This window comes from Gobius niger, assembly GCF_951799975.1.
Source record: "Gobius niger genome assembly, chromosome: 12".
NCBI classification, from domain to species: domain Eukaryota; kingdom Metazoa; phylum Chordata; class Actinopteri; order Gobiiformes; family Gobiidae; genus Gobius; species Gobius niger.
Window position 1 is genome coordinate 32,667,314 of NC_136863.1, and position 56,888 is coordinate 32,724,201.

General features: G+C 43.9%; 3 protein-coding genes across 4 annotated transcripts; all 3 read right to left on the reverse strand.

Annotated features, from left to right (window-relative positions):
- Nucleotides 1–245: 245 nt before the first annotated feature.
- On the reverse strand, nt 246–10,121 carry vps4a (vacuolar protein sorting 4 homolog A). Its single transcript, XM_079567228.1, has 11 exons — nt 9,928–10,121; nt 8,020–8,131; nt 6,199–6,343; nt 5,983–6,044; nt 3,722–3,841; nt 3,494–3,650; nt 3,227–3,375; nt 2,883–2,964; nt 2,405–2,624; nt 2,188–2,328; nt 246–1,182 (listed from the first exon to the last, which is right to left on the reverse strand). The coding sequence occupies exons 1-11, from the start codon at nt 9,946–9,948 to the stop codon at nt 1,081–1,083; spliced, it is 1,311 nt and encodes a 436-aa protein (XP_079423354.1). The 5' UTR covers nt 9,949–10,121; the 3' UTR covers nt 246–1,080.
- Nucleotides 10,122–14,995: 4,874 nt separating this feature from the next.
- sntb2 (syntrophin, beta 2) lies at nt 14,996–26,292 on the reverse strand. 2 transcript variants are annotated; one of them, XM_079567396.1, is made up of 7 exons: nt 25,431–26,292; nt 20,972–21,164; nt 18,791–18,998; nt 18,583–18,719; nt 17,347–17,543; nt 17,068–17,258; nt 14,996–15,184 (listed from the first exon to the last, which is right to left on the reverse strand). In XM_079567396.1, exons 1-7 carry the CDS (start codon nt 26,059–26,061, stop codon nt 15,092–15,094), a joined length of 1,650 nt encoding a protein of 549 aa, XP_079423522.1. In that variant the 5' UTR covers nt 26,062–26,292; the 3' UTR covers nt 14,996–15,091. The 2 variants fall into 2 exon arrangements, with proteins under 2 accessions (XP_079423522.1, XP_079423521.1); XM_079567395.1 differs by having other exon boundaries at nt 18,583–18,725; nt 25,431–26,291.
- A 5,808-nt stretch (nt 26,293–32,100) lies between these two features.
- On the reverse strand, nt 32,101–54,455 carry spire2 (spire-type actin nucleation factor 2). Its single transcript, XM_079567419.1, has 15 exons — nt 54,076–54,455; nt 50,828–50,871; nt 49,283–49,633; nt 46,920–46,994; nt 45,582–45,746; nt 45,416–45,502; nt 43,776–43,890; nt 43,468–43,610; nt 41,438–41,609; nt 39,892–39,998; nt 37,967–38,104; nt 37,669–37,736; nt 35,074–35,101; nt 34,845–34,942; nt 32,101–32,326 (listed from the first exon to the last, which is right to left on the reverse strand). Exons 1-15 carry the CDS (start codon nt 54,428–54,430, stop codon nt 32,110–32,112), a joined length of 2,163 nt encoding a protein of 720 aa, XP_079423545.1. The 5' UTR covers nt 54,431–54,455; the 3' UTR covers nt 32,101–32,109.
- Nucleotides 54,456–56,888: the final 2,433 nt, after the last annotated feature.

Genomic DNA, 56,888 nt, shown 5'->3' on the forward strand with positions numbered 1-56,888 from the left:
ATTTTAACAGCTCAGGATGAAATCTCCTTCCACAGTCCTTTCCCGGTGGACAAGAAGGGAGTGATTTTAGGATGAAAGAAAGTGTCCTCATTGTCTCAGAAAGGACGGGCAGCACAGCAGGGTGCGCTCCTCTGCTCAAATGAGATTTAGAACCTGGAGCACAATGAGATTTGGACTGAAGTGCCTTCCGTCCCCTCAGATTTTCAATGTGGGTCAAGTAACACCCGGTGTACACAGCACACACACAGCTTTATTTATTTGTTTATTTATTTAAATTAGGAAGAGTGTGAAGGGTATTACAGGCTGAAGTCAACCCAACTCTGTGAATCCACCAACAGCCGCACCAACACTGAGTTGTTGGCGCCTCCTACAGGATTTAATACTGCAGTACAGTAATGTAGTGTCTACGGCTATACACACAAGCATGTTCCAGGAGAAACTATGTAAACAGTTATGTCAGTCAAGAGGGCAACGCTCAGAGATCATCCTCAAACATCACAACAAATCCTTCATGGAGTTGGAACTTTTGTCCAAACTGTGAAGCCAAAAACAAATGTCTTCCTACGTGTTATGCACAAGATCAGCACATAAATCAATACACTTTTAGCAACACATTCTTGTGAAATGGAATAGGAAAAATCAGTAGTGTGTTTTATCCAGCTTAAAATCCTTCAAAATAAAACAACTTCCAGTGAACAAACATTAGTCACCCGGAGTCTGCAGTCTGTGTCGTCTGTTCAATAAGCTCATGAGCCGCTTCAGACATTTTAAAGACACTTGAGACATGAAACAAGGAGATGCATCCACACAGGCCAGGATGAGCTTCAGCACTTCAGAAATGCAAAGTGCACCATGGCAACAAAAAAGTCTTTTGATCAGAGATGGACGGGCTGATGGAGTGTGCACTTCCCGTGAGACGCAGACAGAGAGGACTTATGAACACACCCGCTCAAACTCTCACCATCTGCACAAAACCCCTCAATGATCAAAGAAGCAGACAGCTTCTGTGTCCTATGAAATGAAGCTTCATATAGTGTAGCGGTCAGTCCAACTGCCCCGGGGCAGTGCAGACTCCCGGGCTCAGCCCTCCATGCCAAAGTCGTCTGTGAACTTCTTGACTTTGAACAGGTCTTCAGTGTTGACTGTGGGACGGGTGGTGGACAGAGAGCGCAGCATATCTGACTGAAAGCACAACAAACAGTATATCACTAAACAACAAAGCAAAAAGACCATTCTCAATGTTTCTGCTGGAACTTGGTTTGTTAGAGACAATGAGTTATGAGGGTCAAATGCAGGTAGAACTACCTGATTGTTTAGAGCAAAACCTTTTGTGAATGCTTTTGTCTTTTAATTCAGTTGTCACAACAAACATTAAGGTAGTGTCTCACCAAGGGGCACACTTATCTGTAGGATTTAATAAATATGAACAATAAACTACATGTCATAAAAATAAAAATAAATTACAACAATAAAAACAACCTCCAATTCTGATATAAACCAGTATATTTTAGAACAAGGGTTCCCAAAGTGGGGGTCAGGTGCCCCCTGGGAGTCACAAGTCACTGAGATGGGTGTCCCAGGATATTTTCCAAATTTAATTTTTTTAAATAGTAAGTGCTTTATTTGTCATTGTACAACCGTACAATGGAATTGTGTTCAGGTTTGAGTCCTGAGCCGCGCTGCCACTGTGGGCCAACCTGACCAGCATGTTTCTGAAGGTAGAGGAAAGCGTAGCACCCGCAGGACACCGGGCTGGCTGCCTTCAGTGCTCATCTGAAACGGTGCAGCGCCGCCTGGGTTTGTTCCTGCTTCAGAGCGTGGTGTCCTGCACTCATCCACCTCCTCCTTCAGCTTCCTCCTCTCCACAACAGCTCTTGGTGCCTCCTCAGTGTTTCAGAAGAAGAAATTTATAGATTTCAAATTGTGTTGCATCGGCTCAGGTCCAACTCTAAACACAATTTCATTGTACAATTGTATGATGACAAATAAAGCACTTACTTTTAAAGACAGCATAATAATACGAGGGGTTCATTAAAATACCCACCAAACCTTATCTTGTATATTGCGCTGCTTCAAATGATTATAATGTTATACATTGGAGTTCGCCACCAGAAAGGTTTGGAAACCCCATCTTAGGACCTTGACACAAACTGTGACCGGTCACAAATGCCTCTCCTGAGCTCGTACCATGCAGACGATCGGCTCCAGCAGCTTGTCACTAGGCACCTCCATCCAGGTCATCTCTATGGCAGCAGGGTCGCCAGGGGAACACGGGGTCAGGAGGTCATCCACCATGATCTGGCTGTTTGCTCGAGACGGTCCATGTACCTACAGTGCGACAATCAGCCCGTGTTTGTTTGAGAGCTTCTTCTTTCAGTCCACACGTGCACTGGGACAGACTCACCTTCTTGAAGTGCGTGGCCGACTGCACTTTGCGAACAGGCTGCATGAGCGCGTCCCGTACAATGATGCTGATGTCGGCGCCCGAGTAGCCGTCGGTCTTATGGGCGAGCTGCCGCAGGTCGCCGTCGCTCAGGCTGTGAGGCGTGTTTCCCAGGTGCAGGCGGAACATGTGTGAGCGGGCCGGCTCCTCGGGCAGCGGGATGTAGATCCTCTTCTCAAACCTGAGCAACATGTCGGCACACAGGTCCATCAAGCACTCAATAGAACTACATGAACATGGACCACACAAAAGCCAAAGCACTGAGAACTACTGTAAAGATGATGAGGGGAAAACCACACCTGTATACAAATAATAAGAAAACGGGCACAGCTCCTTTCAATCAAACATCTGACATACTCAATGTAAACCAAACATGGATAGTTCCTGTGTACACGCCTCTTTAAATCCTTTAAAAAAGAAAAGAGGGTGAGGCTCTGACCTTCGGCGGATGGCAGCGTCCAGCACCCAGGGGATGTTGGTGGCCCCAAGCACCAGGATGCCGTCGTTGTTGTTCCCCACACCTGTAAGAGCTCAGCTTAGTGTCTGCGCACACGTAATACGAAGACAGTGCTTCTCAAACTTTTCCCACTAAGTATCACCCAAGAAAATAGGTGTTCAGAGCGTTACTAATTCGAAACAGGGCCCCAAGTCAGATTAGAGTGGGGGGAAAATAAAAGTCTTGAGCCTAAACTTATGCAAAAAGTCCCCAATACTGAACAAACACCAGGCTTGAGGAGACTCTTAGTCCAGGCCTAACAGAACTTCCCTAGTGAAGCTGCTCACCCTGCATTTGCACCAGGAACTCCGTCTTGATGCGGCGCGCGGCCTCACTCTCGTTCTCGTTCCTGGAGCCGCACAGGGAGTCCACCTCGTCGATGAAGATGATGGACGGCTTGTGCTGGCGCGCCAAGTCGAACAGGTTCTTCACCAGCCTAAGACACACACAGGGAGACACACAGGTCAGCAGCCGGACATTTTGTTAACTCCCCACAGAAACCCTAAGGCATAAACGTGAGCTGAGCAGGAGGAGGAGCTCAGGACCAGACTTACTTCTCACTCTCACCGAGCCACTTGGACATAAGGTCTGAGGAGGACACAGAAAAGAAGGTGGAGTTGTTGGCTTCGGTTGCCACTGCCTTTGCGAGGTACGACTTTCCTGTCCCTGGTGGGCCGAACAGCAGGATGCCCCTCCAAGGCGTCCGTTTCCCTAAGGCATACGTAGAATTTAAAACCATTCGAGTGCACATGTTTTCCAAATAAAGCAGGCGACTGTTGTACCTGTGAATAGATGAGGGAATTTGATTGGCAGGATGACAGCCTCCTTCAAAGCCTCCTTGGCTCCCTCCAGTCCGGCCACATCACTCCACCGCACGTTAGGCTTCTCCATCACAATGGCCCCTAGTCACAGGCACACGTTCAGGTTCTCCATTACAATAGGGCCTCACAACAAGGTTTAAGAACTTGACATTCATGCAGCACTGAGAAATACATTTGTGTGAGTTCCTGTACTCTAATGAACTTCTTCCAAAACTGCAATACGGCTTCAGAAAAAGCCCAGTGACATCACGGCTGCTACAAAAGTGATATAAGACACTTTTGACACTGTATCGTGCTATTTTAGAGCATAGGCTTCTTTGTTTGGTACTGTCTAATCATGTTGTTTCCTGGTTTGCAAATTACTTGAGTGACAGGAGTTGGACCCAATGTATTAAATGTGTCTGTGTTCTGAATGTTTGAATGTTCACAGGGTTCAATATTTGGACGCCTCCAATTCATCTTGTATATTAATGTCAGATGTGTCTGACACTAATACATTTTTACTGATGACACAATAATTTACTTAAAGCTTATGATGTGATCCAACACACACTTCGGCAGCTAAAACGGGTCCTCAAGGCTGAAAAGACCAAATTAATGTTGTTTTCAAACACCAAGAAGGTTCCTGAAACCCCCTCGTGTCCACTCTTGAGGGAAATGTCATAGAGGTGGTTCACACGTACAAATATGCTTGACGACTCCCTGACTTTCAACCCCTATTTAGACAATCTTGTGAAAAAACTTAAACTCAATTGGGCTTTTTCTTTCTAAATAAATATTTATTTTCTTTTCAGGCCAAAAAGCGCCTCGTCACTGCAACATTTGTATCTATGTTCCACTATGGAGACCTGTTGTACATGAACGCCTCTGCTCAATGTCTCCTTAAGATTGACACTGTATATCAGGTTCACTACGAACTGTAGGACCTTGACCCATCACTGTGAACTGTATTCTCAAGTGGGACGGCCTCTTTGTCCTCCAGGAGGCTGGGTCATCGGTACACTTTTATTTATAAGGCCATGCTTGGTCTACAGCCCTCCTACATCTGTAACTTACTCACACGGAGGAGTGTTGGCTCTTACTGTTTGGGTTCAAACATTCATTTGTTGCTCGCTGTTCCATTTGCCCGTACACAGAACTGGGAAAAAGGGCTTTTGTTCACTCTGCTCCTTCTACAGGGAACAAGTTGCAAAAAGAATGAAAATAACTGAACTTATTCCACTGAACACTTTTAAGTCCAGATTGAGACGACCTCTTTGAATTGAAACCGTTTTTCATCATGTGTATGTACTTGTCTGTTACTTGTAACTCCTTTGCTGCCTCTTGGCCAGGACTCCCTTTCAATGGGACTTTTCTGGTTAAATAAAAGGTTAAAGAAAAAAAAAAGAAAGAAACTCTAACAATTAACAATCTTTAAATGTATTATTTTTTCATATGGCAGTGTGATCATTGCAATAAGAATCATAACAGTAGGAGCATCGTGTATAGAGTGAAGTGGCGATGACATGCAAGCATTTCCAGCTCAGAGGGGCAGCCTATATGATGAAATAAACATAAGATTTACAATTTGACCTTTGTTTAAAAAGGAATGCTGAGGGATCCTTCGGCCCTGGGTCTCTATAGCCTGTCCGTCCATGGGAGTGGATCTCTCCTTCTGTGGTTCTCCCCAAGGTTTCTCTTTTCTCCTGCCGGGTTTTTGAGTTTTTCCTTGCCGTGCTGGAGAGTCTAAGGACGGGGGACGCCCACGCCGCTCGTCGCTGCCTCCTATTGGACATTATATTTGCCTGGATTCACATGAACTTTAAATTGTCATATTTATTGCTCTGTTTTATTGCCTTGATGTTTGTTGCAGCTGTGAGGCCACTTCTGTTGTGATATTGGGCTTTACAAAACCATTAAACTTGAAACTTGAACTTGAATGCCTCCCTGAGATTTCACTCTCATTTTCATGGGAGCCCTGGCCCCAGAGGTGACCCTATTGTACACATTTATTAAGGCAGAGGAAACCGGAGCACCCTGAGGAACCCAATACATGTGTGGAGAACATACAAAGAAATTGAATCCGGGTCAAGGACACATAACTCCAAATGTGTTTTAGACCAGTCTTCATAAGGATCAGTCACCTATAAATATCTTAATCATTTTATATAGGGCTACAGCTGGATTAGTCCTATCAAACAGTCACAACACATAGTACACAGTTCAGAAATCCCGTCGCTCACCCATCAGCTGCTCTTGGAGTTTCTTCTTCTCCGGGTTCTCTCCTTCACTGTCGCTGTCACTCCTAGCACCGCAGCGGAACAAAGGATCAGTACAGAACAGAAGAAACTACTAAACTACTAAAGAAAGTACTACATATGTACACAGACAACATTATTGCCCCCACATTTAGCATGCAAGAAGAAGCTAAATCAGACAAACATATGAACAGCGCTTACTTGTCATTGCTCTGAGCTTCCTTCACCGGCTTCTTGCCCTGTTTGTCTTTGTTCTTCAGATACTCTTTCAGCTTTTCTGCTCGGTCCAGGTACTGCACGCACTTTGCCCGGATGCTCTCCTTTGCCTTGTCACTGTGGGCCTCATCTAAAGGAAAAGCGCATTTTAGCCGGTCGGTTACGCAACAGACAACCTCACCCGGTAATTTGCCTGTATTTTGTGACTTCCCGTGAAAAAATGGAAGTGAAGCAACAACATCATCCTTACAATGGGGGATTATTTATTCCTTTATGTGATATAGTTGGCCGACAGCTTCCTAAACCTTTTATTTCACACATATATTTAACCGCTGGTAAGGTTGTGGTCACTGATCTTCCTCTCCTCTGTGTGAAAGAAGGTGTTTTTTTTTTCAATCTGCTTTAGAATGGCAAAGATTTCGTCTCTCACCACAAGAGACTTCGTCAGCAACTATCATCTCTAGCAGCTGGCTGTGCTTTTAAAACCTTGTCATTGGTACGTTACAGATTGTTCTTCTCCAGCACAAACGCTTACGCAAAGATGCCATCTCTGTGTTGTCCCGCTACTGAAGTGCATGTGTGAATGAGGATACCTGACTTTGGGAACTATGTGTGAGAAGTAGGGCTGAAACAACTAATCGACAACTAATCCATTATTGAAATAGTTGTCAACTATTTTACTAATCGATTAATCGTTTTCTAGTAAACACAGACTTAAAAAGAGCAAAAATAATTTAATTTTTGATGGAAACCGACTTTGTTTTTCTAGGTTAGGGTCTTTAGTGTTTTGTACATTGAAACTTTCATAAATATCTGTCTGTTTCTCATCCAATCATAAAGCAGAATCAGCAGAAAGAGCTAGGGCTGTGCAATTAATCGAAATTGGATTACGATTTCGATTACAACAGTAAACGATTACACAATTAGCATAATCGCAAAAAAACGATTTTATTTTATTTTTTTTATTAATTTTTTAAATTCTAATTTTTAATTTTGGGATTTTTGTCACTTTTTTGATGGATTTTTGTCTTTTTTCTGCTGGATTTTTGTCTTTTTTCTGCTGGATTTTTGTCTTTTTTTGATGGATTTTTGTCTTTTTTTGATGGATTTTTGTCTTTTTTTGATGGATTTTTGTCTTTTTTTGATGGATTTTTGTCTTTTTTTGATGGATTTTTGTCACTTTTTTGCTGGATTTTTGTAATTTTTTGCTGGATTTTTGTCTTTTTTTGCTGGATTTTTGTAATTTTTTTGATGGATTTTTGTCACTTTTCTGCTGGATTTTTGTCACTTTTTTGATGGATTTTTGTAATTTTTTGCTGGATTTTTGTCTTTTTTTGATGGATTTTTGTCACTTTTTTGCTGGATTTTTGTAACTTTTTTGCTGGATTTTTTTAACTTTTTTGCTGGATTTTTTTAAAGGCAACAAATAATCATTTGAATAATCGTGATTTCAATTATGACAAAAATAATTGTGATTATTATTTTTTCAATAATCGAGCAGCCCTAGAAAGAGCCTCCAAAAACACTCACTTTAACTTTACTCCATCAACACGTCCTGAAATGATGCCACTTTAGCTGTATGTGATTAAAAAAAATGAAAAAATACAATTTTCATACACCCTTCACAGCCAGGCGATTAATCGATTAATCGTAAAAAATAATCGGTAGAGTAATCGATTACCAAAATAATCGTTAGTTGCGGCCCTAGTGAGAAGGGCCATGTAGACAACAACAACAACAACAACAACAACAACAACAACAACAACAACAACAACAAATGTCCTGCATCTGGTTCGACCCCCTCACATTTGATGGCATGTAGAAAGTATTCCACAGCGTGCTGATACAAGCGCAGGGCCTCTTCATAGTTCTTGGCTTTGTCTTCCTCGGTCGCTTTGGTCACAAGATCAATTGCTTTCTGTAACACATAGAGGCAAAGAGTGTGTTATTTGGCTTTACCCAAATCTACAAAGCTGAAAAAGCTTGAAAAAAAAGTGGCAAAGGGGCAACAAAATGAGACAAATCAAGGATGAAAATGCAACCAGGCGGGGAAAAAAAACGTGACAAAAAGGCACCGAAAATATGACAAAAATGTGACGAAACCGCAATGACAACAAAAACTTCCAAAAAGTGACGACCACGAGGGAACAACACAAGGACAATGATCCGTTTAGATGAGTTTTGTGGGTCTTAGCTTTCAAATGAGGCGTTACTTTAGGGGTCATCAACCCTATTTCAGCTGAGGGCTACTTTAAGAGCATTAAGTTGTTCGAGGGCTACCAGTTAAAAAGGGTACCACGTTGGTGACCCCTGCTTTAACCTATAGAGTTCGGGGAAAGTCTACAGTTACCATGGAGATCCGCCATCTTTGCAGCTGTTAGCATACATTTCCATTGAGTAACATTAGCTAAAAACAGTTTATAAAGTGGAGAAAAAGCCGTGGAACAGCTCCGTTAGCTGCTGAGTTACTGCTGTAAAAACATCTAACTCACTGTGGTGTCCGAGTGTTTTAATGGGAACAATAACTCCAGTATTTTAACTTCTAAAATCTCCATTAGTTTACAATTGCTGCTAATCCCACAATGCTTAGCGATATGACGTCACATTCCCGAACTCTATAGATTGTAACCTTTTAGATTTGAGTAAAGCTGAACTGGGGGAAAATGCACTTGGTGAAGGCGGGGGTTAAGAGGTTAATCATCCACAACATTTATTCACTGTATGTGCCGTTCTAAACAAACATGACCCTGCTCTGACACAGACGCACAGGGACATTGCCCATGGTTAGTGCTAGATCGTCTGCTCCGGAGGGACGGTCAGCTGTGAGTTTGTATAAATTTATGAGTTGGTTTGTCTAAAAATGCAAATAATCCTAATCCTAACCCTAATCCTTAAGGTTAACCCCTTAACTCCCACTTGAACCGAGCACATTTTCTCCAGTTTGGCTTTAACCCAGTCCAAAAGCTTCTGGAAAAAAAAGCTGTGAAAATAGCAACAAAACAATGATGGAAATGTGACAAACAAGTGAGAAAACATTGACAAAAAGTGATGAAAAATGTATGAAAAAGTGGCAAAAATGTCACAAGAAATGGACAAAAAATTGACGAAAAAATGACAAAAATGTGACAAAAAATTTTTTTTAAAAATGGATAAAAAATTGACAGAAAAATGTGACAAAAAAGTGACAAAAAAATGATTAAAAATGGACGAAAAAATTGACGAAAAAAAAAAAAGACAAAAATGTGGTAAATTACAAATAAGTGACAAAAATGAGTTGAATACCCAACAAAAAAATGTTGGAAAAATAATCTGATGACGTGAGGAAAAAGATCCTCTCGGTTCAGGCGGGAGTTAAGAGGTTATAACCATTTCCCTGGCCCTATCCTTAATTTGTGTCATGATATCTCACGTTTTCACAGCAGACTGTCCCTCCGGAGCAGACGATCTAGCACTAACCATTGCCCATCTGCAGGACCGTTACTTTCTGCGCCGCGCCGGTGTAGCCTGTGCGGAGATACGCACATCTTACATAAACCGTAGCACAGCCTTTAATCAAAACAATAATGACCGTGTGTTACTTGCATAAGAACTAGGCTTGACTTTGCGCTGTTTCGGCTTTAGCTCTTAGCTCACAGGCGGCTGCAGCTCGTTAGCTTCTGCCGTAGTAGTCAATGGCCCGCTGTTAGCCTGCTGCTAACCCAGAGCTACATTCACCTGTAATGTTGACGTTGTCATTTCATCTCACGCGGCTGCTCTCGTCGCATATGTGGCTGGAGTGCGGGTTAAATACGCTCCGGGCTTCCCTGGCTTTCAGCTGCACTTGTGGACATGACACATACAGTTTGTAGCTCAGAGATAGCCTCGGCCCACCGCAGTCATAAACACACACACAACTTCCGGTCTGCACTGTCACAACATCCGGTCTGCTGTCACAACAAGACACAGCTGATTTGTTGATCGCTTGAGTTTTAGATACAGTAAAATAAATGTGTGTGTTTTCTGCTCCTGTAATTCGTTTCCAATCATTGCTATGGATCTCTCTACTTTGCAACAATATCGTTTTGTTTTTTTGGCTTTATCATCTAACCACAGGGGCGGACTGGCCATATGTCCATTCTGGAAGAGCACAGAAGAGCCACCAGTCCCGCCTCAACCGAGCTTTACCCAAATCTAAAAGCTAAAAAGAAAAGCATCAAAATAGCGAGAAAAAGAGGAGGAAAAGTCAACAAAAACATGAGAAAAGCACAACAAAAAATTATAGAAAAAATGATTTTAAAAAAACAACAAAAATATGACAAAAATGTGGCGACGTGACGAAAAGTTTCCGTCACTTTTGTAGGTCTTAGCTTTCAAATGAGACGTTGCATTGTTGCTCTCCAGTCGAGAAGCTTTTAGATTTGGGTAAAGCCCAGTATTAAAAAAACATGAATCTAAAAGGAATTAGTATGGAGTATGGTGCACCACAAGGTTCAATTTTGGGACCATTATTATTTATTATTTATATGAATGATTTTGCTTCTGTTTCTACGACCGCCTTTCCCGCTCTTTTTGCTGATGATGCCGATCAAAAAAATAATAATAAAAAGCCGAACTGGGGAAAATGCACTCGTTAATGTTAAGTCGGGGGGTAAAAGGTTAAAATATGTATTTGTGGAAGTCACAATTACGCTAATTTGGGCCAGGCTGGTCAGAGTCCAGGGCTGTTTTTCAGTCCCAGTCCGCCCCTGTCTAACCAGGAAATAAAATGCTCTGGTGGTGACCCCCCTGCAGATTGGGAACCACTGCTCTACATTATCTGTATAGGTTTTTGTTTAACATTAACTAATAAAAAAAAACTATAATCAACTAATTATGAATAAATGTTTAAAAGCAATTACTTACCGATTCAGGTTAAATTCCACTTGTAAACCTTTAGCATACAATAAACAGACATTTATATCCTACAGCGGTTTTCAACTATAGGTCATATTTAAGCATCTAAAAGCTAGTTCAACAGCATAGCTTACCTCAAACAGCCCATTTACAAACACACGGCATCATGAAATAATGTAAACTATTTTAAAAAAATTAGAAAAGCAAAGACTTAATTACTTAAAATTGCATGTCATGTTTTTTATGCGTTGTTCATCATTACTCCACTGAGGTGTAAGAGGTGACCAGTGCAGGACACCATGCTCCGAAACAGAGACAAACCCAGGAGGCGCTGCACCATTTCAGAGGATCACTGAACACTATTTCATACAACGGATGTACAATGACAAATAAAGCACTCACTAACTCCTAAAGACATTCAGTTAATCCCTTGGTCAATCACTGGCTTGGAAACTGGAAATAGAAAGAACACACCGGGCTTGGAACATGTGACTTTAGTGGTTTTATTGATATTTACATGAGGTTATAAACATTGCATACTCGTCAAGGTAAAAAGGTCTAAAATACTTGCATAATACTACAGCAGCAGAATAGGCAATGTAGTTCGAGTGATTGTGTCGCGCACAAGCTGCCACCAGGATTTGCTTTTGGTTTCTAATTTGCATAGAGAGGCTACTTTATAGAAAATACATTTTACAGTGGGTACAGTCCACATTCCCAGGTTAGTGCATCATGGACAGTCTGAGACGTGTGAAAAGTGCCGTGGAGTCGGCCGAGGCCTAACAGTCCACTCAACCTAGCCTGTTGTGTTCATAAAATGTGCTATTATAATATAAAGTGGACCCCAGGAGTGGAGAGTTTCGGCGCAAAGCTAATGAGAGCTATATTTACTGCCAATATATCACAATAACATATTTATACAATGCATTAAATCAAAAAACCTACAGTAACTAAACAAGGGATACAGTTAGCGGCAAAATGGGCTCAGATTTGTATACTGTGATCAGTTAATACATGTGGAATGGGCCCCGAGTAACTTGCTTTAGATACACTGACGAATGTGATTGTAACCGGGAATAATCTGGAAACGTGTGACGAGATGAACGGTACAGCGGTTTAAAAACAGTGGTAAAAACAGAGAGCTGCCACGGAGACAGCCGCGTCATCGCAGCGCTAGCAAAGCGTCTGCACATGCTGGATACCGCTTACATGCGCGAAAACGAGATAAAAACAAAACACACAAAAGGATTAATACTATTGCTTGTACATAATAAGAGCGGAGATCCTACTGTGGAGAGAGAGATTGCAAGATTGTCAGACTAAATGTGTCAAGGCACTATTGGCATCCTGAATTACACTGTGCTTAATCTCTACAAGCGTTCGACTGCAGAAACGTGAGGCTCCCTACAGTGCAAGGCTCTGACGGAGTAACAGTGCGGGTCCCTCTGGGCGGCTGTAGGCGGAGGGGAGGTCTGCGCGGGACAGACAGCCCCAGGCGTTTCTCACAGGGGCGGCCCGGGGTGGGCGGGTTGTCCTCGGGTGTTTTTAAGGCTTTAAGGTTCACCTCAAGGTTCCAGAAGTGAATTTCCCATTCCCAAAGACTTCAAATGTATAATAATCATGATCATATTAAGTGTCGCATTTCATTTCTTTCAAGATAATTATGGTATGGTCAGTAGTTAGCCCTCCAATTTTTGGTGGCTCACAGGTTTACTGTTGAAATGGCACACATTGCCAGAGATATTGATGTTTACTGCATAGTTTTTAATCCCACACAATTAGAACCTCACAGCAAACGTAACATTTGGTTGTGAGAAGGAGCTGGCATAGATACAGACGGCATCTCTGGAATCGCCCATATATGGTCATGTTTGAAAACAGTTAAGGGGGAAAACAATTTTGAAAAAATGTAAACTTTCTCTAATTATTCAAAAACTACTTTAACAAATGCTGAATTTTTCTACTAATTAAAGATACAAAGACATGGGGAGGATAAAGTGGTTCAACAGCCCATAAATACATAAAAAACAGAGAATGCTAACTTGATGCTACATGCTAGCATCGGGGTAATGCTAACGGTTAGCTAGCGCTAGCTACAACTGCCGTTTTTTCACTTCTACAAATGGGCCTGATTTACACTTGACTTTATTTATGTGATAAATAAGTTGATATTCCACCAGAAAATGGCTAAAAAGAGAGAAAAATTGTGTTTCTCTAAAGATCCTATTTTCCCCCTTGGCGAGGCCACGCCCCCTTCTATGACGGGATGCCGCCTGTATCTATAGATAACAGACGGCGTCTCTGGAATCGCCCATATATGGTCATGTTTGAAGAAGTTGAGGGGGAAAACAAAGAGGAAAAATCTAAACTTTCTATGATTACTCCAAAACTACTGATACTAGATGCCAGCCCATAATCACAAAAATAATGGCAAACGTTAGCATCATGCTACATGCTAACGCTAGCTATGACTGCAGTTCTTTTGCTTCTACTGAACAATCTGTTCTGAAAAAACACGCATATAGACTTGACTTTTCCCAAAACACACTTCCTTCCCCCTCGGCTAGGCCACGCCCACTTGTATGACGCGTTGCCGTCTGTATCTAATAAGGTTCCAAACTTAAATAAACATTTAGGGGATGGTTTAACCTCTTATGTGCCCCCTGTTGAATGTTTGACTGCATTGACCTCCATGCTGTACACATCTCAACATGCGACCCCTACATAACAAGTCTTTAAACCAGTGATGCTGGGGGGGGGGACCCTCAAGCTGATGAGATGGTACTTTTTTTTCTATTACAAACAATTTAACCATTCTTTCTGCACAGTTATAGCCTCAAAAACAAAACATCTGCATTATGCTTCCAAGTCTAAATAAAGGTGTGGGGCACAGTCAGAACCTCTTTTAAACTCACCCAGTTGAATGTTTCACTGCATCGACCACCAGTTTATGACCCTCAATCTCAATACGTTTGAACTTCAACATGCTGTCCTTGATTAAAGAGACTGGATGCAAGTTGGTCATTTTATACTCACTACTGCCACCCCAGGTTTTACGCGTAACTGCAGTCTCTATATTAAGCTCGTGCACCCGAAGTAACTCCTTTCTGAGTGACAGTGCAGGATTTTAGAGGCAGTTGTGGTGAACAGGTCTGAGCTCATTCTACACATTAGGACATGGCTGGAACATGTAGGGGGAGGAAAACACATAATTTCAACATTTTTTATCTCCGTATAGTCCCTTTACGGAGTTTGGACACTGCTTTAAACTCAAAATGCCTCACGATTTTGAAAAGTCTTTGGGAATTTTGACCGGGGACATTTACTTCCCAAACCCTGAGGTGGGTGTTAACTGTTGAGCTCTTTATGTGGTTATGGGGCAAATGAAGCAGCGCAACAAAGCCGGCCTTGGGCAAACGTGTCAAATTAAGCCTTGATCTGAAGTCTCGATGTCGTCAAGTGACCCAAGAATCGATTTGCGTAACGTTTAACAAACACTCTCATAACCTACGGGCTGTATAACAACTCGGGCGACTGTAAAGACCATTTTAAAAGTGTATTATCTGTCATACATTCAAATTAACAGCAGAGGCCAAGTATTTTCGCCTCAAGGACCTTGGTCTGACTCAGTCCACGTAAACATACTGACTGTGGAGATGCTCACCTCCACCTACAGCTTCACCCCGGGATAGAACAGTCTGGACAGGTCTGCAATGGCCCTTGTGCGCAGCCAGTTTCGGAGGCTTATTTACATCCCGCGGCTCTCTTATTACATGGAATGTGTCAAAGGCAATGTATCTGGCTTTGCTTCCCCCTTCCCCCCCCCCAACCCAACTCGTTTTCTTCATCTTTGCAGGTACGAAAGCTCGAGGAGAAGATACAGGCACATGTTTTCATTTTCCCAAACAGTCGTGTAGGTGGTGTAGGTTTTAGCGGCTCTAACTCAGGCTATAGTCGGAGCAGCAGAAGGACGTGAGGAACGCTCTGGCAGGCCCGGCCCGGCCCGTCAGGTGAGCAGGCCCATGCGGCTGAGCTTGGCAGACAGGAACGAGTGCAGCACGAACACTACGGGCTTGGGGCCGGAGTGAAGGTCCAACACCTGCGGGACAAAGCAGACCCGAGAGGTCACAGCGGCACAAAGAGCGATGGAACGTGTCGACGAGAGACAAATCCGTCCCGGCAGTTGAAACAAAATGTCACTTCCTGATTTTCCCGCCATGTCATCGTAAGCCCCCCCCCCCCCCCCTGCTACTCTTGCTCCCCTTTGCTTTGCAGCTGTTTCGATGAAGAGAAGTGTTTTTATTTCACGATGAGAGGATTAAGTTTAGCGAGGGAGCGAGAGGTGAGGAAGACATTTCCTGGATACGTAGGAGCTTTCAGGGAGCCGTCTCTGCGAAGCTGGAGAAGATTAAAACATTACTCAAAGATGCGCAAGTGGCTCGAAACACGACTTCATATGTTTTTGATTTGGGAGCAACATTGTAACATGGGAAAAAAAGCTCTAAAAGGTTGCAATTTAAAAAAAAAATGTTTGAAATTGCATAATTTCAGCCATTTAAAGAAAAAGGCCACCGTTTTTACATACTGAGATATGTTCTTACCTTAGCTTTGACGAGTTAGTTAGGAGTAGTTCGAAATCCGTGCAGTAATCTTCACTTTACTGCGCAGATGCCAAATTACTCCTGGTGTTATTACGCCTTACAATATAGTTCCCCCTTTTATCCGCTTAGAAAATCCACATTGTTTAATTTTGTGTAATTATACTTTGTAGTGTGTTTTTGCGCTGTGTTTACGTGACTGAAGGCACGGGGGAAGATCAGACAGGTCCTAAAGAACTCGTCAAAGCTCAGGTAAGAACATATCTCAGTATGGAAAAACGGTGGCCTGTTCCTTTAAATCTAAGGCTGTGCAAAATCAGGAAATTAGTATCCTTTGTTTGGAGCTGCAATAATACTGTTGATGATCGAGACAATTATTAAACGCTCAGCAAATCCTGCTGGAATCCCAAAACATGAAGCGACCGTAGGCTCAGAATAATCCCATGGACTTCACTGACAACTTTGCGTCTTGAATCTGTGGAGGCAGCCGTAGAACTCATAGAAATGCCTTCAGCTCTGAGCCTGTTCCTACAAGGGAAGCCCGGCGCAATACTAACGTATGGGGAGGAATTGTTTTGTCCTTTTCATGGCATTTATATCATTTTTGTGGATTCTTTATGATTAACGATGACGTGCATCCGACCTCACAAAGCAGAAACTTTACTGAATTTGAGTTAACATTTAGTGCAGATAACAGTTTTTGACGCTAATTTGTATCTAAAGTAAAATCGCAAAAGGTTTGTACATTCGTTTATTGTTTCTAAATAGACTTTGACCTCACCTAAATGCGGTCGATGAGTTGACAACAGCTGAAAACATCTGGATCGTTCATAATTTGCTAGGTTAGACGGCTGATGCTAATGGGAAAATACATTGAGCAGGCGAACGGACTCTGAAAAGTGTCCCAGACGAGCCGACTTGCCACCTGTCTGCATACGTTAGGATCGAACGCCGCTTCGCCTTTTTTTTTTTTTTCCAAGGCGCCAGCTGTGACAGAACTCATAGACAAATAATTTCTAGTAGTGGATTAAAAATTGTTCTGCCCTTAAGTATATTGTAAAAGCAGTCATTTGTGGGGAGAAAAACAACTTTGTGTCATGTTCATTTTCATCAATTTGGGACCTAGTAGCGAGTTGTTAAAATTACCGTAACATAAATACTTACTATGTTATGAAACGTGAGTAAAATAACTCATGTGGAGAATTGAGGTGAAGATTGGAATACGTTAGGAAAGTAAGTATCAAGTAAGTAGCTTTAAAGCCTTTTTGATATATTACTTTTTCTTTCATCCAAGTAGCTAATAAAAAGTTTAAAGAATTTCATCAGAAAGCTTCAGTTTCTTTGCAATTCTATTCTGAACTACTGACGAACATCTGCTCCTCACCAGCTCTCCTTCAGGGCCCCCGAAGTCCAGGTACAGGTTCCGCACTCCATCGTCAGCGGACATCTTGAGCTTTTCAAAGGGGTATCTGAAGAGCACAGCGCCCCCTGAGGCCTCGGCTGGATCTCTCATCACGGTGAATCCGTTCTCGTAGTGCAGGGTGAGCCGCACCTCCTGCCTGTTCAGTGTGCAGCCTGCCACACAGCACACAACCCAACAACACACAGCGTTAGGAAACGACGACAAACACTTTCTCCAGGTTCAGACGTGCGGCGGACTGACCTATGGACACCTCTTTGATGAGCTCGGCTGCAGCGTGCACGCCCTGCACTAGAGCTCGCGTCCAGGACGACAAGTCCCAGTGAGTCTCCACCCTGAAGACGTGCGCGTCCACGCCCCGCGCTGTTCCTGTGCGCGTGGCGAACAGCAGCTCCGAGCCGTGGGACGGGGAGCCGCGGGCGCTGCCCGAGTGCACCAGCCTGGGACATGGGAACATCAACGTCACTCATGGATTTACCTTCATCAGTTATTCATTTGGCTCATAATAACAAACAATCCATTTTTCCCATATGATGCTTTGTTTAAACTGAATTCTTTCTAAGGATGCCAAAGTTTGACAAGTACATTTTCAGATGGTGTTTGCAATTCTAACCAAGCGCTTTTGCAGAATTCCAATCTTCTAATGGGCAGGGGCGGACTGGGACTTAAAACCGGCCCTGGACTCTGACCAGTCTGGCCCAAATTACCATTGCCCAAATCTAAAAGCTCCTGAACTGGAGAGCAACAGTGTAACGCCTCATTTGAAAGCTAAGACCTAGTACAAGAGTGATTGCAACTTTTTGTCTGTTTGTTGTTTTTTCATTACTTTTGTGGCTTTGTTGTTGTGTTTTATCACTTTTTTGTGGCTTTTTTCATTGCTTTGTTGCTGTGTTTTTGTCTGTTTTTGTTGTTGTTTTATTGTCATGTATTTGTTGTATTTTGTCATGTTTATGCCACGTTTTTGTCACATTTTTGTCGCTTTTACAGCACATTTTAGTCCCGTTTTTCTATTTTGGCGCTTTTCTTTAGAGCATTTAGATTTGGGCAAAGCTCGGTTAAGGGGAGGTTAAGGAGAAAATTCAGAGGCCAAACCAGTGGCCCTTCTGTGCTCTTCCAGAATGGACATATGGCCAGTCTGCCCCTGCTAATGGGTAAATTACAATATGACAAATGGGGTAGATTAGACTGTATTTTATACAAAGCACTTTGAGTGCCTAGTGTGGGTGGGAAAAGCACTATATAAGTTGATAACATTTACCATAAACATTCACTCAAAATGTTTGCTAGATGTAGTAAATGTGTGTGTATAATTTCCAATTTGTTAACCCAAGTTTTGAAAGATTGATAACATTAACACAGCCTGGACAAAGTATAATTTGCTGTAGCTTTAAGTCTAGCCCAATTATCCACAGCATTAAAAATAAAAACAAAATCTGGTCAAACTGCCAAATAAAGATTAAACCCAGTATGCAGTGTCACCTGGTGGCCAGCAGAGGGTGCGTGAGCAGCGGCAGGGCCCAGGCCTCTCTGGTCCAGGGCACGGACTGGAACAGCAACACGTCCTTCTCAGTCATCGCCATGACGACAGGGCGGAGCTGCTGCCGGCCGCCTCCCAGCTGCACCTGCACACAGCAGCCATGAACAGCCCGCCCCAGTCTGACACTGTGGGAAAGGCTCAGAGTGGTACCTGCTCGGACAGCCAGCCCATGTGCTTGAGGTGGGGGTGCGCGGAGGTGGAGCTGGCCCCCAGGTAGGCGTTGATGTGGGAGAGCGTGTGGGGCAGCAGGGCGGCCGTGTTGGTGTGGATGGCTGTGAACCAGGAGTTGGCGCTGGAGGCATCTTTGCTGCGCAGGACCACCATGTGCTGCCCGTCAGGAGAGTGCAGCTCCAGCAGCCTGGGACACAGCAGGACGGACACACACGCTCAAACACATGTTGTTATAGCTGCTACAGCGCACGCAATTATGTTGATACAATGTCTGGGATTACTGATATATCTGTTAATGATGAATCAATAGTAATTCTAAAGTTCACATGAAAGCATTTGGCCACTACAATGTGATCGATGTAGCAGCAAACGTTCATCCTCTTAAACTGTATATGACACATCAGACACAATATTTGCTAAAACATACTGTAGTTATAACACAATTATATTTAAGATTTTGCTTAAAGGGATATTTCAGGATGTTTGACATAGGGCCTCGTTTCCCAGTTATCCAGAGCGTTGCTGATTTCTGGAGATGTTTTTTTTGTAATTCATGCAGTTCTTATGTTTGAAGAGTTTCGTGGCGCTAGGCTAGTGCATGTCTATGGTATCAGCTAGCCTGCATTAAAAACAGTGTGACCCGCTCCACAGAGCACCTGAGGCAAATCACTTATAACACCAGACTAACCATATAACTGTCTGTGTCAGTAGAGTCATGTTTGGAATATAACTGACCTGCATCACATGAATGAGCGCATTTTGAGGGACTATTTTCTAGCACAGTTGTTCTCAACCTGGGGGTCGGGATTTTGGGGGGGGGTCACTAGATCATTTAGATAAAATATGCATATTTTTATTAGCATATAATGTAATATCTTATTGTAGCACGTGTTTGCTATTTCACCAGAGTGCCATTATTTGTTCATAATTTGATTTATTTATTGAATTTATTTCAGCCATTTGTTTTTTTTTCTTTGTTTTTTCAGAATTATGTCGGCTAACGTTCCTATTTCTCACTGTGTGACCCGGGCGGGGGGTCACAATGTCAATGTCAATGTCAATTTTATTTATAAAGCACATTTAAAAACAACCATAGTCGACCAAAGTGCTGGACAAGAACAGTAACAATATGTACAATAAACACAATAAAACTTAAACACAGGTAATATATAAAGGCACAAACTGTGTCTAGTCTACATGGAACCGAAGGCCAAAGCAAAAAGATGAGTTTTTAATTTGGTTTTAAACTCCTCTACAGACTGTCGCGAACCCCTTTACCTGTTATAATGGGGGTCGCGGCTCCAAAAGGTTGAGAACCACTGTTCTAGCAGATCACTCCGCCGCCGCGTAGCTTATACAACCACGAAGCTGACGCTGCTCAAATATAAGTTCTTTTAAATGTAAAATGGTTATTCTATGGACACAGACGTTTATATCATTAGTCTGGCGTTATAAGTGATTTCCCTCAGGTGCTCTGTGGAGCGGGTCACACTGTTTTTAATGCAGGCTAGCTGATACCATAGACATGCACTAGCCTAGCACTAGCCTAGCGCCACGAAACTCTTCAAATATAAGAACTGCATGAATTACAAAAAAACATCTCCATAAATCAGCAACACTCTGGATAACTAGGAAATGAGGCCCTGTGTCAAAAATCCTGACACATCCCTTTAATTACCCAGCTTTATTCAGTTTGACCATTTCTGTGTTTATAGTTTCACTTCCTTATTGGGCACTGACAGGAAGTGACATTAGCAAACACTGTTGCCGTGCCGACCATGTTACGTCAATGGGAAATGAGTCAAACTGCTGTGGAACTTTACCTTTAACTACGTCACTCCCTTTTTCAGAAGCATTAAAACCTGTCAAGTGCACGTTAAGGTGAGACGCTGCCGGTGAACACGCAGTGGGCAACGTTTGAATGTCCCTTTGCGAGGCTTATTTTATGACGTAGTAACATAAATAAAACATAGCGGCGCTGCGGTTCAAAAGTACTGACATATTTGCTATCCACGTGTGCTGCGAAAGGCAACCAGGCTCGATTTCTCAAAATGAGGTTCCCCTGACACTTTTGCATCTCCACTTTAGCCGCTCTAACACTAACAGACTCCAAACCCTTCATTCTTCATCCAGTATTTACGTCCTGTGAGCGGCACAGACCTGTTCTCCAGGTCGGGCATGGTCAGGTTCCTGCAGATGAAGCACATCTTGAGGTTGATGACCTTCCTGTCGCGGTCTCTGTCCCTGGAGCCGTGTGCCGGGGGAGACTCCTCGCTGCTGCAGCCCCCCCACGGCAGGTCCGCCACCAGGGAGGGCTTCTTAAAGAGGGGGGACACCTCCCGGATGTACTTCACTGGACACACAAACACATTCATCAGCCTCACACCCGCTGCCAACGCTTCAGAACGATACAGGACACATTTCAAAGGAAGCAAACAAGGCCGTGGGAACCCAGGGTGCTGAGGGCGCTGCAGCACTCCCCTGGTGGATAGTTTGTGAACTGCAGGCAATATCAACCCCTTACCTCCCACCTGAACCGAGCACATTTTCTCCAGCTTTACCCCAATCCAGAAGCTTCTGGAAAAAAGGTGTGAGAATAGCAACAAAACTGAGACGAAAACAAGGATGAAAATGTGTAAAAAGTGAGAAAACATTGACGAAAAAATTTGAATAATTTGACGAAAAAGTGACAAAAAATGACAAAAAATGACAAAAATGGAAAGAAATTTGACAAAAAAGTGATAAAAATTTGACGAAAAATTTGACGAAAAATTTAGAAAAAATTGACAAAAAATGACAAAAATGGAAAGAAATTTGACAAAAAAGTGATAAAAATGAGACGAAAAAGTGACAAAAAATTTGACGAAAAAGTGACAAAAAATTGACAAAAAATGTGAATAATTTGAAGAAAAGGTGAGAAAAAAGTCACGAAAATTTGACAAAAATGAGCCCAACAAAAAAAAGTGCTGAAAAAAAATCTGACGTGAGGAAAAAGATCCATTTAGTTTTGTGGGTCTTTCAAATGAGGTGTTACACTGGCCTACAGGATTTGGGTAAAGCTGAACTGGAGAAAATGCTCTCGGTTCAGGCGGGAGTTTAATCAATAGGATTTATGCACAGAAAAAGTATTTTGGGGGTAAATTTTGTCCCTCAGCGCCCCCTAACTAAAATATCTTCCCACGGCTCTGGAAGCAAAAGGAAACAGGTTAGTGCTTTTGCGATTAGGTCTGCACAGTATGTGGAAAAGCAACATGAATGAATATTTGGACATCGCTGTCATTGTGATATTGCATTTCTTAGTTTGCCGGCGTAGATAAAAGCCATCTGACCGAGTGCACATGTGGCTGAGTGAGACGGGGACATTTTAAGTGACTTTTCCAAAGCTCTATTTAGGGCGAGGTGTGAGCAGAGAGCGGCTGAAATCTGGGTCTGCTCCGTTAGTCCTGTTCCGCACCATTAAACACGGCACTTGAATCGATGAGCGCCGTTTCCAGCGCTTCAGGCCCTCGCCATGGTTTCCACCTCGTCATCGCGCCGGCCTCTCAGAAGCTCTACAGCCACAGGGGCAGGTCCACATCCAAACTCTACAGCCACAGGGGCAGGTCCACATCCAAACTCTACAGCCACAGGGGCAGGTCCACATCCAAACTCTACAGCCACAGGGGCAGGTGCACATCAAAACTCTACAGCCACAGGAGCAGGTCTACATCCAAACTCTACAGCCACAGGGGCAGGTCCACATCCCAAACTCTACAGCCACAGGGGCAGGTCCACATCCAAACTCTACAGCCACAGGAGCAGGTCTACATCCAAACTCTACAGCCACAGGGGCAGGTCCACATCCAAACTCTACAGCCACAGGAGCAGGTCCACATCCAAACTCTACAGCCACAGGGGCAGGTCCACATCCAAACTCTACAGCCACAGGGGCAGGTCTACATCCAAACTCTACAGCCACAGGGGCAGGTCTACATCCAAGCTCTACAGCCACAGGGGCAGGTCTACATCCAAGCTCTACAGCCACAGGGGCAGGTCTACATCCAAACTCTACAGCCACAGGGGCAGGTCCACATCCAAGCTCTACAGCCACAGGAGCAGGTCCACATCCAAACTCTACAGCCACAGGGGCAGGTCTACATCCAAACTCTACAGCCACAGGGGCAGGTCCACATCCAAACTCTACAGCCACAGGGGCAGGTCCACATCCAAACTCTACAGCCACCGGGGCAGGTCTACATCCAAACTCTACAGCCACAGGGGCAGGAACACATCCAAACTCTACAGCCACAGGGGCAGGTCCACATCCAAACTCTACAGCCACAGGAGCAGGTCCACATCCAAACTCTGCAGCCACAGGGGCAGGTCTACATCCAAACTCTACAGCCACAGGGGCAGGTCTACATCCAAACTCTACAGCCACAGGGGCAGGTCCACATCCAAACTCTACAGCCACAGGGGCAGGTGCACATCCAAACTCTACAGCCACAGAGGCAGGTCCACATCTAAGCTCTACAGCCACAGGAGCAGGTCTACATCCAAACTCTACAGCCACAGGAGCAGGTCCACATCCAAACTCTGCAGCCACAGGGGCAGGTCTACATCCAAACTCTACAGCCACAGAGGCAGGTGCACATCCAAACTCTACAGCCACAGGAGCAGGTCTACATCCAAACTCTACAGCCACAGGGGCAGGTGCACATCCAAACTCTACAGCCACAGGGGCAGGTCCACATCCAAACTCTACAGCCACAGGGGCAGGTCCACATCCAAACTCTACAGCCACAGGGGCAGGTCCACATCCAAACTCTACAGCCACAGGGGCAGGTCCACATCTAAGCTCTACAGCCACAGGAGCAGGTCCACATCCAAACTCTACAGCCACAGGGGCAGGTCCACATCCAAACTCTACAGCCACAGGAGCAGGTCTACATCCAAACTCTACAGCCACAGGGGCAGGTCCACATCTAAACTCTACAGCCACAGGGGCAGGTCCACATCCAAACTCTACAGCCACAGGGGCAGGTCCACATCCAAACTCTACAGCCACAGGAGCAGGTCCACATCCAAACTCTACAGCCACAGGGGCAGGTCCACATCCAAACTCTACAGCCACAGGGGCAGGTCTACATCCAAACTCTACAGCCACAGGGGCAGGTCCACATCCAAACTCTACAGCCACAGGGGCAGGTCCACATCCAAACTCTACAGCCACAGGGGCAGGTCCACATCCAAACTCTACAGCCACAGGGGCAGGTCCACAGCGTTTGTCCGGTTGCTCTGGGATCAGGAGAAACTCTACAGCACCAACATCATCAAGAAGAATGTGGGACCCAAAAAACAAACAAAATAAATGACATCAATTAAACTATTTAAATCTGGTATGTGGCTCTTTAGTCAACGAGCTGGGACGTCCTGCTCCCCCCGTTACAGTCAGGTCTGAGTAAAGCTTTAAGGGATTTTTCTATTATAAAACACTGAATAAAATAAATGCTTGCGCTTTATTATCTTGATGAGGTGAAATGTTACGCGGTGCAGCTTTAACTTCAGGTTCCATTGAGAGCACATTGTCAATACTTCAACACATTAAATGTCCCGTTGTTCATTGATTAAATCGACTGAAGCGTTTTAGTGAAAGTGGCTCAAATGGGGACGATGTGGACACTGAGCATCGGTGACGCTGAAGCCTGGGAGTAACTGTGGAAAACAAAACAGCAGTGAGTGTTCCAGGACTAAGACCTGGGGACAAACCAAACACTGGGACACGCTGTGCCTCATTTGAAAGCTCAGACCCTCTGTGGCTTTACCGGTCCCTGAGCTTGTGAGGATGCACTGGTGCCAACCCGGACTTCACAGGGAGCAGAACAGGCACTGGGACTTTAAGTTTACAACAAACCCCTGTGGCTCATTCTCTCTGACGGGACAATAATAAAAACATCTGTAGAAATGAAGGTGTGAAGAACTTTGACTTTGTGCTTGGCGGCACAGTAGACGGTAGAGCAGTGGTTAGTGCTCTCGCTTCACAGCTAGAAGGTCCTGGGTTCGATTCCCACCTGGACGGGGCCTTTCTGTGTGGAGTTTGCATGTTCTCCCCGTGTCTGCGTAGGTTTCCTCCGGGTACTCCGGTTTCCCCTACCACTAAAAACATGCACAATAGGCCAGGATGAATGATGTGTGAGTGAATGTATGGTGGTGGTCAGAGGGTCCGTTGGCGCAGACGCGTGTAGTCGCGAAAGCGCTTCTGACAGTCTCCCCCAGGGGAAACTGAAGCTACAAACATAGTTTACACCGAGTATGGAGTGAATGTACAAGTGTCTCATGTAAAGCTTTGTGACCATGTCTGTGAAAGGCGCTATATAAATAAAGATCTTCTTCTTCTAATTACTCAGTAGTTACAGATGACTGGCAGATACAGGTGTAGATTTATGCTTCTTCACATCAGGGGAAACAAATGAGGCAGATGATGAACTGAAACTGAATACATAAGTTGGCAGAGCAGGACAGTGAGAGGCCGCTCCAGGGGCCACATGAGGGGCCCGTGCACACCCTCCTCTCTGGACTCCACGGTGGATCACAGGGATCAGGCCTGTGCAAATCCCCGCTCTTGCCTGGACTCACTCACCTTCCAGCGTCACCTCTTTGCCCGCTTTCTTGAGCGCCTGCACCGCCAGGTCGTGCGTGGCTTCGCGGAGGTCGTTGCCGTTAACGGACAGGATCGCGTCTCCCACGCGCAGAGCCCGGCTCTGGTCCGCCGCCAGCCCCGGGAAGATCTTGGAGATGAGGATGGGCATCCGGTTCTCGCGGCCGCCCTTGATGCTGATGCCGAGCCCTCCAGACTCCTGCTTGACCACCCTCACCCTGCGCACCGCCTCGGAGCAGCCGTCCGAGCCCAGGCTGGAGCCGGGGCTGCCGTATCCCGACACGGGGCTGCCGTATCCCGACACGGGGCTGAAGTCTGTGCTGACGCCGTTGCTCTGGTACTTCCCGGGGCTGCTGGGTCCCCGGCTGACCCCTCGCCCGCTGTGGTTCGGGCTCTGGCCGGAGTTTCCTGGGCTGGCCCCGGGCTCATTTCCGTTTGACACTCCGTTGCGCGGGCCCGGGGACGCGCTGCCGTAGTCCCAGGGGTCGCTGGCCTCCGCCTCGGCCGTTAACGTCAAAGTTTCTCTCGTGAGCTCGGCGGCCACTCGGATCCAGCGGTCACGGAGGAGCAGGTCGAGCTGGCCGTGTTTTTCCGCTCGAGTCCACACTGCCATCCCCGGGGCGAGGCGGGCCGCGCTGCTACTCCCGACTCATCACGACTGCGGGGCTCGGCGCGCGCCTTCGCTCGGTTTTGTTTCGGGACAGCGGCGGCGGGACACACCCACGGGCCGCGGGACGGAGCGGGGCAGGCCCACACGCAGGAGCAGCTTTACCCCGAGTCCGTTACAGTCTTTGAAACTTCACGGAACACTTCCACCGCCCGTCGCCATCAGAGCGCCGCACTTCCGCCCTGGCCCTTCACAATAAAGTAAACCTCAACTTTAAAGTCAACTTTACACCTGCCCGAGTCAACCAGCCGGGACGTCCCATAGGCTGCACCATAGATACAGACGGCATCGCGTCATCGAAGGGGGCGTGGCTTCGCCGAGGGGGAAAATAGAATCTTTAGAGAAACACAATTTTTCACTCTTTTTAGCCATTTTCTGGTGGAATATGAACTTATTTATCACATAAATAAAGTCAAGTGTAAACCGGGCCCATATCGATATTTTCTCACAGCAGATTGTTCAGTAGAAGTGAAAAAACGCCAGTTGTAGCTTGCGCTAGCTAACCGTTAGCATTAGCCCGATGCTAACATGTAGCATCAAGTTAGCATTCTCCGTTTTTTATGTATTTATGGGCTGTTGAACCACTTTGCTCCTCTCCATGTCTTTGGATCTTTATTTAGTAGAAAACTATATTCAGAATTCAGCATTTGTTAAAGTAGTTTTTGAATAATTAGAGAAAGTTGAGATTTTTCTCCAAATTGTTTCCCCCCTTAACTGTTTTCCAACATGACCATATATGGGCGATTCCAGAGATGCCGTCTGTATCTATAGAGGCCGCACTTTGCTTTCACTGTGAAGAGGAGTGAAATGACACAGTTTAGATTCACCTGTTCCTACAGAGGCAGATCCCCGACTGTTTGGCTGCTGGAAAACATGACGGCTCTGGGTCACTGTGGATTTGCACAGATGCCTGTGGCCTCAGACAGTTTGGTCTCAAAGGTCACACCAGGGCTCTGATGAGGCTGGAACAGGGTCATTCCAGAGGCCCCTGCAGCACCAGCTTTTATTCAGCGTCCGGCTATCACACATTTCATTGTAATTAGGATATTGGCAAACATCAGGGGCGGACTGGGACTGAAAAGACTGACCAGCCTGGCCCACATCAGCGTAATTGTGACACTTCCACAAATACATATTTTAACCTCTTACCGCCCGCCTTAACATTAACGAGTGCATTTTCCCCAGGTCGGCTTTTTATTATGATCTTTTTGATCGGTTTCATCAGTAAAAAGAGCGGGAAAGGTGGTCGTAGAAACAGAAGCAAAATCATTCATATAAATAATAAATAATAACGGTCCCAAAACTGAACCTTGTGGTGCACCATACTCCACGGAATTCCTTTTAGATTCATGTTTTTTTATACTGGGCTTTACCCAAATCTAAAAGCTTCTCGACTGGAGATCAACAATGTAACGCCTCATTTGAAAGCTAAGACCTACAAAAGTGACGGAAACTTTTCGTCACGTCGCCACATTTTTGTTGTTTTTTTAATGATTTTTTCTATCATTTTCTATCCCCCCCCCCCTCCCGACAACACCGAATACTTACGCCATAAGCACAGGTAAATGAAGGGTCTTAGTCATTGTTTGGCATAAAAAGAAACAATGCTTCTTCAATTGGAAAATTCAACTCTGTTGCAATATAAAAAGCTCAATAACGTTTCCAGATCAGCAGACTGAGGTAAAAGACCTTCAACCTCCTGTTCTTTTCAGGTGGATGAGGAGAAATCAAACAAATGAAGGAGTTGACGCTTTAAGAGAAATGTTCAAAAGTTCACAGTATTTTCATCACTGATATAAATGTAAAAGATCCATCAAATCAAAAGTGCCTCAGAAAACTTATTCCTGATATTATGGCCTAAGAAAGTACTGACGTAGCCTGAGTAAAAGGTACACACTGTTTGAAGCAGTGTTAATTTTGACAACATATTTTATTTTAGTTTTAGTCTTTTGACTAAAATGTAATTTAATTTTAGTCGAGATTTAGTCAAAAAAACTTTTAAATTTTAGTCTAGTTTTAGTAGACAAAAAATGGAAGTCAATTTAGTGGACTTTGCATTGATAATATTGATGATAATCATGTTTAATCTTGTTCCTCTGCTTCATGTTTCTGCTCCACATGAACAAAGCTCAGAGCTGATCCTTTGGTGTGAATTTACATGATCTGAGGCTCTTTCAGACGCTCAATACAAGTTTGGATGATTTTAGTCTCTCCTTTTCATTTTTATTTAGTCTCATTTTAGTCGACTAAAATATCTGGACATTTTAGTCACAGTTTTAGTCTCATGAGAAACTTTTAATTTAGTTTTAGTCCAATTTTAGTCGGAAAAAATATCACTTTGACTAAAATTAAGACTTAATATTTTAGTCGACGAAATTAACACATTGTTTGAAGTGCTTAGAAAAATAACTTCAAAAACATGAGGATCAGGCCCAAGTTACTTCTTGAGTGGATGCTACTCTGCCATATTACTGATGTGGCCAACTTCATAAGCCTTTACAGGGCTGTAGAGTGGAAAAGATTACAATTATCTTTTATTTGTAGTGAATTTAAAGTATTAAGTTCAACAAAAACTCAAAATAAAAGTAAATATCCTCAAAAACACTACTTATGTGCGATTGTGAACTGATCATGTGGGAATGCAGTACTCCGTATTTTGCGAACTCCCAATTAAACCAAGAGAATAAATGAGCTGATGAGACCTAACAGAGCACTAGTCAATAGTCTGTCGCAGCCTTCATTAAAAATCATTTATTACTCAAGCGTATACATTTACAATAGTGATTCTCGAAGTATACATTCATGACAAAACAAGGCAACTGCAGATAGCTCGCACGCTAGCATTACATGTGGATCTGTGCTACGAAGCTTTACCCCCGTCGGAAAGCAAAAGTGCCCCCTGGTGTCCTGTAGTGGGGAGACGGAGGGTGCGGAAGTGCTAAAGTCTCTGAAAGTGTCCTTTAAGTGCGGCTCTGGCCTTTGTGGTGAACTGGAGACGGGTCTTTGGATAACTGTACGTGCCACGCTACCACCCATGAGCTCGTGTCCTTAGGTCCTTTGGACAGGGGGAGGCTGGGGGGGGGGCAAAGGTGACTGAGGAGGCTCCCTGTCACGCGATTGTTTAACGCTCTGGTCAACTGGAGGATGGATCCCGATGTAGGGCGCGTCCGGTGGAAGGGTGAAGAGGAGGCGACGGAGGATTCTGGAGGAAGATGTGTAGGCGTCTACGGCAGGATGGTTGAGGGGCGCGATGGGGAGATAGTGAAGGAGTCAAGGGGAAGGTGTGGAGGGTTCTCAGGGGGAGATAGTGAAGGAGTCAAGGGGAAGGTGTGGAGGGTTCTCAGGGGGATAGTGAAGGAGTCAAGGGGAAGGTGTGGAGGGTTCTCAGGGGGATAGTGAAGGAGTCAAGGGGAAGGTGTGGAGGGTTCTCAGGGGGAGATAGTGAAGGAGTCAAGGGAAAGTGTGGAGGGTTCTCGGGGGGAGATGTGTAGGCGTCTACGGCAGGATGGTTGAGGAGCGCGATGGGGAGATAGTGAAGGAGTCAAGGGGAAGGTGTGAAGGGTTCTCTCAAGAGGAGATAGTGAAGGAGTCAAGGGGAAGGTGTGGAGGGTTCTCAGGGGGAGATGGTGAAGGAGTCAAGGGAAAGGTTTGGAGGGTTCTCTCAGGGGGAGATAGTGGAGTCAAGGGGAAGGTGTGGAGGGTTCTCAGGGGGAGATAGTGAAGGAGTCAAGGGGAAGGTGTGGAGGGTTCTCTCAGGGGGAGATAGTGGAGTCAAGGGGAAGGTGTGGAGGGTTCTCAGTGGGAGATAGTGAAGGAGTCAAGGGGAAGGTGTGGAGGGGTCTCTCAGGAGGAGATAGTGAAGGAGTCAAGGGGAAGTGTGGAGGGGTCTCTCAGGGGGAGATAGTGGAGTCAAGGGGAAGGTGTGGAGGGTTCTCGGGGGGAGATAGTGAAGGAGTCAAGGGAAGGTGTGGAGGGTTCTCAGGGGGAGATAGTGAAGGAGTCAAGGGGAAGGTGTGGAGGGTTCTCAGGGGGAGATGGTGAAGGAGTCAAGGGGAAAGTGTGGAGGGTTCTCAGGGGGAGATAGTGAAGGAGTCAAGGGGAAGGTGTGGAGGGTTCTCTCAGGGGGAGATAGTGAAGGAGTCAAGGGGAAGGTGTGGAGGGTTCTCAGGAGGAGATAGTGAAGGAGTCAAAGGGAAGGTGTGGAGGGTTCTCAGGGGGAGATAGTGAAGGAGTCAAGGGGAAGGTGTGGAGGGTTCTCTCAGGGGGAGATAGTGAAGGAGTCAAAGGGAAGGTGTGGAGGGGTCTCTCAGGGGGAGATAGTGAAGGAGTCAAGGGGAAGGTGTGGAGGGTTCTCTAAGGGGGAGATAGTGAAGGAGTCAAGGGGAAGGTGTGGAGGGTTCTCTCAAGGGGAGATAGTGAAGGAGTCAAGGGGAAGGTGTGGAGGGTTCTCTAAGGGGGAGATAGTGAAGGAGTCAAGGGGAAGGTGTGGAGGGTTCTCAGGGGGAGATAGTGAAGGAGTCAAGGGGAAGGTGTGGAGGGTTCTCTAAGGGGGAGATAGTGAAGGAGTCAAGGGGAAGGTGTGGAGGGTTCTCTCAGGGGGAGATAGTGAAGGAGTCAAGGGGAAGGTGTGGAGGGTTCTCAGGGGGAGATAGTGAAGGAGTCAAAGGGAAGGTGTGGAGGGTTCTCTCAGGGGGAGATAGTGAAGGAGTCAAGGGGAAGTGTGGAGGGTTCTCAGGGGGAGATAGTGAAGGAGTCAAGGGGAAGGTGTGGAAGGTTCTCAGGGGGAGATGGTGAAGGAGTCAAGGGGAAGGTGTGGAGGGTTCTCTCAGGGGGAGATAGTGAAGGAGTCAAGGGGAAGGTGTGGAGGGTTCTCAGGGGGAGATAGTGAAGGAGTCAAGGGGAAGGTGTGGAGGGTTCTCAGGGGGAGATGGTGAAGGAATCAAGGGGAAGGTGTGGAGGGTTCTCGGGGGGAGATAGTGAAGGAGTCAAGGGGAAGGTGTGGAGGATTCTCTCAGGGGGAGATAGTGAAGGAGTCAAAGGGAAAGTGTGGAGGATTCTCAGGGGGAGATAGTGAAGGAGTCAAAGGGGAAGTGTGGAGGGTTCTCAGGGGGAGATAGTGAGGAGTCAAGGGGAAGGTGTGGAGGGTTCTCTCAGGGGGAGATAGTGAAGGAGTCAAGGGGAAGGTGTGGAGGATTCTATCAGGGGGAGACAGTGAAGGAGTCAAGGGGAAGGTGTGGAAGATTCTCTCAGGAGGAGATAGTGAAGGAGTCAAGGGGAAGGTGTGGAGGGTTCTCAGGGGGAGATAGTGAAGGAGTCAAGGGGAAGGTGTGGAGGAGTCTCAGGGGGAGATAGTGAAGGAGTCAAGGGGAAGGTGTGGAGGGGTCTCTCAGGGGGAGATAGTGGAGTCAAGGGGAAGGTGTGGAGGGTTCTCAGGGGGAGATAGTGAAGGAGTCAAGGGGAAGGTGTGGAAGATTCTCGCTGGAGGAGATAGTGAAGGAGTCAAGTGGAAGGTGTGGAGGGTTCTCTCAGGGGGAGATAGTGAAGGAGTCAAGTGGAAGGTGTGGAGGGTTCTCTCAGGGGGAGATAGTGGAGTCAAGGGGAAGGTGTGGAGGGTTCTCAGGAGGAGATAGTGAAGGAGTCAAGGGGAAGGGTTTTGAGGCCATGTAGTGGTTCCCAACCTGGTGTTGCTGATTATTTACAAATTGATCAACTAAAATCATATTTGTTTGTAAAATATAAGTTAAAACTACCAAATTCATTCATTTTTTTTTATTGGCTTAATGAAATAAAAATGTATTTCCCTTTTCGCCTTCTGTTTAAATATTTAAAAGCGCCCCTGATATAAACACTCGCCTGCCCCCATGTTTCACGGTGCCCCTGGTTGGGAAACACTGCTCTCGGGTATGAAGTGGACGATTCGGAGCATAGATGTGGAGTTTTGTGGGGGGGGAGAGAAGATGAAGTACTCGAGGAGGAGAGGTCAGTGGGGGGGGTCTATGGGGCGGCTGGTGGAGGCCCCCTGGCAGGAGCAGCAGCAGTTTTCAGGTCTCTCTTGGGCGTGTTGAGGATGTCCAGGCTCCGGCGGCTGGACGAGATGACGTCGGCGACAAACTTGGTGCAGTCGGAGCAGACGTCGCGCAGGCTGCACCCGTGGGCGTAGAGCTGAGGGAACTCCTCCTCCACGGCCCGGCGGCTCAGGCGATGCACACACCTGGGGGGACAGGGTCAGACATCAGCATCCACTTCATATACAAACTGGTGAACAGAAGTGCTGCTCAAGTACATGCCCTTGACTAACTTGAAGTAACTGCACTGCAAAAAGTAATTATCTAGACTAGTATAAACATCTCAATTTGAGCATAATAATCCCATTTTTTGTTGTTTTGACAGTATAAGAAGTTGTTGGGCATTTGTCCTGGATTATTTCACTTGTTCTGAGATGTTTCTGACTCGTTTCGATACATTTCGTCCTTATTTCAGGTCATTTTCTTTGCCAATGGGGTCAGAAAATTGGTCTTATCTCATTGGCAATTTTACTTTCTTATTTCAAGCGAGATTTACCCTAGAACTGGTCTGAAATGTCCTCAAACAAGCAAAGCAAACTTGGTCCGATCAGTAAAAGTGTCTAAATGAGTGAAAACCGCTCAAAACAAGAAACATTTCCTCAATTCAAGTCATTTAAGCCAAAGCTTGATATTGACTTTTTGCAGTGTGTACTTTGTAGTGTTTTCATAGAGTAATACTATAATAAATATACATAAAAAAAATCCTTCCACAGACAAAAGCTTCATGTTACAAGAGAAAGATGCTTGTGTATCACGTATATTGTTCTTCAGAATTTATTTTAGCCTTTTTTAATATGGTAATTTACATATTTTTTTTTATAATAATGCGGAAATCCTGTCATTTTCAGACTTTAATAAAACTCAAGTAGCATTTTCTTCAACAACTACAAACCCCACACAAGAAAGATGACGCGCTGAATGAACGCATTAGCTGCTTTTAGCGAGATCTGCTGACTGAGTCTTACATAATGACTGCTGTAAGCTCTATTTAACCACAGCGGCGCTGAGCAGCAAATTGGATTTGGTCGTTGAGGAGACTGCGCGAAGCACAGAGGCTCGAGGAGGTTAGCCATGTGAAACCAGCTCCAAGTGCGGAGTGTCAGTGCAGTGTGAAGGGCCCTCAGCAGCGGGCGGCAGATTCCAATCATTTTGTGTGTCAGCTCGGTGCTGGGAGGAAGGCTCTCCAGTGGGGCCTGCACAGACTAGTCAGTGCCAGGGGAGGCAGGTGCGTAATAAAACTCAATAAAACTCATTAGGTGCACACTCTGAGCTGGAGCGTCTTTTCTTTCGCTCTGACAGGCCCACGCTCTGACCTTTCACTCAATCACTGCTCATCCGTGGCGTCTGTTCGTAGCTTTCATTAGTGTTAACTTTATTTGAGCAGCAAAACAAGACAAGCAGACGAGAGAGGAGAGAGAGGGTTTTTGAGGAAGTCTTGTTTGTGGCAGCGCAGCCTTCACGGAAGACAATGGGCCAGATCTTGTGGTTCATAGCGCAGGCTGTAGAGCAGACGACTGCGCAGACGGGTGGTGCTCCCTGCAATCTTCAGTGTCATACCTGGCGCAAAAAGTGGGCAGGACAGGAGGGGGGACAGACTCGCATTGCGATGTTGTGGTGCCGCCCCCTCCCCATGCTTTCCCCAGACCTGCGGAAGGCGGTGGTTTGCAGGGAGGGGTTCTCTTGTACACGCGTAACATGCTGATGCAGCGCAATGTTTAATAAAGATTAAAGAAATAAAAGTGTCCCTCCGCTGCTGCAGATCCAGGCTGAGCGGGCGGGACAGAGAGGCAGCCTCGCGCTGGACACCGTTCGAATGCACAAAGTTACGAAATGTACAGGATTTAATTGATCAGAAACTGTCACATCAGTTGTGGAGGAGTTACAGAGTTATGCAGTAGTTGCAAGAAAACTGTAGCGTGTTGGAACATTTGTGCTACAGCTGCAGGATTCAGGAGCGGCTGAAAAAAAAAGTTGCAATGCGCGTCTTTCTTGTGGACTGAGCTGTGGCGACACCCGGAGCATCATCAGGAGGTAAAGACTGACACACGATGGAAATGTCTCCTTAAAACTCAGATCAGACCTGGTGTTGTGGCACTTGAGGCATGTGTGGTTTATTTATGGACAACTGTTGTTGTCTTGGTGTTAGGGGTGTGTTTTTGTGTTCGGCGTGTGCGCGTTGATCTACTGTATCAAAGTAAACCCGTGCGTAATACGCTCAAACAGACTTTTCAAGGCAATTTCACTTTTGTTTTCAATTTGACGTTGATTCTAAGTAAGACGAGGCAGCGCGATGTAAAGAGGAACATAATGTGACGGTTGCCATAGAAGAGCAGCGCGAGTGCTGCTTGTGATGAACCTCGCCTCAGTCGGCCTCTTTTTCTTAAAAAAACGCCCTCTCCCTTGTGGCGCAGCAAAACCTGCTCCACATGCAAGATCGCGCATGTATTATGTTGTGTTTAGAGTTGTGCACAGACTGCGCCAGTCACAAGATCTGACCCAATGAGTGCGGTAAGTGACAAGGTACGTTTATTTTCTGCTGTAAAACCAAGTGAGAATGAGACCTGGCTTTGGAGACTTGTGTCAGGAGCATTATATTAGACAGAGACAGGGATGAACTGCAGCTAAAACGACCCATGACACTGCGGGGCACGCGCACAGACTCACTTGAACACTTGGCTCCGGTGCGTGTGGCCCTTCGGAACCACATGGAATCCCACAGCGTACACCGGGATGTGAGCCAGCTTTTTGGAGGGGATCTTCATCTGCACGAGTCAGAGCACAGAATGAAAACCTCACTCATGTATTGGCTCTCGAGGAAATCATTTTCATCTGTGGTTATTCAGCGAGACTCAGGTTTATACATATTTACATGGAGACACAGAGCAGCTCTTACCTTGGCACTGCAGGAGCTGCACACAGACCTGCAGGAACACACAGGTCACATGTTACACTGAGACAAGTTTTGGATAAACCATCTGCTATGCATTACTTGACTACAATGTTAACTGAGCGTAAAGTAAGAGTATTTATTCTTTAACATAGTATTTGAAAGCATAAAACACTGATAAAACTACCCCAGGAAGCTGCAGACAACATGTTAGGTTGGTTGCGCTGGTTTTACATTGAGGTGGACTGGGAAAGAATTTAGAAATATTTAGAACAATCTGCGATAACCCAACATTATACATGAAGACTGAACATGTGGTGATGAAGGTCAGAGATGTCTGTGAAATTGCATTATTCAACGTTTTATGCGGGGGGAAAAACACACTTTTATTGGGGATTTTATTGAGTATTTTGGTGACCCAGCGGCTGTGTGGGCGGTTAGCATGACCGCTTTACACAGGATCATTTGCTTTTAGGGTTTCTGGTAGGTTTTCACTACTGACCTACAAAACAATTGATCCTGGAGAGTTGTAGTCGGCTTTTTGGTTTGCATAAAAAGTTACATAATGCACCTCTAGCTACAGGCAGAGGCAGGTACACGCACTTGAGGAACATTTTGAAGCACTTGAACTTCATGGCAGAGCTCTAGGCTGAAAATCATTTGAATGCACTTGAAATGTCATAATAAATGTACAAATATGGATTCTACTAAATATCACAACTCGTGGGTCTTTTCCATCATTCATTGTTTTGAAATAATCAGGAGATCAACACAAAAATCCAACCAAAGTGTATTGTGATAACAAGACTGCAAATCATTTATGTAACAGTTTGATTAATATTTGTATTTGGGTCATTGCTTGTTGTGGCATGTTGAAGGAGGGGCACGAAGCTGTTCGTCTTTGTGTCTGTGGAACGGTTATTTAAAACGTGATGCAGTCCTATATCTAGGGCTGTGCAATTAATCGAAATTCGATTACGATTTCGATTACAACAGTAAACGATTACAAAACTAGCATAATCGCAAAAAATCGATTATAATTTGTTTTTTTCAATTTTTTTTATTTTATTTTTTTTTATGTTTTTTTTTCTATTTTTAATTTTGGGATTTTTGTCACTTTTTTGCTGGATTTTTGTCATTTTTTTTTAAAGGATTTTTGTCACTTTTTTGCTGGATTTTTGTCATTTTTTGCTGGATTTTTGTCACTTTTTTTATGGATTTTTGTCTTTTTTTTATGGATTTTTGTCACTTTTTTGATGGATTTTTGTCACTTTTTTGATGGATTTTTGTCACTTTTTTTGATGGATTTTTGTCACTTTTTTGATGGATTTTTGTCTTTTTTTTATGGATTTTTGTCACTTTTTTTAAGGATTTTTGTCACTTTTTTGATGGATTTTTGTCACTTTTTTGATGGATTTTTGTCTTTTTTAGATGGATTTTTGTCACTTTTTTTGCTGGATTTTTGTCACTTTTTTGATGGATTTTTGTCTTTTTTTGATGGATTTTTGTCACTTTTTTGATGGATTTTTGTCACTTTTTTGATGGATTTTTGTCTTTTTTTAATGGATTTTTGTCTTTTTTTGATGGATTTTTGTCTTTTTTTTGATGGATTTTTGTCACTTTTTTGCTGGATTTTTGTCACTTTTTTGCTGGATTTTTGTCACTTTTTTGCTGGATTTTTGTCACTTTTTTGATGGATTTTTGTCACTTTTTTGATGGATTTTTGTCACTTTTTTGATGGATTTTTGTCACTTTTTTGATGGATTTTTGTCATTTTTTTGATGGATTTTTGTCACTTTTTTGATGGATTTTTGTCATTTTTTTGATGGATTGTGGCATTTTTTGATGGATTTTTGTCACTTTTTTTGCTGGATTGTTGTCTTTTTTTTATGGATTTTTGTCACTTTTTTTGATGGATTTTTGTCACTTTTTTGATGGATTTTTGTCACTTTTTTGATGGATTTTTGTCATTTTTTTGATGGATTTTTGGCATTTTTTTGATGGATTTTTGTCACTTTTTTGATGGATTTTTGTCACTTTTTTGATGGATTTTTGGCACTTTTTTGATGGATTTTTGTCACTTTTTTGATGGATTTTTGTCATTTTTTTGATGGATTGTGGCATTTTTTTGATGGATTTTTGTCACTTTTTTGCTGGATTGTTGTCTTTTTTTTTATGGATTTTTGTCACTTTTTTGATGGATTTTTGTCTTTTTTTGCTGGATTTTTGTCACTTTTTTGCTGGATTTTTTTATTATTTTTTAATGGATTTTTTTCACTTTTTTGCTGGATTTTTGTTACTTTTTTGCTGGATTGTTGTCTTTTTTCTGCTGGATTTTTGTCATTTTTTTGATGGATTTTTGTCACTTTTTTGATGGATTTTTGTCTTTTTTCTGCTGGATTTTTGTCTTTTTTTGATGGATTTTTGTCACTTTTTTGCTGGATTTTTGTCACTTTTTTGATGTTTTTTTTTTAAAGGCAACAAATAATCGTTTGAATAATCGCGATTTCAATTATGACAAAAACAATCGTGATTATTATTTTTTCAATAATCGAGCAGCCCTACCTATATCCACTAAAGTGTTGGAGTGGGGTGTAATACCTTCTGCAGAACAGGCAGGACGAGGGCCACGAGAGCAGAGGGAAGCGCACCCGGCAGCAGCAGCACACCTGCACCAGAGCCACGGGTCAGACAGAGACTGGAGTCCAAACACTGCTCTTTAATGTACGACCCACCAAACCAGACCTCAGAGTGTGCAGTCCCGTGCCTGAGTCAGCCCCGAGCCGTGAGCGTGTTCAGGAAGTAAAGGGGCTACTGACACTTGGTGAAAACTATGGCTAATATACAAACTCACACTGCCGGAAACACATTCCTTTAAAGAGAAAGAGAGGGGCCTTACTTTGCCCTTCTTCAGGTTGTTGTACAGCTCCTTGCTCTGAAGGTACTTCTCCATTTCCGCCTTCACCAGGACACGGCGCACGTTGATGACCTCGTCGACGGTCAGGGCCAGACTCTCCACAGGGTGACTGAACTCGTCCTGGACACACGACACGTTAGAGCTCTACACCTCACTGTACAGTCAAATATAGAAAAGTATGTATAACATGGTAATTAAGCTATACACTTAACCCTACGCTGCAAAAAGTAATTAACTAGATCAGTATAAACATCTCAATTCGAGCACAATAATCCACATTTTAGTTGTTTTGACTAGTTAAGAAGTTGTTGGGCATTTGTCCTAGATTATTTCACTTGTTCTGAGATGTTTCTGACTCGTTTCGATACATTTCGTCCTTATTTCAGGTCATTTTCTTTGCCAATGGGGTAAGAAAATTGGTCTTATCTCATTGGCAGTTTTACTTTCTTATTTCAAGCGAGATTTACCCTAGAACTGGTCTGAAATGTCCTCAAACAAGCAAAGGAAACTTGGTCCGATCAGGAAAAAGTGTCTAAATGAGTGAAAACCGCTCAAAACAAGAAACATTTCCTCAATTCAAGTCATTTAAGACAATGCTTGATATTCACTTTTTGCAGTGAACTTTATTTAACCCCTTACCACCCGCCCATTGTCGTCACTTTGTATTTCCCTTTTGTGTTTTTGTCACTTTTTTATTACTTTTTTGCTGCTCTTTTGTCACTTTTTTGCTGTTTTTTTTTTTGCTTGATTTTTGTCATTTTTTGCTTTTTTTTTTGTCTTTTTTTTTGCTTGATTTTTGTCTTTTTTTGTCATTTTTTTGCTTGATTTTTGTCTTTTTTTGGTCATTTTTCTGCTGGATTTTTGTCTTTTTTGTTGAGTTTTTGTCATTTTTAGCGTTTTTTTTGGTCGCGTTTACATCCTCACTTTCTTCTCGTTTTTTGCCTCTGTTTTGAAGAAGCTTTTAGATTTGGAGAATTTGGAGAAAACAAGCAAAGTAAACTTGGTCCGATCAGGAAAAAGTGTCTAAATGAGTGAAAACCGCTCAAAACAAGATACATTTCCTCAATTCAAGTCATTTAAGACAATGCTTGATATTTACTTTTTGCAGTGAACTTTATTTAACCCCTTACCACCTGCCCATTGTCGTCACTTTGTATTTCCCTTTTGTGTTTTTGTCACTTTTTTATTACTTTTTTGCTGCTCTTTTGTCACTTTTTTGCTGTTTTTTTTGCTTGATTTTTGTCATTTTTTCCCTTTTTTTCTGCTGGATTTTTGTCATTTTTTGCTGTTTTTTTGTCATTTTTCTGCTGGATTTTTGTCTTTTTTTGCTGGTTTTTTGTCATTTTTCTGCTGGATTTTTGTCTTTTTTGTTGAGTTTTTGTCATTTTTAGCGTTTTTTTTTGGTCGCGTTTACATCCTCATTTTCTTCTCGTTTTTTGCCTCTGTTTTGAAGAAGCTTTTAGATTTGGAGAATTTGGAGAAAACAAGCAAAGTAAACTTGGTCCGATCAGGAAAAAGTGTCTAAATGAGTGAAAACCGCTCAAAACAAGAAACATTTCCTCAATTCAAGTCATTTAAGCCAATGCTTGATATTCACTTTTTGTAGTGCAACCTTCACTCAGTACAAATATTCAAACTTCCAGGAAACATGGCTAGTCATTTCTTTGTAATAATAAAATGCCTCTTGAGTAAGTTATTACCATGTTATAGCTGCCCTTTTAAAAGGACATGTGAGAACAAAAACCTCTTGATTCATTCAATTAACAATATTATTTTGAAGTTAAGTCCAAACCTTCTCAAATTCAAGATAAATTCTCCTAATTCAAGCAATTTTTTATCTAGTTTGTCTAATTTAAGATGCCGATTTTCCTCCACCAAAGCATCACGCCCAAAGGAATCGTCCTCACCATCCAGAGGTGAACATCTGCAGCGGCGGCGGCGTCTGCACCCTCCTGCAGTGCGCTCAGGGGCTGAGGGGGAGGAGGGGCGGCCCAGGTCTGTCCGGGGAACGAGGCTGAGCAAGAACACAAGGTTAATACAAATGTGCAACAATATACGTTTGGAACGGGATAAAAATACTTTCAAGAGACGGCAACAACAAGAAGAAAATACTCTTAAAGATGAAGCTTCAACATGTACTTATTCTGAGAGTAACAAAAGACAGCGTTCAACTCCGTCACAAATGCAGGGAAGATTTGGCATCGCCCTTTACCCTTGACCACACGGAAAAGCATTAAGCAGGTACACTTTTGTTAAAGGGGGGGTTTTATGCAAAATGGACTTTTTCAAGCTTTCCATCATGTTATTCTGTCATTCCCTCATTAAAAACATGCCTGAAGTGTTGCCTTGGCACATTCACGTATTTCTGAGTCATCTGTAAAAACTCTGATGGCGGCCATTTTAGGGATAGGTTTGCCTGAGTCCTCCTAGGAACGCCCCCACCTCCTGGAGACGCCTCCGAGCTTTCGTCACCAGCCGAGTAACCGACCACTGCTCCTCAGCAGAACCCCCTCCCCACTGATGCCACAGACAGCGTGTGGAGGGGGCGTGTCTAAAGGCTCAGAGGTTCTTAAAGAGACAGAGGCCTATTTCAAGACATTCACTACAGCCATTTTGAGAGAGACATTTTATACAAGGCAGTTATTCTAATTTACTGCATTTACAGACCAACAGAAGGTTTGTCATCATTGTAGTGTGATATAGACTGGTGCTGTGTGACTGAAAAAAGCAGAACACCCCCTCTTTAAGTAATGCTAGATTTAAGAAAATGTTAGTTTTACTAGTGTGGTAAATTCTGTATTCCTGTCGTGACAGTGTGATCTGTGATTGGATCGATCCCCTATGTTTGGCTGTTGACAGATTTCCAGGTGGTCCCAGATGGTCCAGGTAACTGTGAGAGTGCCTGGTCCTGTGGTGCTGCGGGTCGAGCAACAGCGCAGGAAACCTATTTCATGTTCATCGCCGAATCAACGTTTTTCAAGATCGTTAAATGCATTTCAACAACTCCTCAGATTCAACAACAATTTTATTCTGAAAAAAAATAAGCCAGCTTTGTTTCACTACACAAAATACCTGGTGATGCGTTTAGCAAATACAACACAAGCAAAAGTTATTTAGCCAAAGTGCAAGTTCTGCCTTCGCGAGCTGCCCCAGACCCACTACCCGCCTCATCATTCACTGTGGACTCATCATTCACTGTGGATAGAAGAAACCCCCCAAACTGCCTCATCCCACGGCGCTCTTGTCCAATAACTGCCAATCCTTTCTTGTCCCAGACGGTGAGGACCCGCGCCACCGTCCTGCTAATGACGGATGGAGGTTTGGCTCGAATCAAAGACAAACATTTCGAGTAAACAACGCCCCCGTGCGCATTTCCTCCCCTCACTTTAGCAAACAGGTGTCAAAGACCTTTCCTGTATCTGATCAGTGTGTGTGGACGCGACCTTCACTCACCCCTGTGCTGTGGCGGGGGCCTCTGGGCGGGCAGCGTCCGGACCCGCAGTGGGACGCCGCTCTCCGCTCGGAGCAGAGCCACGTCCTGCTCGGAGAAGGAGCGGTCCCGTTTGAGGGGGACGGGGGAGCTCTCGGTCCTGTGCAGCTCCGATCCGTCCGCGCAGTCCTCGTCCTGCAAGACAAACACGCTGCTGACACGACTAATCGATTAATCGACGACTAATCGATTACTGAAAGAGTCGACAACTGTTTTAGTAATCGATTAATCGTTTTCTGGCTAAAATGGAGCAAAAATTACAAAAAAAATGTAGTATTTTTGATGAAAACCCACTTTGATTTTATATTTAGGGTCTGTAGTGTTTTGTACAAAGTAAATATCATGAATAGAGCCTTAAAAAAAACATTTCCCTTTAGTTTACTCCATCAGCACTTCCTTAACCTCTTAACTCCCACCTGAACCGAGCACATTTTCTCCAGTTTGGCTTTACCCCAATCCAAAAGCTTCTGGAAAAAAGGTGTGAAAATAGCGACAGAACTGAGACAAAAACAATGATGAAGATGTGACAAAAAAGTGAGAAAACTTGACGAAAAAACGAAAAAAGTGACGAAAAAAGTGAGTGAAAAAATGACAAAAAAATGACAAAAAATTAGACAAAAAAATGACAAAAAAATCGACAAAAAAGTTACAAAATGAGTTGAAACCCCCCCCCCCAAAAAAAATATGGAAAAAAATGTGATGACGTGAGGAAAAAGATCCAGTTAGATGAGTTTTGTAGATCTTAGCTTTCAAATGAGGCGTTACACTGGCCTACAGGATTTGGGTAAAGCTGAACTGGAGAAAATGCTCTCGGTTCAGGCGGGAGTTAAGAGGTTAAACAGCGTGACTTAAGCTATAATGTGATAAAAAAATTGAAAAAATAAAATTTTCCCACACCATTCACAGCCAAGCAATTCGATAGATTAATCGATTACAAAATAATCGTTAGTTGCAGCCCTAAAACACACACGCTCGAGTTTCACCGCATGTGAAGGAGAACAAGCCAGTCCTCATTTGAAAGCCAAGAACCTCCAGAATTCAGACACAGAGCATTGACAAATGGAGCAGCACTAATTAGAACTTGTAGGCCGTAGTGGTGCTGAGACAAACAGAAAAACAGGATTCGTTTTTAGCTTTAGATGAGTCGTAATGAACTGCTCATTGATTTACGCTGAGGGCAGTTCCAGGTTTGATCTATTATGCAATAAAATGTAAATGGATAAAAGGGGGAGCTATATTGTAAAGCGTAATAATACCATTAGTAGTTTGGCATCTGCACAGTAAAGTGAAGATTACTGCGCAGATTTCAAACTACTCCTGGTATTATTACGCCTTACAATATAGTTCCCCCTTTTATCCGCTTAGAAAATCCACATTGTTTAATTGTGTGTAATTATACTTTGTAGTGGAACACTTCACGTAACCATATTTAAATAGGGAAAACGTGGAAGAGCTTGGTAGCTTCTATCTTGACCTGTTTTGGAGCTATAGAGGAGAGAGGGAGAGGCTAAATGCTAACGCCGTCTGCGCTGTGTTTACGTGACTGAAGATCAGACAGGTCCTAAAGAACTCGTCACAGCTCAGGTAAGAACATATCTCAGTGTGTAAAAACGGTGGCCTGTTCCTTTAAAACCTCAAATAAGTAGATTCAGCACGATATGTCCCCTTTAAAAGGTACAAAACATAGATACAGATGGCACAGAAGGGCACTCTTATTTATCACATACAAGTAAAGTCAAGTCTAAATCGGGTGCATGTGGATGTTTATTAGCATTAGCATCCTCCGTTTTTTATGTGTTTATGGGCTGTTGAACCACTTTGCTCCTCCCCATGTCTTTGTATCTTTATTTAGTAGAAAACTACATAATCATAATTCAGCGTTTGTTAAAGTAGTTTGTGAATAATTAGACAAAGTTTAGACTTTTCTCCTCGTTTTCCCCCTCAACTGTTTTCAAACATGACCATATACGGGCGACTCCAGAACTGCCCGTACCTCGGAGCTGTTCATCTCCTCCATCTCGGCCAGGGTGGGGGCCTTGAGCAGCACCCGGGGTCGGGACACGGACAGGTCCATGCAGGAGGAGGACTTGGGCTGGCAGGGGCAGGGCTGTGCCAGGCAGGGCAGGGAGCCGAACGCTGCACACACAGACGCAAACAACTGACCACCGGAGAAAACAGAGGAAACTTTAAACGATAATCATTCAAGGAAACAACTACAGCAATATGAAAGTGACTCTCATGGCTTCGATTGGGAGAGGAGGACATTGGGAGGAGGAGGGCACTGAGACGACTGATACTCACGCCTGGCAGAGGGAAGGACGGGGCGCAGCTTCCTCTCCTGCTTGATCAGAGCCAGGACCTGCTCGTGGAGGGTGGGCTGCTCCAGGGGCGGGGGGGGCAGGGCGCGCTCGGACACCTGAGGGCAGCGGAGCACAGCGGTCAGTCCCATCGCCCCGACAATTTCATTGACTGATTGTTTTGTGTAGCTCGAAATAAAATATTCAATCAGACACAAAAGCGAGAAAGACAATAATAATAATTACAAAAAAAAACAGCATTCTAGCTGGAAAAGGAGTGGGAAGAAGACAAACTTATTAACTCCCACCCCCTATTCACTTCAATCATAATGCGGCTGCAATAATAACATATGTTACATATTTACATCAAATGCAACAACGCATTACATTAAATTAACAATCACAGTATGTTACACTTTATAACAAGTGTATCATTTTTATTTTCCTTATGCCTTATTTATTACCATGTTAGTATTACTGTTATTCATCATCATCATCATCATCACAACCCATGTAGCATTACTTGTGTCAATGTGCATGAATAATACATAACACACTCTGCATTTATTTATGAAAGGTATTGTATTGACTGATTGGTGCTCATGATAACTATAATAATCTTAATGATGTGCACTTAAAAGGAAATTGAGGTTCTGTTGTCGTTCTTTTTTGGTTTCTCTTATGTTTTGTGCTGGACCTGCTGCCAGAGGGGGGGCAGCCCCCAAGCAACCGGACCATCATGTGTTAAGTGTCCTGTGCTGTGCATTAAAAGAGACAAGATTTAGACGATGCTCTCCTCGAGCAGCCGGCCCCGCCCCCTGCCCTGTACTACGAGTTATGTTGAATGCGGAAACACACGGTTATGTACATGTTATCACTTCTGAGAATTGACTTCCTTTTTTATTACCATCAGCACCAATACCAACACCACTGATTGAATCGATTTTGTTTGATTCCAGAATAAGATATAGGTGAATTTCTGATACTGCATCCAAGTCAACACCATCTATATTTATTGGGTCTAGTTTTCCAATGGCCCGACATCGCCCGCAAAACTGCCCCATCCCTGCCCAACCGCTCCGCTCTGTGCTCCTTCCGCCCCCTTTCCAAGTCTCATGACTCCGCTACAGGCTTTAGAAACGACGCTGAACCGGTATCCGAAGCTTAATGAACGAAATAAACTGAGCGCCTGTTCTCCTCAAGGCCTCGTTCCTCTACCATCCACTGACCGCAGCAGAGCCACAGTCCTAGACCAGAGGAATTGGGCGGCCATTGCAGTGAAACAAATCCCCCGGGTGAATTTAACAGAGGTTGGTTTAAACCACGCCCGCGCCTTTATTTAGGCTCGGAAACCATAACGCCGGCTCTGCCTCACGACAAAACGCCGTGACAGGTTTGAGTCCTGTTTTAAAAAGTGCTGAAATGTGGTTTTGAACCGGTAGGAGGTGCAATCCGCTCGCAGTGTTCGATCATGATGATGAATGGCGAACCAGAGCAGAGCAACAGAGCAACAGAAATCCCTTTGTCACGAAAACCAATCCTACCCCCCCGCCCCCATCTGCTCTGGGAATCCACCCTGCTTATTTGTGCCGGTAGGAGGGCTGCATCGAAGAGGACCTGACAGCGTTTTAGCCGGTGACTCACTGGTTTGAGCGGGGGCCTGGACCTGATGAAGTCCAGGATGAGCTCGTGCGCGTTCCTCTTGACCCGCGTGGGAATGGCCCCGTCCACCTGCACACATGTCAGCCTTTACGACGCGTGTGAAAGAGCGTGTGTGTGTGTGTGTGTGTGTGTGTGTGTGTGAGGTCACCATGACTTTGCGCAGCTGGAACTTGCGCGTGCGGATGTCCTGGAGGAGCATCTCGAAGGGCGTCAGGCTGAACTCGGAGGGCAGCGGGTGGAAGGGCGTCTCCTGGACCTGCTTCAGCTTCACGCCCTGCCTCAGGTCCTTCATCAGCTGCACCCACAGACGAGCCTAAAGCGCACACAACACCTCAGCTTTTCTACAATTCCAATCAGCCTGGGTTCTTTTTTCTGTGTGCATGGTGTTTAGTAGGGCTGAAACAACTAATCGATTAATCGACACTAAAATAGTTGTCAACTATTCCAGTAATCGATTAATCGTTTTCTAGTAAACACAGGCTAACATTGAGCAAAAAAGACATGACAATTATGTATTTTGGATGAAAACCTACTTTGTTTTTTTAGGGCTGCAACTAACGATTATTTTGTAATCGATTAATCTATCGATTATTTTTACGATTAATCGATTAATCGCTTGGCTGTGAATGGTGTAGGAAAATTGTATTTTTTCATTTTTTTTAATCACATTTTAGCTTAAGTGGCACTGTTTGAGGATGTGTTGATGGAGTAAACTAAAGGGAAATGTTTTTTGAAGTTTTGAAACACTACAGACCCTAAATATAAAATCAATGTAGGTTTTCATCAAAAATACTACATTTTTTTAGTCTGTGTGAACCAGAAAACGATTAATCGATTACTAAAATAGTTGTCGACTATTTCAATAATCGATTAGTCGTCGATTAATCGATTAGTCGTTTCAGCCCTATGTTTTTTAAAGTGAGGATCTGCAGTGTTTTGTACATCGTAAATTTCATAAATATCTGTCTTTGTCTCGTCCAATCAGAAGCAGAATTAGCACAAAGAGCCTCCGACAAACGTTTACTTTAAGTTTACTCAGTGCTTAATTTGTAAATGAGTATTTTCAGGAACACTTTTGGTCTGATGTGATGGATTGGGGGGAACAGGCCAAAACATTTGCCAGAACACTCTCATTAGACACCATTATATCAGATACATTTTTTGCCGGATCCTCCTACATATTTCCCGGATCCTTTACCCTGAAAAAAATTGAATTGAGGGGAATGCGTTCCCTCAAACGGGGGATCAAATTAAGCACTGAGTTTACTCCATCAACACGTCCTCAAGCGGCGCCACTTTAGCTTTATGTGATAAAAAAATTGGAAAAAATACAATTTCCGTGCACCTTTCACAGCCAAGCGATTAATCGATTAATCGCAAAAATGACCGGTCGATTAATCGATTACCAAAATGATCGTTAGTTGCAGCCCTAGTGTTTAGCGTATGTATTTCTCCAGTGGCGGGGTCCGGTCCGCCCCTCGCTCACCCAATCGTGGTGCTTGAGGGCGTCCAGCTCCGCGGTGTCCTCCTCGCTCTCCTCCGTGCTCATCTTCTTCAGTGTCTACGACAGACCGCAGTGGTCATCAGCGCAGCCATTATGAGACAAAGGAGAGCACTTGTTGGAATCATAGGACAAAGGCTCACGGTCAGCTTTGAACACGGACTGTATCACTCAGGGGGATTTATCGGTGCGAGTCACGGCCGCTGCACCACAAAAAGTCTGAAGTTTGAGGGCATTTCAGACCAGTTCTAGGGTAAATCTCGCTTGAAATAATAAAGTAAAATCGCCAATGAGATAAAACCAATTTTCTTTCCCCATTGGCAAAGAAAATGACCTGAAATAAGGACGAAATGTATCGAAACGAGTCAGAAACATCTCAGAACGAGTGAAATAATCCAGGACAAATGCCCAACAACTTCTTAACTAGTCAAAACAACTCAAATGTGGATTATTGTGCTCAAATTGAGATGTTTATACTGATCTAGTTGAATACTTTTTGCAGTGTGGTTGCGTTGCTGCAGCACCTCCATATGTGGGCGGCAAAACAAGCTAGTTTTCCATTAGTTAGCGTCGCACTTTCCACACGTTTTAAGCAACTGTAAAGCCTGGTTTCACTTTTTTGTTTTACTTTCTACAGCTATACAAGCTCCGGTGAGTTGGGTTACTTACAATTAAAGAAACCAAGCTGGTTTTCGTAAGAAACGTTGTAGAAATCTCGTACACTAATGAGGGCTGATTGACAGGCCTTTGGCTACGACCAAACTATGTGCCCAGCAAGGGCGGAGTCTACAGTGAAGATCCCGCCCTTATGCCCTTTTGAGGAACATGCTCCGTCACCCGACATGATTTCAACCTCGAACGTAGTTATTATGGCAAACGTGGAGGAGTGAGGAGCTAGATTAATATTATGTCTATGGTCACAGTAAGTCATGTAATGTCAGTTAATTTTACTGTTGACAATTTCAAGTCGTTGTTGAAAACGCGTCTCTTTGCACTGGCTTTTAATCCAAGCTGAGATGGACATTTGATTATGCTGCAGTTTTTATTTTGTGTACATTGTTGAAGCAATACAGTGGGGAAAAAAAAGTATTTGGCCAAAATCCAATACAATGTCTATGTGAAACTGACCAAATACTTTTTTTCCTCACTGTATGTTGTTGTGTCTGTATTTTTGCACTGAATATGGAACGCACTTTGGGGAAGTACTCTGTTTTTAAATGTGCTATATAAATAAACCTTGACCTTAATGTATAGTGTATACCAGGGGTAGGCAACGTCAGGCCCCGGGGCCAAATTCGGCCCTCCAGCATAAAACCTTTGGCCCCCAACGGAATTTTTAAGAAACATTTCATATTCATAAATCAGAGACCAAACATGTGAAAAGGACAATGTGGAAAATACTGTCAATATTTTCACATTTCCCAGAAAAACACCCCATTAGGTTGTGTATTTTGACTTATATATGTATATAAACTTATATTTGTAGAGAAAAGGTGCTTTCCTTTGAGCTACAATTGTGAGTTTCGGCCCTTTGTGTTTTGGCAAGGAAGAAAATGGGCCCTGCTTCCCCCGGTGTATACATTACACTATACATTTCCAGGGAGCCCCCGAATCCCCCTCTCCCCTCGGCCACTTCTTGTTTAAGAAGTTGCTGTCTGACAAAAGAATAAAGCAAACACTACAGTAAATGCATTAAAACAAAAAATGCACTGTGCTGCATTCAAATTCACCTGCATATTCAACAAAAGTATATTTAGCTGTAAATTACTTGTAATAAGGTCATACATTTGCACTTCCAATGAGAACTTGATAGGTAATGATGTTTTTCACTTGAGGATCCACAAAGCGCTCTCCTTTTCTCTTTCAACATTTGATTTAATACCAGTTTTAATCCAATTTGATGGAGACACTGCAGGCAAAACTAATTTTTTTCAGTTTTCAGGTTTTGGGCCAAATTGGTCTCTGAACATTCAAGCTTTCACCTGGAAACAGAAAATACCTAATCTTCACAATAACATGTTTAAATATTGCGCTGATTCAATGTCATTGTGGCGACACTATGTCCACGTCAGTCGGACCTAAAGACTTCACATTTTCCAGCCTTGGACTGAACAATATTTGGAAGATTTTTTCAGAGGGATTTTTTATTATCTAATCCCTTAAGCCCCATTTATTGAGTTTTGAATGCGAAAATTATTTTTTTTACAAATGTTTCCACTAAAAAACAGCTTATTTTAAAACTAAACAAGAAATCCTAAATCCCCTCTGAAAAAGTCTTGGTAACTTATTTGGTAACTTTAATGCCTCGCCGCGGAAACCCTGCATGACCTCCAGGTGTGAGCGCTGACCTCTTTGGCGTCACGGATCTTCATGAGGAAGGTCTGCAGCTCCAGAGTCTCCAGGAAGAGCGCGCGGCACACGGCCTGGTAGTGATCCGAGGCCCGGCCGGGGTCAGCCAGGCGACACAAACACAAGCCCATCACCTGGGCCAGGGAGCCCGCCTCCTCCTGCTCCTCTTCCTCTGGCCCGCCGTAGCCTTCGTCGGACGCCCCGCTGCCGCCGCTGCCGTCCACCTCGCTCACCGGCCCCGCCATGCGCTCGATGAGCTGCTCCAGCTGCGGGCTCAGCTCCCGCTCCTCGCTGGCATCCAGACCCCAGTCCAGAGCTCGGTAGATGGCCACGCCCAGAGACCGCACCACCTGCAGCACAACGCCACCGCTTCACACTCTGTTCAGGATCTTAATAAATGAAACACAAACAGGGGCGGACTGGGACTGAAACACAGCCCTGGACTCTGAGCAGCCGGGCCCAAATTAGCGTAATTGTGACACTTCCACAAATACATATTTTAACCTCTTACCCGCCGCCTAAACCAAATGCATTCTGTCCTCTTTTGGCTGTGAAACACCTCATTTGAAAGCTAAGACCCACAAAAGTGACCCTTTTCCCTGCGTTGTTGCTGTGTTGTGTCACCTTTTGTATGTTTTCTTTTTTTTTTTTTTTTTTGTTGAATTTTGGTAATTTTTTTGTTGAATTTTTGTTGAATTTTTGTTGAATTTTTGTTGAATTTTTGTTGAATTTTTGTCACATTCTTGTCACATTTTTGTCACATTTTTGTCACATTTGTCACATTTTTGTTGAATTTTTGTCACATTTTTGTTGAATTTTTGTCACATTTTTGTCGAATTTTTGTCACATTTTTGTTGATTTTTTGTTGCATTTTTGTTGAATTTTTGTCACATTTTTGTAAATTTTTTGTCACATTTTTGGTGCTTTTTTCCCAAGAAGCTTTTTGATTAGGGTAAAGCCAAACTGGAAAAAATAGGATCCGTTCAGGTGGGAGTTAAGAGGTTATGCCTCTTACCCCCCGCCTTAACACTAATGAGTGCATTTTCCCCAGTTCGGCTTTTTATTATTATTATTTTTTTGATTGGTATCAAAAACCAATAGATATGGATTTGGATATTAGATTTGGGTAAAGCTCGGTTGAGGCGGGACTGGTGGCCCTTCTGTGCTCTTCCAGAACGGACACATGGCCAGTCCGCCCCTGAACACAAACCATGTCCAGTTCCTTACCCAGTCATGCCTCCCCAAAGAAAACCAAAGCTTCAAAAAGTCGATAAAAACAAAGAGATGAACAAACAAAAAAACAATCCAATAAGCGGATGGATAAATCTCCCAGCAGGGCATCCTCTGTTCACATATAAAAGCAAACAGAGCGCGAGTCATTCCCACATGGTTTAGTGCTACAAAAGACTGACTAGTGAGGTTGCTCTAACGCAGCTGGTGAAAAGTCGGAGCAGATAAGATTAGATAGGACTGGACAGAGCGGTGAAGTGCCAAAGTGCAGTCTGAAAACATGGCTCACGGAGAGACGAGGAGAGTGCGCTCACCTGCCGCTCAGCCGCCGCGGAGCCGCCAGGAGCGTCATGGTCGGCTGCAGACAGAACAGAGTGCGGTCAGCGACGTCAAACCATCTCTGACTCCAAGCACATTTCAGTGGGGGGCGGTACATAGCGAGTGCAGGCTGGAAAATGACATATGTGCCTCTTTCACTGCAAAAAGTAATTAACTAGATCAGTATAAACATCTCAATTTGAGCATAATAATCCAAATTTTAGTTGTTTTGACTATTTAAGAAGTTGTTGGGCATTTGTCCTGGATTATTTCACTTGTTCTGAGATGTTTCTGACTCGTTTCGATACATTTCGTCCTTATTTCAGGTTTTGCTGCTCTTTTGTCACTTTTTTGCTGTTTTTTTTGTCATTTTTCTGCTGGATTTTTGTCCTTTTTTGCTGTTTTTTTTGGTCTTTTTTTCTGCTTGATTTTTGTCTTTTTTTTGCTGTTTTTTTGTCTGTTTTTCTGCTTGATTTTTGTCTTTTTTTTGTCTTTTTTTTGCTGTTTTTTTGTCTTTTTTTCTGCTTGATTTTTGTCTTTTTTTTGTCTTTTTTTTGCTGTTTTTTTGTCTTTTTTTCTGCCGGATTTTTGTCTTTTCTGTTGAGTTTTTGTCATTTTTAGCGGGGGTTTTTTGTCGCGTTTACATCTTCATTTTCTTCTCGTTTTTTGCCTCTGTTTTGAAGAAAATTTTAGATTTGGAGAATTTGGAGAAAACAAGCAAAGTAAACTCGGTCCGATCAGGAAAAGTGTCTAAATGAGTGAAAACCGCTCAAAACAAGATACATTTCCTCAATTCAAGTCATTTAAGCCAATGCTTGATATTCACTTTTTGCAGTGTTGTGGGCATGTGGCACCTCAGTCACCATCTGAAATGACTTGTATTAGAATAGAAGGGCCCCAAATGAGAGATTATTAAATAGAGATGGTCAAGACAGGGCTGTGGCGACTTCAAATTGCGTTTAAAATCCACCGCTTTGGTTGGAGTTACCTTGCATGGCTTTTACATGACGACTGAACCACCCGCACTGCCAAAAGTAAATATCAAGCATTGGCTTAAATGACTTGAATTGAGGAAATGTTTCTTGTTTTGAGCGGTTTTCACTCATTTAGACACTTTTCCTGATCGGACCGAGTTTACTTTGCTTGTTTGAGGACATTTCAGACCAGTTCTAAGGTAAATCTCGCTTGAAATAAGAAAGTAAAATTGCCAATGAGACAAGACCAATTTTCTTTCCCCATTGGCAAAGAAAATGTCCTGAAATAAGGACGAAATGTATCGAAACGAGTCAGAAACATCTCAGAACAAGTGAAATAATCTAGGACAAATGCCCAAGAACTTCTTAACCAGTCAAAACAACTAAAATTTGGATTATTGTGCTCAAATTGAGATGTTTATACTGTATACGGTACCCATTTTATTCTGAAAAGCACTATAGGGGAAGATGAAGCTTCGTGAGAGGCAGGTCACATTTTGCAGCAGTAACTGGGCTCGCCTGGTGCAGTCAGGATAAAGTCTGGGCTCAGATGTCACTGATGACTCTCAGGGGGGGATGAACTCCCCCTCCATCAGCTCAGGAACAAAACCACCTCCATCATCCCAGGAACAAAACCACCTCCATCAGCTCAGGAACAAAACCACCTCCATCAGCTCAGGAACAAAACCACCTCCATCATCCCAGGAACAAAACCACCTCCATCAGCTCAGGAACAAAACCACCTCCATCAGCTCAGGAACAAAACCACCTCCATCATCTCAGGAACAAACCACCTCCATCATCTCAGGAACAAAACCACCTCCATCATCCCAGGAACAAAACCACCTCCATCAGCTCAGGAACAAAACCACCTCAATCATCCCAGGAACAAAACCACCTCCATCATCCCAGGAACAAAACCACCTCAATCATCCCAGGAACAAAACCACCTCAATCATCCCAGGAACAAAACCACCTCCATCATCCCAGGAGCAAAACCACCTCCATCATCCCAGGAACAAAACCACCTCCATCATCCCAGGAACAAAACCACCTCCATCATCCCAGGAACAAAACCACCTCCATCAGCCCAGGAACAAAACCACCTCCATCATCCCAGGAACAAACCACCTCCATCATCCCAGGAACAAAACCACCTCCATCATCCCAGGAGCAAAACCACCTCCATCATCCCAGGAACAAAACCACCTCCATCATCCCAGGAACAAAACCACCTCCATCATCCCAGGAACAAAACCACCTCCATCAGCCCAGGAACAAAACCACCTCCACACAGTTTGGATCTGTTGCTTAAAGGTCCTGTAAGCTGTTCATACTGAATAATTGGGGTCAGTCTTCATGTGGTTTCATGTCTGTACTGAACTAAACCCCAAAGGTCAGCAGGAGACTCGCTCGCTCGCTCGCTCTCTCTCATGGGATCAGGAGCCGGCGGAGCCACAGACCAGTCGGACCGGTTCATATAAAAGGCCTGTAACTGATCCACGGAACAGAACCTTATCCAGGACCTGAGGGGACACTCGAGCATAACCCTCCACAAAGAACAACAACTCAGGCGCTGTTTAGAGCGCAGACAAACTCTGCTGCGCCAAACTAAGTGCACTCACTTCAGGAATCAGTGTTCACTCAATGCTCCAGTCTCCATTCCAGACGACAGGAAGTGACACGTAATTCAAGGACAAGGTCTATTTACTAATCCTGCCCTGCACGGTCGCTCTGCCAGGTCCTTTATAGCTCACACACACGTTTAACCACAGCTTTTATCTGACGGACATTGATAAAAGGGCCGTCAGAAGAAGTGGAGGACTTTGTGCCACCTGTGTGTACAGGAGCTCAGACTGTGAAACAAGCCTGTCCCCTGTGAACAGTCCCACTGAAGTAAACAGGAGCCCAAAGGCCTGTGGTCACTGAAGGCTGGACCACAAAGAGTGACCCTTGTTCTGATGCAGCAGTGTTTACGCTGCAGTCTCTCATGTCGGGCACAAAGACAGATCTGTGGGTGTTCAATGGGTCTGATAGACGTAAACATCAGAGGCTTTTATTCCAGGTTCCATCTGCAGAGGACATGTTCTCCTCTGAGCCCTGGCCTCTCCTCCTGACACTCTGCTGGGCCAGTATCAGCACTTTGTCCTGCTGAAGTTGTTGGGCTCCTTAAGTTCTGTGACTCACTCCTCACTCTCCTCCGCTCACCTACACTGATCATCCCCTAAACTGGTGAAGTTGGTGAACTCGGTTCCTCAGGGAGAGCCTACCGCTGAGCTGATGCGGCCGGAGCGTCACGCCGCCGTCCCGGTGCAGCAGGATGGAGGACAGTTGGATGACGGGGCCGGGCGGGCGGGGCGGCCGGAGCCCGCTGCAGCACTGGAAACACACGGCCCATGCCTGCTCCTCGTTGATGGGCTGCTCATAGGACTTCAGCACCTCCTCCAGCGACAGCTCCCGGAGCTCGCTGCGCTCCGCGGGGGCGCGGGGCTTCTCTCCGTCCGCGCCTGTGCTGCTGGATCGAGCCATGGCTCTGGGCCCATGTCTCACTCCATCAGCACCAGTGCGCGGGGCTGCCGAGTCCCGCTGGCGCCGCGCACTGCCGCAGCTGCCGCGAGTTACCATCAGCGCCTCCGCCTCGTGCGCACACTTCCGGGGCCTTTCAAAACAAAACTGATCCTGAAATATCACAGCCTAAAAGAGTCAAAAACACAAATACCAGAGGAGTTTCACAACCGACGCAGCGCCACAGTCACCTCCATCACAGGTCGCTCCTGCGCGTCCCTGTGGTGCGTCTGCGCCCCCGTCACAGCGGGACAGCGCACACCTGGATCTGGGCCGGAGGCTGAGTCAGGAACGCTGACGGGAACTTGACCAAACGCAGTTGGTCACGTGAGCCTCGGTCTGTTGCAGAATCCACCTGTGCGCTGGAACATGGACGTTCATGACGCGTCTCTTAAACACATGAACACATGAGGCCGATGCAGTGTTTGTTTGTTTGTTTGTTTGTTTGTTTGTTTGTTTGTTTTTAACTTCGGGGCATTTCATGATTTCTAATTGTAACCCCCAAAAAGTGTTTGTCAAACCAACATCTAGATATGAAGTTCTATGTTCTATCAAGTTAATAAGAAACTGAAATGGCTGTCACTGTCAGAGACTGAAGGGGACAGACTGAAGCACATTAAAGCAAAACAAACACTATCATCACCACATCATGTCCGCAGGTGTCCGCCAGGGGGGGCTGTCGTCTCAATTACTGTTTGTAACCGTCCTCCTCTTGTCTGACCTGCAGAAGATGACCTCAGCCTGACACAGAGGCCTGGACACTGTGGAGTCAGTCAGTCAGTGTTTGTTTGTGTGTTTGTGTGTTTGTTTGTGACAATAGCACATTTTACATTGTGCTGTTGAGCATTTCAGAGCCTTTAAATCAGCTTTATTTCTGTGTCACTAAAGGCTGTACTACATTTTCTAAACTGGGGGAAATCTAAGCTTCTGTGAGCCGGGGTATTTCAGGCTTAATATTTATGCACAAAACTTAATAAGGGCTTTTTCTTTCTCACTTCCCAGGATGTTCCCAGTCAAGTCCTGTAGTGCTAGTGTGGTCTGGTCTGTCCACACACTTGTAGTCGGCTCCTTGTGCTCACACATTCTTCTCTATTTGAAGAGGGCGAGACATTGAACAGGGATTTTCTTTTTTTTATGGATGTGGATTTGAAACTTTCGCTGTAGATTAAAGACATAAATATGAGGGGAAAATGCACTGCACATTTTTTGGTCATTTTATGTTTTCCTTTTATGCCCAAAACTCGGCGATGAAAGCTGAATAATGGACGGTGCCTGGTTTAAGTTTACGGTTTCATTTTGTTGACATATTTGTTACAAAGACTTTTTCCAGAGGGGGTTTTGGAAATCTTGTTTTAGTTTTAAAATATGCTGTTTTTTGGTGGGGAACGTCTGTAAAACATGGAAATGTGGCCTAGTTTTTAACAATAAACAATAAACAGAAAAAACAGAAACAAAGGAGAAAACAGCGGCAAAACAGATAAATCAATGTGTAAAATAAAAATAGATAAATAAATAAATAAAATAATAATAAGATAATAAAAGTCTTGTGTCAGCAGTGTGAGTTTTGCGACCTCCTGTATAAGCAGATATTACACACAAATACGTTTCTACACATATATTATTATATAATAATAATAATAATAACAAAATAATAAAAAATGAAGCTTGTATTAGTAAACTCAGCTATACAATAATGCAGGGGTTCTCAACCTGGGGGTCGCCAAAGCATATAGATAAAAATGTATATTTTAATATTATTATGATGGTGTTGCTATTATACTAGGGTGCCATTATTTGTTCTAAATTTGAATCATTTTATTTTAGTCGTTGTTTTGTCTTTGTTTTTTTTAGAATTATACAGGTTAACCCGTTAACTCCCGCCTGAACCGAGCACATTTTCTCATTCAGTTTGGCTTTACCCCAATCCAAAAGCTTCAGGAAAAAAAGCTGTCAAAATAGTAAGAAAACTTGTGAAACTTACGAAAACAATGATGGAAATGTGACAAAAAAGCGAGAAAACATTGGCAAAAAGAAAAAATGACAAAATGTGACAAAAAAATGACAAAAATGTGACAAAAATGTGACAAAGAAATGACAAAAATGTGACAAAAATGTGACAAAAAAATGACAAAAATGTGACAAAAAAATGACAAAAATGTGACAAAAATGTGACAAAAAAATGACAAAAATGTGACAAAAAAATGACAAAAATGTGACAAAAATGTGACAAAAAAAAATGACAAAAATGAGTTGAATACCCAACAAAAAAATGATGGAAAAAAACCTGATGACGTGAGGTAAAATATCCTCTCGGTTCTTCGAGTTAAGGGGTTAATGTCCCTGTTTTTCCCATGGTCTGACCCAGGCGGGGGTCACGGTCCTAATGAACTGTTATAACGGGGGTCGCGGCTCCAAAAGGTTGAGAACCACTATAATAATGAATAAAGGCAAGGTGGGGTTGTTGGTGCTCTCTCGGTGTGGCCACGTGGTCCTCCTTATGGTAAATCGAATTTTTAGA

Bases quoted from the DNA above. Each gene is read 5' to 3' on its own strand.
- vps4a (XM_079567228.1), bottom strand. From the start codon at position 9,948: ATGACAACGTCAACATTACAG. The intron at 3,651-3,721 runs GTACAACAGTCG...CGTATGCCTTAG, and splicing joins ATTCCCTCATCTATTCACAG to GGAAACGGACGCCTTGGAGG. The intron at 2,329-2,404 runs GTGAGTCTGTCC...GTCGCACTGTAG, and splicing joins CGGCCACGCACTTCAAGAAG to GTACATGGACCGTCTCGAGC.
- sntb2 (XM_079567395.1), bottom strand. From the start codon at position 26,061: ATGGCAGTGTGGACTCGAGCGGAAAAACACGGCCAGCTCGACCTGCTC. The intron at 21,165-25,430 runs GTGAGTGAGTCC...TTGTGTGTCCAG, and splicing joins CAAAGAGGTGACGCTGGAAG to TGAAGTACATCCGGGAGGTG. The intron at 18,999-20,971 runs GTCTGTGCCGCT...GCTGTGTCCCAG, and splicing joins ATGCCCGACCTGGAGAACAG to GCTGCTGGAGCTGCACTCTC.
- spire2 (XM_079567419.1), bottom strand. From the start codon at position 54,430: ATGGTAACTCGCGGCAGCTGCGGCAGTGCGCGGCGCCAGCGGGACTCG. The intron at 46,995-49,282 runs GTCAGCGCTCAC...GGTCTGTCGTAG, and splicing joins AGATCCGTGACGCCAAAGAG to ACACTGAAGAAGATGAGCAC. The intron at 34,943-35,073 runs GTAAGAGCTGCT...TGACTCGTGCAG, and splicing joins GCAGCTCCTGCAGTGCCAAG to ATGAAGATCCCCTCCAAAAA.